The sequence below is a fragment of the Pseudophryne corroboree genome, chromosome 6 (assembly GCF_028390025.1).
Source record: "Pseudophryne corroboree isolate aPseCor3 chromosome 6, aPseCor3.hap2, whole genome shotgun sequence".
NCBI lineage: Eukaryota > Metazoa > Chordata > Amphibia > Anura > Myobatrachidae > Pseudophryne > Pseudophryne corroboree.
Genome location: NC_086449.1, coordinates 458,956,789 through 459,028,877, shown reverse-complemented (window position 1 = coordinate 459,028,877; position 72,089 = coordinate 458,956,789).

The following is a 72,089-nucleotide window of genomic DNA, read 5'->3' as shown; positions in this document are numbered from 1 at the left end:
ACCACCATAAATACTTATGACAATAACAACAAACAACAAACCGGCACCTTATCTTTTGGATACTGCAGATCCAGAGAAAAACACGGCACCTGGAAAGATCGGGCGGTACCCGTGGGATATCACTATGCTTATTTGGGTGGATATTATATGACACCCCCATCTATCCGGTACGCTTTCTTACCTAGTCATTGGTGGAATTATTGTGCAAAAAAAAAAATTTTGGTTGCATTTTAACTTTTTCATTGAATAAAACTGTATTACACTATATATCTTCTTTTCTCTTCCAATTTTTTGGGTTCATATGGAGTTGGTCTACCATCGAGAGAAAGGAGAGAATTGAGATAAAAGAACGGACATTTGGAGCCCATTTTTGAGACCGAACTAGACTGGGACTGTAACATTTTAATTCCTAGTATATGGAATCAGTGGAAAATTGGGACATATAAATTTCTGTGCTATTATACATAGACCTTTTTCTGATTATACACCAAGAGGGTGCGCACAGTTGCTTACCATTGTTGTTAGTGATTACCTGATTGCCCACTGTGTGAAAACTCACAGCAGCGATCGGGTCTGAATCACCCCTATACGGCCTTATTCAGGATTGTAAACAAACAAAAAAGCAAGCAACTGGGCAAACCATGTTGCACTGCAGGTGGGCAGATATAACATGTGCAGGGAGAATTAGATTTTGGTGGGGTGTGTTCAAACTGAAATCTAAAAGCAGCCGGTACTGCACAGAACAAATAAATCCCGCCCCCTCACAAACCTGACAGTTGGCATGCCAACTAGCTGAGACTATTCCCACTCGTGGGTGTCCACGAATGCAGCAAGCCTAAAAGGGGTTTGTGGCACTCGCCCCTGCTGCTGGCATTATAATCCCCAGGATCGTGGCGTCGGTATGGTGACTGGCGAGATCCCAAGCACTGGTCATACATGCACAACCAGAACAAATAATGTATAAACTACCCAAATCTAAATCTCTCTGCACGTTACATCCGCCCCAACTGCAGTGCAACATGGTTTTGCCCAGTTGCTTTCTTTTTTGGTTTATTAACAAACCTGAAAACCCCCCATAGTGTATATGCCCATGTGAAGATTTGTACGCATCTCAAGGTGTGACTGCTTTTGTGCGCACGCCTTGTTTACTAATAGTCATTATTATTAATGCAGACTTAATAAAATGATATAAGTGTATCCAGCTACCATAGAGCTGTTAATTGACTAGACGGCACCAAAAATCATGTTTGTTGTACAGTAATGCAATTAGATTCAGTACAATGAGTTACATTTTCACTGCTCCTGCTTTGTGTTGCAAAAGCCATGTGGCAAGAATTACAAGGCACACAAGGACATAAGGACAACAGGCCACGATACAGGAGAATTCAAAGCCGCTTCTCAAAATGTCTCAGATCACAAACTTTTTTATCCCCTGCCTAGATAAAATCTGTTGTCTTGAACTCCCAGCATGACTGAGCACTAAATCCCTCCATGAGCTTTGTATAAAAATCACTAAACCACCATTAAGGTCTTGCATACTAAACTCAATAATTGATTTAAATAAACAGTCATCTTTCAAAAAATATAAAAAGAAACTTTTAAATAACACTAATTCAAAGAGGAAATAGCTTGGAAAACCTGAAAACACAACGCACAATCTGGTACTTACTGTATTTTATACATTACTAGCGTCTTTTCAAATTTACTCAAACTACATGTTCCTTATATAACAGCTTTAATACATATTATTATAACAACTTTTATTAAATATTTCAACTTTATTGTACAGTACAGCACAAAAGAATCAAGTGGAAAAATGCTAGCAAACAGTAAAGTTATATACCTGATACAGATAGAAGGTGAAGATAATCAAAGGCAAAAGCCACAAGGAAGAACACTTTGGGGGTCATTCTGACCCATTCGCTCGCTGCTGTTTTTTGCAGCCGAGCGAACAGGTCTCTACTGCGCATGCACCAGCGCCGTAGTGCGCCGGCACATGCCAGGCGGCCGAAGGCCATTGCAGGGCTGCGATCGCCTCTGCCTGATTGACAGGCAGAGACAATTGCTGGGTGGGAGGGGGCGGAACGGCAGTGTTTGGCCGCCATTTCATAGGCACGGTCCGGCCAATGCAGGCATGGCCGGACTGAACGGGGGAGGGCCACAGCAGCTGCGTGACGTCACACGCAGCCGCTGCGGGCCGGGTAGCAAGAAGTAGCTCCCGGCCAGCACACTAAAGCTTCACTGGTCAGGAGCTACTCTTGAAGTGCAAAGGCATCGCCGCTGTGCCATACCGTTGCACTTCTGCGGGGGGGGGGGGGGGGGGGCGGCACTGACATGCGGGGCGGACTAGCCCTGTGCAGGGTGTCCCCCCGCATGTCAGGGATTTAGCACAGCTACAATCAAATCGGAATAACCCCCTAAGTGCATAGCTGCCTGCCAACCACTGTAGGATATACAGTAATGGTCTCCTTTGTATAAGAAAGACAATTTACTACAGTATAGTACGTGGTGATTCACTGAGCCTTTTTATGATATTCTCAAATAGTCACTGTACATCTCAAAGGGCTCAGATGTAGGTCCTGGCTATAACAGATTATCAACAAGCTTTTTCCTAGGCGAAAAGGGTTATTTCAGGCGAAGCTCTTAGACTAGATGTGCCAAAACATGCAAAGATTTTGTCTAAAAATGCTTTAGTCAGACAACGTTTACACAGGTTTGTAGAACCAGTTTGCTGTACTCTATTTCAGATTGGTAGGATGGCAAAATTACAGCAAGTTGACCTACAGCCAGTGGTCAAGGTCTGTCAGTATGCATCTGCAGTGGCGGATCCAGCAGAGGGTGATGGGGGCATTCGCCCCCCCTAACATACTTAAAGCCACTGTTGTTACTGCTGCCGGGCCGGCCGGATTGAGCTCCCCCGCCTCCGGTGATTATCCTGGTGTAATCACTGTCCCCCGTTCTGTGCTGCATGGACACTCCGCACTCACAACCTCCCAGCCAGTGGCTGCGCTGACTAGTTCCGTCCACCGCAGCAGAAGTCAGTCTCCTGTCCCTGGGCTGATGGCGGCAGAAGATTGGCTGTGGGAGAAGCTGAGCACGGAGAAGGCACCTATTGAGGACCCGGTGCTGTCCCTGCAGGATGTGCTGGAGGAGGGCATCGCCCAGAGAGTGAGCCCAGCGCTGTGCTGGCAGGAAGTGCTCTTACCCAGAGGTAACAGGGAGATCCCCAAATGCCTGCCCCCATCAGCCTTTCTGTGAGAATTTAAACAGTAGTTGATAGAGCTAGGCATGGGATATAGAGACATAGAGACACACATACTGTGTGTGTGTGTGTGTGTGTGTGTGTGTGTGTGTGTGTGTGCGTGCGTGCGTGCGTGCGTGCGTGCGTGCGTGTGTGTATATCGCATGCCAAGTTCTATCAACTACTACTACTCTTTATCCTGATGGGACTGTTAATATATATTTGGCACTGTTGGTGCTAATTATATCAGGAACCATTTGAATTTGATATTTATAATAGAGATTAATTCCACCTTTATGATAAATGACATTATGTTGGTAATGAATTCTTCTAACACTATTATACTACTATATTGATCCTTTATACCACTAATATTGGTAATTAACTCTGAGAACACCATTATACTACCATATTGGTCCTTTATACCACCTAAGGAATTAGGTAAAATTAATTAGGCATTTATAACATCTGTTAAAACATCCTTATACCACCTAAGGAATTAGGTAAAATTAATTAGGCATTTATAACATCTGTTGAAAATTATTGTATATACTAAATTGAGCCTTTTCTATTGATTGGAACATATTTATAAGATCAATATGTCATATATCATTTTTCATAGGCATTATCTGCATAAACGACATTGTGGCTTGTAGTGAATTCAGCACTATAGTGTTATTGTTTGCCTCACTGAGTTGGTATGTATCAAATCCCTCATTGGTCAAATGAATTTTCATCACGTTTATCTATAGATTACACTATGATAATGTTTCCATTATAGGCACATTCATTTTAGCTGTGAATTCAGCACACTTTTCATTACATCCATTACTGCAAGCGTTTTTATTGGTATGTACAAATTTGTTTCTGGGTTGTTTTGTACTTTTACATCTATGTACGTTCATGCTCCACCCCCTCCATCCGGAATTTCCCCATTAAGATCTGTTTATATTTAATATAGTGTCATGTATACCAGTTCATAGTCTATGTATGGATTATAATAGACTACATTGAATAACATAATATAATAATTAATTGCTAATGTTTAAACATATTCAACGGACTCATATCTCCTTTACCTCATCATTTTATTTCTGAAATGTTTTAACAAAATATACCCAATGGGGTTCAGTAATATTATATATATATATATATATATATATATATATATATATCTTACGATTTTTTCTGATTTTTTTTGAGGGATAAATTCGATCATATATCGGTCATCCATTCTTTTATGTTCTTCCGACCTTGTTGGTATGTATATGCATGTATATGTATGTATGTATTGATGTTTTAGCATTTTTTTGACCACTATGGCTGGAACTGGCTATTATATACATTGATTCATTTATTATATAGAGAATGAGCCCCTGATGAAGTCCAGTTGGACGAAACGCGTTGGTTTTTGGTTCGGATATGAGAGCATCGGATATGTATTAATTAAGAGAGCATCTTCGGATTAACAAACTGTCCGCATTATATTGTTTTATATCTGATGTCTGTATTTTAAATATGTCAGCCATTTGTTATTCAATCTGATTCACTGTCTAACACTTTTATACAAATAAATTGGAGTTTTTTAAGTGAACTGTGGTCAAATCCTGGAAGATAATACCTTGATTAAGCTCCCTTAAGACACCCCTTTTTCTTTTTTTTATATATATATATATATATATATATACCGTCAGGTCCATAAATATTGGGACATCGACACAATTCTCATATTTTGGGCTCTATACACCACCACAATGGATTTGGAATGAAACAAACAAGATGTGCTTTAATTTGAGGGTATTTACATACAAATCAGGTGCACGGTGTAGGAATTACAACGGTTTCTATATGTGCCTCCCACTTTTTAAGGGACCAAAAGTAATGGGACAATCGACTCAAGAGCTATTTCATGGACAGTAGTGGGCTATTCCCTCGTTATTTCAACATCAATTAAGCAGGTAAAAGGTCTGGAGTAGATTCCAGGTGTGACATCTGCATTTGGAATCTGTTGCTGTCGACTCTCAATATGAAATCCAAGGAGCTGCCACTATCAGTGAAGCAAGCCATCTTTAGGCTGAAAAATCAAACAAACCCATCAGAGAGATAGCAAAAACATTAGGTGTGGCCAAATCAACTGTTTGGAACATTCTTAAAAATAAAGAATACACCGGAGAGCTCAGCAACACCAAAAGACCTGAAAGACCATGGAAAACAATTGTGGTGAATGACAGAAGAATTATTTCCCTGGTGAAGAAAAACACCTTTACAACAGTTGCCCAGATCAAGAACACTCTCCAGGAGGTAGGAATATATGTGTCAAAGTCAACAATCAAGAGAAGACTTCACAAGAGTGAATATAGAGGGTTCACTAATAGATGTAAACCATTGGTGAGCCATAAAAACAGGAAGTCCAGATTAGAGTCTGCCAAACAACATCTAAAAAAGCCTTTACAGTTCTGGAACATCCTATGGACAGATGAGACAAAGATCAACTTGTACTACAGTGGTGGGAAGAGAAGTGTATGGAAAAGGAAAGGAACTGCTCATGATCCAAAACATACCACCTCATCAGTGAAGCATGGTGGTGGTAGTGTCATGGCGTGGCCATGTATGGCTGCCAATGAAACTGATTCCCTTGTATTTATTGATAATGTGACTGCTGACAAAAGCAGCAGGATGAATTCTGAAGTGTTTCGGGCATTATTATCTGCTCATATTCAGTCAAATGTTTCAGAACTAATTGGACGGCGCTTCACAGTGCAGATGGACAATGACCCGAAGCATACTGCGAAAGCAACCAAAGAGTTTTGGCAAATAAGTGGAATGTTATGCAATGGCCAAGTCAATCACCTGACCTGAATTCGATTGAGCATGCATTTCACTTGATGAAGACAAAACTGAAGGGAAAATGCCCCAAGAACAAGCAGGAACTGAATACATTTGCAGTAGAGGCCTGGCAGAGCATCACCAGGGATGAAACCCAGCATCTGGTGATGTCTATACATTCCAGACTTCAGGCTGTAATTGACTTCAAAGGATTTGTAACAAAGTATTAAAAAGTGAAAGTTTGATTTAGGATGGTTTAGGTTGTCCCATTAGTTTTGGTCCCTTAAAAAGTGGGAGGCACATATAGAAACCGTTGTAATTCCTACACCGTTCACCTGATTTGGATGTAAATACCCTCAAATTAAAGCAGAAAGTCTGCAGTTAAAGCACACTTGTTTGTTCCATTTCAAATCCATTGTGGTGGTCTATAGAGCCCAAAATATGGCAATTGTGTTGATGTCCCAATATTTATGGACCTGACTGTATATACATACATACACACACACACACACACACACACACACACACACACACACACATATATAGCCTACAGGCTTGCGGTGTGTAACATAAATATACTATTATGTGATTATAGTCTTTGAGATGACTATAGGCTCCTGGCATGGGTCTCTCCGTTACTTATAATACAACGAATGGGCAGTACGGATGGTGTAATGGTTAGCATAACTGCCTCACAGCACTAAGGTCACGGGTTTGATTATCATGATGGCTCCAACTGTGTGGAGTTTGTATATTCTCCCAGTGCTTGCGTGAGTTTCCACCGGGGCAGCCCAAGCTTGACGTGAGGTCACTGTCTGAAAATGGGAGGAGCCAGGACTAAAAGTGGAGGAATGAGTAGAAAGGGGAGGAGTCATTATTTATTCTTAAACCGCCCCCCCCCCCTAAAAGAACAGTCTAGATCCGCCCCTGTGCATCTGTATGGCATACAGGTACTGTGATTTGCACAGACCCAGTAGTCCCAGAGCCTGAAACAGACAGCAATGCAAAAAGTCAAATTGACTCATTAAATTCTGCTGCACTGCCAGCCACCAGTGCCTCAACACAGCAGCCACTGCCATTGGTGATTGACAATAGTCTGGGCCAGTGCAGAGGGGGAGGTAGTGCCGTTCTCTCCATTTTCCTCGCCTTACCTCTCAGCTCCTCCTCCACTGGGAGCGGCATTGGCATGCGCCCCGCCAGTTACCTCACTGGAGCTGCAGATGTCCGGAGCTCTCCGCGGCGGTACCCGGCGTGAGTAAGTGTCTCTCCCCTGCTGCCAGTCTGCTGATCCCTCTGCTGCCAGCGCCTGCTCCAGGCCGCTGACTGTTGGAGTCCCCTGGGATCACCTTACATGCTGTGAGTAACTTCCCTCGCTCTGTGACAGCTGGAGCTGACCTCTATCTGTGTGCTGCAGGCTCCACACAGCTCAGCTCCACACATACCTCCGCTACACATACCTCAAGGTGCATTTACATGTTATCTTCCACACTGTGCTGAAACTCTGAGACCCGGCTTGCTGTGTATTGCTCCTCCTTTTGCAATAGCTAACCATCTATGTAGTGGACCTTATCATTCCCGCTACCTGGAATTTTGCTATTCTGCATTTTCTCAGATGTCCGTCCCCACCTTTGATGATATGATGTGAGTGCTCCTGACTAGCTATGCCATCTCCCTAGCAGGGTAATGTGACCTCCGTCATCCTTATAGATAATGGTGTTGCCCTTTAAAATGGTCTTTTCACCCATCCTCTTCTGATGGCCAGAGGCAAGAAAAATCTACAGGGAAAGTCCGCCTGGCCTCTACATAGTAGTACCTCCAAACTGAATCTACGGTCCTACTTATCTATACCACAAGTGGCAGACCCTTGTCCTGCTACGCCTGACAATACTATTGGTCTGCCCACAATTGCCCATTCTTCCCCATCTGGAGATCTGCAAGCTCAAATGTCCCAGCTAGGGGGTGAGATTGGGGAAATTTTGACACATGTCCGTTCCCTCCCTTCTAAATAAGACATGCAAGCACTTGAATGCCGCCTACAGGACTCTCTTCAGACCGAGATCTCATTGGTGCAATCTGATATTAAGCATCTGGGGGCTATAATTGTCTCTGGAGGAAGAGAAAGATTCAGTGGAGGACCAACTACTTCATCTTCGCGACGTGGTCTCCCAACAAGGGTCGGACATGAGATTGATTCAGAATAAATTAGAAAACCTGGACAACAGAGGTCGTCTAAATAATATTAGAATCCGGGGCCTCCCTGAAGCGGTTCCTCCATCTGGCCTTATTGATGCTCTTAACAAAATATTCGGAGAGATTCTGGGCCTGGATCCCGACAATTCTATTGAATTCAATCGAGCCCACAGAGCCCTCAGACTGAAAGGACCAGCTTCTGACCACCCGAGAGACATCATTTGTAGACTCCACTATTTCTCACAGAAATAGGAGATTCTCCGCAAGGTGCGTGACTTGGAAGGAGTCGACTTCAATGGTGCCCGGGTCCAAATCTTTCAGGATCTCTCCTGGCGCATGCTCCAACAGCGGAGATTGCTGATGCCTTTGACAGAAGAAATGCGCAAACAAGACCTAAAGTACAGATGGGGATTCCCGTTTTCTTTACAAGTCTCTCATGCTGGTAAGCTTTTATCTCTCCAAACTCCAGTGGACCTGCCTGGATTCTGCTCTACTTTGGGCCTAGAGGATATATCCCTTCCCGATTGGCAAGCTTTTACTCTCCCCACCATGGCTCCAGCCAATCCAGCCAGAAGAGAAAGGTGGCATCAGGTCCAGAATCCTAAAAGGAAGTCCAAGGGCGGAGACCCTCTCCAAACGTTGGTCGCCACCTGATGGAAGTATGGACGGTGTATTTGTATGGGTTTAGATTTCGGCAGTCTCCCCTTTGATGTTGACAGATTGACCCTCCATGTGGTCTCCCCGATTGGTTTTCCTGTACTGTATGCTACACACCCCATGATTTAAAATTTAAAATGTCCAATTTATTCAGTTTCACATAATGTTTAATAATAGTTGTATAGTTTTTTTTTCCTCTCTATATTCTTGGGTATTGTTGCCATGGTATGGCTGCTTACTGATAGTTTACCTTCACACCTAGAGCCTTATTATTACTTGTTTCTTTACAGTACTTAAGGACCCTAATTTGATCTAATTTCTTATCTTCCTCTGATTTTCATTTTCTGATTTGAAGAGCCTTATATTGTAATTGTTTCAGTTTCATACCGACAACGCCGGTTGTTTTAGTTTATTACATTATGCATAGTAACATAGTAACATAGTATCTGAGGTTGAAAAAAGACAATTGTCCATCAAGTTCAACCTATTTGTGGTCTCATATGCATGTTGATCTGACTAAAATTTCTGACTGATGCTGCTGTCAGCCGTTGCATTTTATCCCTATTTATAGTAACTATAATGCATGACTATGCACCATACCCCTGGATATCCTTATCCATTAGGAATTTATCTAACCCATTCTTAAAGGTGTTGACAGATTCCGCCATTACAACTCCCTCGGGCAGGGAATTCCAAACACGTATTGTCCTTACCGTGAAAAAGCCTTTACGCCGTATTGTGCGGAATCTCCTCTCCTCTAACCTGAGCGAGTGTCCACGAGTCCTCTGTGTTGATCTAACCAAAAACAGGTCCCGCGCAAGCTCTGTGTATTGTCCCCTTATATATTTGTAGATGTTGATCATATCCCCTCTTAGTCTCCGCTTTTCCAATGTAAACATGCCTAGTCTTTCAAGCCTTTCCTTGTATTCCATCGTCTCCATGCCCTTAATTAGTTTGGTCGCCCTCCTCTGTACCTTTTCAAGCTCCAGGATATCCTTTTTGTAGTACGGTGCCCAGAATTGTACACAGTATTCAAGGTGTGGCCTCACTAGTGATTTATATAACGGGAGTATAATACTCTTGTCCCTAGCAACAATATCCCGTTTTATGCATGCTAATATCTTATTAGCCTTCTTTGCTGCAGTCCTACTTTGGGTACTACTGCTTAGCTTGCTATCTATGAGGACACCCAAGTCCTTTTCGAGTACAGAATCCCCTAATTTTACCCCATTTAGTAGGTAGGTGTAATTTTTGTTCTTGTTACCACAGTGCATTACCTTACACTTGTCTGTGTTGAAGCGCATTCTCCATTTGGCTGCCCATGCTTCTAATTTAACTAAGTCGTTCTGAAGAGACTCAGCATCCTCCTCTGTATTTATAGCCTTACACAATTTGGTATCATCTGCAAAAATTGACACCATGCTCTCTAGACCTTCTGTTAGGTCGTTAATGAAAATATTGAACAATAGCGGTCCTAATACTGAGCCTTGTGGCACACCACTTAGCACTTCAGTCCAAGTTGAAAAAGATCCATTAACCACAACGCGCTGCTCCCTATTATCTAACCAGTTTTTGACCCAAGTGCATATTGTGCTTCCTAGCCCTGATTCTTGTAGCTTGTAGATAAGTCTCATGTGTGGTACAGTATCGAACGCTTTGGCAAAGTCTAAAAAGATTACATCCACGTCTTTACCCTGATCTAGGTTTGCGCTTACTGTTTCATAAAAGCCAAGTAAGTTGGTTTGACAGGATCTGTCCTTCATAAACCCATGTTGATTCCTTTTAATGACCTTATTGACTTCAAGGAACTTCTGAATACTATCTCTTAGAATACCTTCCAATACTTTCCCCACTATAGATGTAAGACTAACTGGTCTATAATTACCTGGTTCAGCTTTACTTCCCTTTTTGAATATAGGCACTACTTCCGCTATACGCCAATCTTTGGGAACCATACCTGATATAACTGAATCCTTAAAGATCAAAGATAGCGGTTTTGCCAGTTCAGAGTGAAGCTCCATTAGAACCCTTGGGTGAATACCATCGGGCCCTGGTGATTTATTAATCTTTAAATGTTTTAATCGGTCACAGACTACTTCCTCGCTTAAATAAGTACCTATCAGTGGGATATTCTCATTATTGAGATTGTGTGTCAGTCCCTGAAATGGGTCCTCTCTAGTGAATACTGTTGAAAAAAACTAATTTAGTGTGTCCACTATGTCATTATCATTTTTGCTTAAGACTCCCAACTTGTCTTTTAAAGGGCCTATACTCTCCTTCTTTAATCTCTTGCTATTAATGTATTTAAAGAATTTTTTGGGATTCGCTTTGCTTTCCTTTGCTACTAGTTTTTCAGTTTCTACTTTAGCCGCTCTTATTTCCTTTTTGCAAATTTTGTTACATTCCTTATAGTGCTGAAATGACTCTGCTTCCCCGTCAGATTTGTATTTTTTAAATGCTCGCCTTTTCTTGCCCATAAGTTCCTTAATCTTTTTGTTAAGCCACATCGATTTATGATTTTTATTCCTTTTTTTGCTACTCATAGGAATAAATTTGAGTGTATTTTTAGCTAGCAGGAATTTTAGTACCTCCCATTTCTCCGTAGTATTTTTTCCTAAAAACAAACCTTCCCATTCAATATCCCTTAAAAATACCCTCATCTTTTCAAAATTTGCTTTGCTAAAGTTTAGAGTCCTAGTTGAGCCAGTATAGGGCTGTTTATGGAAACTGATATTGAATGTGACCATATTGTGGTCGCTGTTTCCTATGGGTTCCCCTACTATAATACCTGATACCAAATCCCCATTGTTTGTTAATACCAGGTCTAAGATTGCATTGTACCTGGTTGGTTCCTCAATTAGTTGGACTAAGTAGTTATCATTAAGTGTGTTTAAAAACATATTTCCCCTAGCAGTATCACATGAATCGTTTTTCCAGTTTATCTCTGGATAGTTAAAATCTCCCATCACTACTATGTCTCCTACTCCTGCTGCTCTTTCAATTTGCTTTAGTAACAATTCCTCATCAGATGCGTTGATACCAGGCGGCCTATAGCATACACCCAATACTAACTTTTTTATTCCTTTTTCCCCGCATGCAATTTCTACCCAAAATGTCTCGACAGTGTCTACAGTCCCCTCCTGAATATCTTCCCGTATATCAGGTTTTAAAAACGGCTTTACGTAAATACACACCCCTCCACCCTTTTTATTTAGTCTGTCTCTCCTAAACAGTGTATAGCCCTCCAAATTTACTGTCCAATCATGAGATTCATCCCACCAAGTTTCAGTAATGCCTATAATATCATACTGTTTGCTTGCTGCAAGTATTTCTAGTTCACCCTTTTTACCAGTAATGCTTCTGGCGTTTACATACATACAACTAAGATAAGTATTTTCCCTTGCGTTAGGGACATCTTTCACCTTTTGTAGCAATGATGACCTGTAATCGTCATTGGTTAGTGCTTTGGTAAAATCCCTTTTAGTACCCATGTTAGTAACCTTACCGCCTGCTCTTACCCTCCCCCCAACTTCTCCCCCATTTCGTTTACTACCGCCATCCCCACTATTCTCACTGCATTACCCGTAGTTTCTAGCTAAACCCTCCCCCCAGGCTCCTAGTTTAAAATCTCCTCCAACCTTCTAACCATCCTTCCCCCCCAGCACCGCTGCCCCCTCCTCATTAAGGTGCAATCCGTCACGACAAAAGAGATGGCGCCTGACTGAGAAGTCCGCCCAGTGTTCCAGGAACACAAACCCCTCTTTCCTGCACCAATCCCTAAGCCACACATTTACCTCCCTAATCTCCCTCTGCCTCCCTGGACTAGCGCGTGGCACGGGTAATAATTACGAGAATATTACCTTAGATGTCCTTGCCTTCAGTTTCTTTCCTAAGTCCCTATAGTCTTTCTTAAGGACATCCCACCTCCCGCTAACTTTGTCATTGGTGCCAACGTGCACCAAGACCGCCGGATCTTTCCCAGCCCCTCCCAACAATCTATCTACCCGGTCCGAATAATTGTCTTTTAGGATGGCGGGGCCAAGGCCCCACAATGTACCCCCTACTGCCATGTTTTTCCCAAGACAGAGTCACCCCTACGGTCCCTTTCTTGTCCAAGTGCGGTATTCTATTCCTCAAATTACTTTGTTGTGCTGCTTATTTCCTCTTTTGTTTTCAGACATCTCTATTTTTTCTCCTCCCTTCTCTGTTACCTTCTTTCTATCCTTCCTCTTTCCATCTGATCCATTTACTGGTGTCCTTTCACTACTTCCACACATGGCTTCTACACTTAGGATAATCTCAGTAAACGCCAGGGGGTAAATTTACTAAAATGGGAGTTCTATTTAAGATGGGATGTTGCCCATAGCAACCAATCAGATTCCAGGTATTATCTTCTAGAAGGTGCTAGATAAATGAGAAGTAGAATCTGATTGGTTGCTATGGGCAACATCCCATCTTGAATAGAACTCCCATCTTAGTAAATTTACCCCCAGGGGTCTAAATGTCCCTGAGAAAAGGGCTGGAGCTCTTAATTCAATTCATGCGGAGAAGGCTGACACTGTCCTAGTTCAGGAGACCCACTTTTGACACTCCCCCTCCGCTCCTCAGCTTAGGAATAGGTTCTTCCCTACTTCATATTATTGTAACTATTCCCAATCAAAATCTAAAGGAGTGGCCATCCTTTTTGCTAAACACATACCCCTTACCAATGTTGCGGTACATAGACTGGAGGAGGGGAGATGCCTTTTACTTGTATGCACTCTTTTTAACACGACTTTTACAATTGTTAATATCTATGATCCAAACCAAGGCCAACCAGCTTTTCTTGAGAACATTCTAGACAGAATTCATTCACTCAAACAGGGGATCCTAATAGTGGGTGGGGACTTTAACTGGACCACAATCTAGATGTTTCCTCTAGGTCCCCGATGGTCCCTCATCATTTATCTAGGAGGATTAGATGCTTGCTCCACACCCACCAGCTGTCCGACGTCTGGCGCATACTTCACCCATCAGACCGAGATTTTACATATTACTCAAACCCTCACCACTCCTATATACTTGACTATATCTTGCTTGACCACAGACACCTACCCCTGGTTCAAGCTGCTTCCATAGGCCAGATGACATGATCTGACCATGCCCCAGTTCGACTTGACCTATCCATAGGGCCCCCCCGTCTCCCAGCACCGTCCTTGGCATTTCAACTAATCCCTACTACATGACCCTTACTGTAAAGCCCAACTCGAGGATGCCATTGATATGTATACTGAGTGCAATGTCTCCCCTGAAGTTTCTAACTTGACCATTTGGGAGGCTCATACGATGGGGAAAATGCATCAAAATGGGCTCCTATCTAAAGAAACAACGATTGGGCCAAATTGAAGGACTTTTACAGCAAATTAAATTACTGGAAACCACCCATAAGGCCTCTCTCCCTTCTGACACCTATGTTGAGCTGGTTGCATCCCGTTCATCCCTAATTTATTAATTACTTTTGAATAAAGTTACATTTTCCTTTCAGAAGTGTCGCAAACGGTATTACCGCTGGGGCAACAAACCGGGCAAAATGCTTGACAGGGCATTACGTACCCAAAGAGCGCTCTCGTTTATCCCCTCCATAAAGGACGTACAAGGACGTCTTTTCCATGATACAGATAAAATTGCAGAGACATTCTGTTCATATTATTCCTCCTTATACAATCTCCTTTCTCCCGAAACCTATCCTATAGCTAGCTCCATGATGTGGAAACTTATCTTTTGAAGACTGGTTTTCCTAAACTCACGGGGGATGCCCTCCTGGAGCTCGATGATGCCATAAAATCCACCCCCTCTGGAAAGAGTCCTGGCCTTTGATAAAGCTAAATATTTATCTTATATAAAACCCTTTATGAGGTCTAAGAACACTGTACGCTATTTACGTATGGAGTACCGTAAGGGTACGCTCGTTGCGTAACGATCGCTTAGCCGTGGTCGAGACGCTCAAGCGTCACGTTCGCTCACGGCCGAGAGATCACAGGCAGGCACGCTATTGGCTGCCGACTAACGTAATGATTCGCTATAGCGTAGCGGACGCTCGGGACCACGAGGAGATCACCAGCGGCGCTGACGCTCACAATGTTAAACCTTTAAATCTAAACCATAAACAATGTAATATGCTGTAAAACCTTAGTGTAGAGATAGGGTGTAGATGCAACACAGTGTAACCTTATTAACTTAAAAGCTGTTTGAGCGTCACCGACGCTCTATGAATACTTAACACTGTAAGAAATACACAGATACCGTGCTTAGGGTCCAACGCCTAATATATATATTATGAATGTTATACTTGCAAAATAATTAATACAATACAAGTCATACACTACAATATAACATAGACTACCTAACCAGATAACTACACAGGAAATACAATACAATACTATTACGTTTAAGAGAGTACGAGAGAAATAAGAGAAGAGAGAGAGAGAGAGAAATGGCCCATAACATCAAGAAAGACAATATGATTGCGGAGAAAACTTACGCACATGCGCCTCTGGACATCCAGCTCCCGATTTTCAGCAATGATAACCGTTGAAGAGTGAGAGCTGGATGTGATCGGCTTGTCTATTTATGCCCCACACACAATACAATTCAATGGTCCCTACAATCTCATTGTTCATTGGACACAGGAATTCCTCCTCGCATTATAACAAAAGGTCATAGGTTGATTCATACAGGTGGGCTGTGACTATTTCCAACAGCTCAGGTGGGAGGGAAACTGGGTTTCCCGCCGCATGGATAAGTAAGTGCAAATACAGTAAATGTTCATAAACTTCTTATGTCCATAACTATTCGCACGAGCGATTAATCTGCTTCAAACCAACACCGGAATATTGCTAATTAAATACTCTTCCGATGGGTACTAAACACCACTGTATTACTCCTGTCTGACCCTTCGTATCAAACAAAGGGGGATTTCTCTGTTCATTAACATTCTATATTAACCAAACTTTCAGAATCTATCAAAGGGACCATGATCTACAAAATACATTATATAGTGGAAATATGTAACGATTGGGTCGCACGCTACAAACACATGAACTCTACCGTAAATGCACATACCGCGCACCCGCGGGTGCCCGCAACAGCGAGTATGCGCACGCACGGGAGAGCGCACGCATGCGCAGCGCAGACCTGTGTGAGGTGCAAATATGGCAGTGTGCATAGAGATATTTTTCTGACTTTGACAGTCCACCCTTTGGCAGTCAACAATAACTGCCACTTCCTAAAACATTTCAAAACGAGAAAAATATATGTCAGGGGTTAATACATTTACATGGTTGGGTAGGGGAGGAGAGGAGAAGGTGGGAAAAGGGTATGACCTAGTGTGATAGCAGAAGCATGTGTGTATGAATCCGTGCTTGGGGGTCATGTATCATCGTGCCGTACGTGTTTTAAATCAAGCTTCGAGGTATTGCGAAGTATACATTTGAATTCCTTCTTATCCCGTGGTACGGGTCTGTGGATGGGCTGTCAAACTTTACCGAGCTCTTTTCGGATTTTGAACAAAATGGGGAGCACATTTTAGTTGATGATACATGAATGGGGGAATATGTGATTGCTGGTATCTGTGCCTGTGTTCCCTATACTATGTGTGTAATTACCTGAAGGTTGTAGAGATGAAGAAAAGACATAATTACGGTAAATGCAGTGGTATTCTATGTCAGGTAAATGAACATTTGTCGGTTGAAGTCTTGTTCGGTGTCTGTTGAATGCAGTCTTCTTTGTGCTTTTGCCCATAAGGTGCGAGCAAAAGCTTTGTCAATGTCCATAGATTTACAAAAGTGTTGGGCTAGCGTAATTTTAAAATTTCTAGGGAAACTGGGGATCTATGGCAAAGTTCATCAAAAATCTGTGTATCAGGTTGTCAAAACTTCTTCTTTAATCCATCCGTTGTCTGTATATTGGCTCATCAAATTCCTCGTCCAAGTGGGTCTTTTTACCTTGGGGAAAACGGAAAAACAGGTGAAAGAAACGGACCGTAGAAATCGCATTTTCATCACATCATTGTTTCTACATTTGGGTCATAAATCAAATCCATTGGAATTACAATTTCCTCACTCCTTAAACTCATCACCCTGGTACTTCGTTTGCACTTCATTAAAGCCTGACCGCATCTAAATATCAAGCCAATCGTTATGATAACACCTAAGATACATAGGAGAAACTTCCCTACATCCATTATGACTCCTTGGGCCCATTCTCCTAAACCGGAGAACCAATTTCGTGGGTTCAACCATGATACCCAACCAGTCAGCTCATTACTCACAGCAGCAAGGGTGAGATTGTGTCTCCTGCGAAATTCCCACTTCAGTTGGAGAATATCGTCCATCTTTTGGTCTATGACTTCGACCGGGTCCTCGGTACTATTTGTAATATATGTGCAACATTTCACGCCGTACTGCGTTGCCAGTGTGACACAATATCCACCTGTTACTGCCGTGAGATAATTGAGAATCATTCTATGCTGAACTAGTTCTATTTTATAAGCTTGAAGTTCTCTTCCAGTATACCTAAACGTGTCATCATACATTTCTGTGATATTGTCTAACAAATTTGCGAGCGCAGATATGTATTTATAATTCAACACTCCTCTGGCGGTGCGAGTGAAATCTAACGCGATTAGAACCTGAATCCCGGTGGATTCATGGATCATGTCAGAGGCCGGATGCTCTGTTCTTTCTATCAGGTGCCGTTTAACTACGTGCTTGTAATGGGTGTGAGTATAAGGAGCTTGGGCAACACGGTGTATATCTTTCATTTTGGCATGTGATACAGTCATTACTTCTGGCAGTACTTTTCCAATATAACACAATCCTTCAGAGTTTGGGGCAAGCCACTTGTACGCCTTCCTCCCGCATATGAAATATGCATCATCAAGGAGAACATATGGGACGGAGTAGGACATAACCATATTACACATCTTCCATGTGAAATCTCCTAACCCTAATTCTCCCATCTGTCGAGTACACGTATCAGCTTGTACGATATGTGCACAGTATCCTGGTGATACCTCTCCAACTCTCGTAATCCTATTTCCTAGGGTGTACCTATATCGGAAAGATTTTCCTCTACTGGCTATGTGGCGTACAACCTCTGTATCTGTCGGCATTCTATCTGCTTTATATGAAAAGGTCATGGTTTGGTTACTCCATGACACTTCCCAATTTCCCGGCTTTCGGGGATTGGAAATGTTAAAACATATGAGGGATCTATCCACATGATATTGGTGGAGCTTCAAACTAGGAGGACTGGAGATATTAAACCTCCTGTCCACCGGCCTCCCTCCACTTAGCTCAAGTACCTCCCCTATCGTTAAAGGAAATGGTACTAGTCCTGATTTGCTATGACCTTGAGGTACTTGAGAGCATACCCAACAATCTGTTTGATTTAACACACTACCCACTAAGGAGTGATAGTCACTCAAAGGATGCCGGTCCATGTGGATATTAAAACTGGATTGGCATTTCTTGATGCACCCTTCCTCAACTACGTTGTCACAGAGCCTACAGATACAGTTTTCTTCAGCTAACAATCCTTCACAATTCCTTCTATGGTCAATGCTATTGGATCGTTTTCTGATACTCGCCTTTGCTTGTTGATTATGTTGTTCTTGGGAAACTACGCCTCCATCTCTGTCATCAGAACCCATTCCAGAACCTCTCTCGACCTCCATGGTACTCTCGCCGGAACAGACTGCTCTGGTCAACATTATGGTCAACAGGAAAATCCGGATCACAGTCTCTTGGGGCAAGTCCATCTTATAGGAGGAAACGAAGAAGAATGAGAAGGGGGAAAAATAATTTGAGGGAGGGGGGATGGGAAGTGGAGAAAAACAATAAAAGGGAACAGGGAATCGACAACTGCTTTTGATCTTGTGATTCTCAATGCTCAGGTGCCGCCTCAGTCCTCCTGGAACAGACACTCCAGTGATACAACTTCCTCTACCGTCTGTTCCTTATCACGGGACCTCTCTGGATCAGCAACCTTCTTACAATGGGACGAATGAACCCAAGTCTCTCTCTCGGCAACTTTCAATGCTGTAGTGCTGGTCAATAAGACTTGGTATGGTCCTTCCCATCTGTCAATAAGGCAACCTGAGCGTAGAAAATTCCGTATCATTACATAATCCCCAGGTTCAATGTCATGACAATTACTATCTGGTAAATCAGGAATCACCAACTTCAAATTATCATTTTGATTCCTTAGCTGTTTACTCATGTTAATCAAGTACTTTACAGTCACTTCATTGTTACACTTCAAATCATCCTGAGGGTTAATCATAACATGCGGTTGTCGACCAAACAAGATTTCAAAGGGAGACAGATTAAGAGGGGACCTGGGAGTGGTTCTGATGCTGTACAGTACAATGGGTAGAGCTTCTGGCCATGTCAATCCTGTCTCTGCCATAACTTTGCTCAGTTTATTTTTAATAGTGCTGTTCACTCTTTCCACCTTTGCACTCGCCTGTGGACGGTATGGAGTGTGCAGCTTGCTATCAATTCCCATCAACTTACACATTCCTTGAAAGACATCACCTGTGAAATGGGTACCCCTATCACTTTCAATTATTCTAGGGATACCATATCTACATACAAATTCCTGCACAATTTTCTTAGCAGTAAACATAGCGGTATTTGTGGCCGCAGGAAATGCTTCGACCCAATTTGAGAAAACATCTATACAAACAAGTACATATTTCAAATTTCGACAAGGGGGTAATTGAATGAAGTCAATCTGTATTACCTGGAAAGGGCCGCCTGCAGGTGGGATATGAGATGGTTCTGTTGGTATTGCTTTTCCGATGTTCTTTCTCAAACAGGTAAGGCATGACATTGCTCTCTTACTTGCATGAGATGAAAATCCTGGGGCGCATCAATATGCTCTTACCAACTTGCACATTCCCTCCTTGCCCAGATGAGTCAGCCCGTGAGCTGCCTCAGCTAAACATGGGAGATATGCTCTGGGGGCCACCGGTTTACCTTGTCCATCCTTCCAGAGTCCTGAGGACTCCTGGCCATATCACTTTGCCTTCCAGACTGCCTTTTCCTGTGTGGAACACAAATTTTGCATTTCACACAACTTCTGTGTGTTGATGGTATTAAATACCATCAGTTGCGTGGTGTCTGTCTGTCTGGGGGTACCAGCTGCTAACTTAGCTGCTTCGTCTGCTCGGCTGTTACCAAGTGATACTGGGTCTTAGCTATATGTGTGTGCTTTACACTTGATAACAGCCACTCTGTCGGGTTCCTGTATCGCTGTTAGAAGCCTTTTGATGTGAGCTGCATGCGCTACCGGTGTACCAGCTGCCGTCATGAAATTTCTGAGGCGCCATAGGGCTCCGAAATCATGGACTACCCCGAATGCGTATCTAGAGTCGGTGTAGATATTGGCTGATTTGCCCTTAGCCAATTCACATGCTTTGGTTAGGGCGACCAGTTCAGCAACCTGGGCTGAGTGAGGTGGGCCTAGCGGTTCCGCTTCTATGGTGCCTTGGTCATCTACGACTGCGTATCCAGTACACAAGTCTCCCAAGTCTGACTGTCTGTGACAACTACCGTCCGTGTAGAAAGTTAGATCTACATCTTCCAGTGGATTGTCACTGATGTCAGGCCTTGCGGTAAAATTTTGGGTCAAATATTCCATACAATCATGTGTGTCTTCCTTTGTGTTAAATTCTCCTTCCCCACCACTCTCATCCTCGACCCTTTGTGCCTGTCCAGGCACACCTGGGAGATATGTTGCAGGATTTAATGCACTGCATCTCCTTATGGTGATGTTTACGGGGGCCATTAGTGCCAATTCCCATCTTGTAAACCGCGCTGATGAGACGTGCCTGGTTTGGGCAGAATTTAGCAAGGCTGACACTGCATGTGGTGTATGAATTGTGAGGTTGTGACCTAGCACTACATCTTCGCTTTTCATTACTAGCAATGCTATCGCAGCAACGCTTCGCAAGCATGTGGGGAGGGATCGCGCTACCGTGTCTAGCTGAGCGCTGTAGTATGCTACCGGCCTGCTGGCATCACCGTGCTTTTGGGTTAAGACGCCTGCCGCGCAACCCGCACTTTCTGTTCCGTACAGCTCAAAGGGTTTCCCATAGTCTGGCATACCTAATGCTGGTGCCTGCGTTAGGCACTGTTTAAGTCTCTCAAATGCCATCTCGGACTCGTCTGTATGCGAAATCCGCTCAGGTTTGTTTGAGGAGACCATCTCCTGCAAAGGTAACGCTAGAATGGAAAACCCTGGGATCCAGTTACGGCAATACCCACACATTCCTAAAAATGTTCTGATCAGTTGCTGGGTTTGTGGCAGAGTCATGTCTCTAATTGCTTGAATTCTATCAGCGGTCAGGTGTCTCAGTCCTTGTGTTAGACAGTGTCCCAAATATTTTACCTTAGTTTGGCATAATTGCAACTTGTCTTTGGAAACCTTGTGTCCTGTGTCTGAAAGATGAAACAGGAGCTGTTTCGTATCCTTCAGGGATGCTTCCAATGAATCAGAACACAGTAGTAGATCATCCACGTACTGTATTAATACTGATCCACTCTCTGGTTGGAAAGACTGTAAACAATCATGCAAAGCCTGGGAAAAGATACTTGGACTGTCTATGAAACCTTGTGGTAATCGAGTCCAGGTGTATTGGACTCCTCTGTATGTGAATGCAAACAAATATTGACTGTCAGGGTGCAGAGGTACCGAAAAGAAAGCGGAGCAGAGGTCAATAACAGTGAAAAATTTCGCAGTGGGAGGGATTTGCATAAGGATGACAGCTGGATTTGGCACTACGGGGAACTGACTCTCAACTATTTTGTTAATCCCCCTTAGATCCTGCACTAGCCGATAACCCCTCCCCCCACTCTTTTTAACAGGGAAGATGGGACTATTGGCAGTGCTGGACGTTCTTACCAGAATGCCCTGTTGTAGCAAGCGCTCTATTACGGGATAAACTCCTAACTCCACCTCTGGCTTCAGAGGGTACTGTGGTATTTTTGGAGCTATCCTACCATCTTTTACTTGTACAACTACCGGAGCTACGTTTGCCATTAATCCAGTGTCCTGTCCATCTTTAGTCCAAAGTGACTCTGGTATCTGGGATGTCATTTCCTCTACTTGGGATGGAGTCCTATTTGTCATAATGGTATGTGACATTAATTTTGACGGGGAGTCTAACATGTCTCGCACTTCCTGAGCGTGATTCTCAGGTATGTCCAAGAATACACCTTCAGGAGTACAATAAATGACGCACCCCATTTTGCACAATAAGTCTCTTCCCAGGAGATTAGTCGGTGCCGATGCAGCTAGCAAAAAGGAATGCTTGGTATGTAACGGCCCTACTGTAATCTCGGCTGGTTTGCTAACAGGGTAGTGCTGGACTACTCCCGTTACCCCTATGGCTGGAATTGTCTTACCAGTGGTTCTCATGCCCACTGTCGAATTTATCACTGATTTGGCCGCCCCTGTGTCTACAAGAAAGTTTAACGATTTACCAGCTACATTGATTGCAATTTCTGGTTCACTTCCAAGATTTGCAATCAATTTTACTGGCTGCAGATTACAGGTATGGCCACACCCCTATTGGGTATGGTGACCTCCCTGAATCCCGCTGGCAGCAACTGCTTGTGAAGGGGTTAAATGGGAACTACCAGTGGCTTGCCAGTCTCTGTTCGGGGGGTATCTTTTTGTTTCCCCTGTATGTGGCTCATAACTCCGTCTCTGCGGACCCTGCTCCCAATGTCGTGTGTCGTGTCGTTGTCTAGGGGGTTGATATGAGTTTTGTGAATTTTTCACTCTACAGTCTCGTGCCATGTGTCCCTGTCTATGACATGAAAAACAAGTTACCACATTTGACTTACCCACAGGGTTTGGTGATTTATACAAAGGCTGCCTTGTGGTCAGGGCCTGTATACTTACGGCCATTAACTTATCACCTTGGGACTCCCTGTGTCGGGTGATATTCCGGTCGTGATCAATAGCAGCCTCTCTCAAAGTAGCCACCGACAGACCTCGCCAACATGGTTGCGTGGTCTGTACTCTTGTCTTTAATGTCTCTTTTAAACCATCCATTAGTACAGATACTGCTACTTCTCGATGGTTTATGTTTGTTTTAATGTCCTCTATACCTGTGTACTTTGCCATTTCTAGTAATGCCCTGTGAAAATATTCTGCAGCAGTTTCTGACTCTTTCTGTCTAATGGAGAAAATCTTGTTCCACTTAACTACTGCTGGGAAATACTCCTTTAACTGTAAACTTATTCTTTTTACGTTATCTTTGTTGTACACATCTGTAAGAGGTACATCCTGATCTAATCCACAGTCAGCCAAAAATTGAGCTGCGTCGACATTGGAGGGTAAACATGCCCTCAGCAATACCTGCCAGTCTTTGTTATTGGGCTCTAAAGTGTTCCCTAGGTCTCTGATGTATTTCTGGCTGGCAACTAAGTCTTTCCTAGGGTCAGGGAACTCAGACACTATGGTTCTTAATTCCATTCGGGAAAATGGGCTGTACATGGCAATGTTCCTAACAGGAGTGATTCCTGTCGTGTCAGTTTTCCCATTTGGCACTGCTATTACCCTAACAGGATTAAGTTTACTAACATCACTCTGTGTAGGTTCTACAGCCTGTGGTGAAATGGTTTCAGCGTAGTGTATGGTGCCGTACTTACCTGTAGATACGACCTCACCTATCCCTCCGCTAGGGGCTTTTGTTACTAATCTCGTGGGTGGAGCCGTGCCTACTGTTGTCTCTGCTATGGTGGCTGCTAGAGAGAGCGCCGATATTGTTGCCGATTCGTCCTCTTGATCACACTCCTGGGGAAAGTTCAAAACAGGGTACAACTTGCACGGGTTAATACTTGCATTAGTTAACTTATTAACATTTACACAGTTGCTAAGTGTTTGTTTGTTTGTTACACCCTAATGCGTCATTCTCCGCAACCAATTTCTCTCCTGATATGTATGGTGGCGGCGGGGCTGTCGCTATCAATTTCTTGATAGGGTTAGATCCCGCCGCCAGAGCCAATCCTCTCTGTATTTCACCCTCCTGTTGCCATAACTGTAAATAATCATAATGTTGGATTCGTCTCTTTGTTGATTTAATGAGACATATCCTCCTCCTTAAATTTTGCAACACTTCTGATCTAAAGCTACCTACTCTTGGGAATTTCTCCCCGTCATGCACTGTCATTCTCTCCCATTCATCACATAAAACCTCTGTATGTGAGCCATATTTTTCACACATTACGTACCTTGCCGACCCGACTGGTCGGTTTACTGAATCAACCCGAACCGAGGTTGATCGCCCCCTTCCTGAACAATTGGCCCCCATAACTTGCAGGCGTTGCTTTCACCACCTCTGACCTTATTTCAGGGTCTTCAGCGAACCCTTACAAAAACCAAAATGTTCACGATAGGCTGACGGTGGCGGTTTACCGAGTACCCCACTCACTCGCCCACGCCGACCAATACGACCCACACACTGCCTTAGTGCTGGCGTACTCGACCCAGGGCCCCTATGAACCTCTATTTACTGGAACATGCGAGGGATATCCGCAGAACACTTACTCTTTCCAGTAACTATTGATTGTTGGACAATTCCTGAGTGACCAGCGAACTTCCCTTCAGAAAATAAAAAATTACACAAATCACATCAGAGTGTACAAATAGTTTTACGACCGGGTTTGTACACAAATGGTACTGGTCAGATTAACTAATGTACACAATTACGTGCGGTACAATCGTTCAGCACATAAGCAACTAATCTTATGTACTGAGCGACCAGTGGAATCGAAAATTTCGGCTGCGAATTCCTTCAGCCAGAGCTTTATTGGCCTATATGGGTTTTGCACCAACCCCCTGGGTTGTGCCCTTTTCTCTTTTATGGCAGACTTCTTAGTCTGCTGTACCTGGACCTCCCGGTCTGTAGTATGACCTCCTGGTCTACTATTCTCTACTGCTCAAATTTTATGTTTAACCAGAGATACCTCCCTAGCCACCATGCACGTCACTTACATGTATGTACCTCTGCGAGAACTCGACTTCTTGTGGTTCAACCTGTAAAATTGTATAAACTTATATATACAAAACACTCACTCACCGCACGTACACTTTTGCTTCTATTTCTATTTCTGCGCAGAAATTTTCTTTAGACCAGATGTGTTGTGAATTTGGAGAAGGATCTGTTAATCTAAATTTCGGATTTAAAATAGATTTGCGCTATTTATCGCCTGATGCGCTACTTATCGCCTGTTGCGCTACTTAAAAATCAACACTGTCGTGTGACTTGAGTTACGTGGGCGTACCCAGACGCTCCGTTGCGTAATTTACGCTGCGTGCGTCGGCCTTGGCGTACGCGAGTCTCAGCCCTTTGTTAGAGACACGTGTACACAAAACCAATGTCCACCGTAACACAACTAACACTTTTATCAATGTAGATGATCCTCGATCGTCTACCGCGCAACACACCAATCTCTCCTTTTACCTTGGGTAGAGTTGCATGTGGGTTTTACACTTTAACTATGAAATAGCGACAAATCTCTCTTAGCACGTTTTATCAATTATAAAATGGCAAACAGGAGAGTGATATATGAAAATACACGAATGAAAAAAAGAAATGCAGATATGTGCGTGTGTACGCAAGACAGAAATAAACAGTTTTAAAAGACACTAGCGTGTTGTTCTTACCTCCGGTTCCGGATTCCTTCAGCACCCTTTACTAAGCGAAGCAGACGCTTATCCAAACAGCACTACGAGGAATATGACCTCCCGCCCTTTGCTGCTGGATAATGTCTGCTGAAATTACCTAGCAGAGATATGTGAAGGACAGGACGAGCCGCCAATTGATAAAGCTAAATATTTATCTTATATAAAACCCTTTATGAGGTCTAAGAACACTGTACGCTATTTACGTATGGAGTACCGTAAGGGTACGCTCGTTGCGTAACGATCGCTTAGCCGTGGTCGAGACGCTCAAGCGTCACGACGTTCGCTCACGGCCGAGAGATCACAGGCAGGCACGCAATTGGCTGCCGACTAACGTAATGATTCGCTATAGCGTAGCGGACGCTCGGGACCACGAGGAGATCACCAGCGGCGCTGACGCTCACAATGTTAAACCTTTAAATCTAAACCATAAACAATGTAATATGCTGTAAAACCTTAGTGTAGAGATAGGGTGTAGATGCAACACAGTGTAACCATATTAACTTAAAAGCTGTTTGAGCGTCACCGACGCTCTATGAATACTTAACACTGTAAGAAATACACAGATACCGTGCTTAGGGTCCAACGCCTAATATATATATTATGAATGTTATACTTGCAAAAGAATTAATACAATACAAGTCATACACTACAATATAACATAGACTACCTAACCAGATAACTACACAGGAAATACAATACAATACTATTACGTTTAAGAGAGTACGAGAGAAAGAAGAGAAGAGAGAGAGAGAGAGAAATGGCCCATAACATCAAGAAAGACAATATGATTGCGGAGAAAACTTACGCACAAAGGAAACGATCGCATGCGCCTCTGGACATCCAGCTCCCGATTTTCAGCAATGATAACCGTTGAAGAGTGAGAGCTGGATGTGATCGGCTTGTCTATTTATGCCCCACACACAATACAATTCAATGGTCCCTACAATCTCATTGTTCATTGGACACAGGAATTCCTCCTCGCATTATAACAAAAGGTCATAGGTTGATTCATACAGGTGGGCTGTGACTATTTCCAACAGCTCAGGTGGGAGGGAAACTGGGTTTCCCGCCGCATGGATAAGTAAGTGCAAATACAGTAAATGTTCATAAACTTCTTATGTCCATAACTATTCGCACGAGCGATTAATCTGCTTCAAACCAACACCGGAATATTGCTAATTAAATACTCTTCCGATGGGTACTAAACACCACTGTATTACTCCTGTCTGACCCTTCGTATCAAACAAAGGGGGATTTCTCTGTTCATTAACATTCTATATTAACCAAACTTTCAGAATCTATCAAAGGGACCATGATCTACAAAATACATTATATAGTGGAAATATGTAACGATTGGGTCGCACGCTACGAACACATGAACTCTACCGTAAATGCACATACCGCGCACCCGCGGGTGCCCGCAACAGCGAGTATGCGCACGCACGGGAGAGCGCACGCATGCGCAGCGCAGACCTGTGTGAGGTGCAAATATGGCAGTGTGCATAGAGATATTTTTCTGACTTTGACACCTTGATGGTTTCACCATCACTTACTATAAAGCCTTTAAAGACAAATTGACTCCTCTTCTCCTGGAAGCATGTAACATGGTCTCGGATACTAACCATTTCTAGGCAATCTCTCGAGGCCCATATCACGGTCATCCCTAAAGGTGGTAAGGACCCATCCCTGTGTCCTAGCTACCGACCTATATCCCTTCTCAATGTTGATGTTAAACTTTTCGCTAAACTCCTTGCAAATAGGCTAAAACTCTCACAATGACCAACTAGGGTTTGTTCCATGCTGAGAGGCAAAGCATAATACTTCTAAGATCATAACTCTTATTCATCACATTTCCTTGACGAGCTCTCCAGCAATTCTACTATCCACTGACACAGAAAAAGCTTTCAACAGAATTGACTGGGGCTTTATGACTGGGATACTGAGACACATGGGACTGGGTCCGGCCTGCCTGCATTGCATATTAGCCCCCTACGCCTCTCCCTCGGCCAGAATCATGATTAATGGTTCCCTGTCATGTTCGTTCAATATCAACAATGGGACTAGGCAGGGATGTCCCCTGTCCCCTCTAATTTTTGTCCTCTGCATGGATGCCCTGGCTGGGTTGATCAGGCTTAACCCAAACATTTCTGGGAATAGACTACAGGACAACGAGTATAAACTTGCCCTCTTTGCCGATGATTTACTGGCCACAATCACAAATCCTACAGTCTCCCTGCCTAATTTAGTGGACGAGTTTAAGATCTTTGGTGACCTTTCTAATTTTAAAATAAATTATTGTAAATCAGTAGCCCTGAACATTACGGCTCCACCTACTGTAGTTTCAGGACTTAAAGCTGCATTTCCCTTTACCTAGCATAACTCCCAATTGAAATATTTAAAGATTACTCTTACCAAAGATCTTTCACGTCTTTTCAATTTTAATTTTACCCCACTACTAACTAGTTTACGTGCAGACCTCCAGTCCTGGAATTCTAGATCATTCTCTTGGCTTGGCAGACTAGGTATACTTAAGATGAATTCTCTCCCGAAAATCATGTATTTCTTCCAGACTTTACCAATTAAAATCCCTTCTAAATGGTTCAGTGAAATCCAACTGTTACTTAGAGAATTCATTTGGGGCGGTAAGAGACCCCGCCTGAGAATTAGCATGATGGTTAAGCAGAAAGATAGAGGTGGCTTACGCCTTCCCAATATTCAAGGTTACCATCAAGCCTGTCATTTACACAGGATCCTGCTGTGGTCGAGAGCTGATCCATCGAAACAATGGGTACAGATAGAGAGCCATGCACTCTTGATGCCTATTGCCATTGCTCCATGGTTACATATCCTTCCTACCACTTCCTACCCTACTGTGGGACCCACCTTAGCTTGCTGGAAAGCACTTAGGAAAACCCCTTCTGTTTCCTCACTGGCTTCCTCCTACATGTCCTTTCTATTTAATTAACGATCCCCCCCCCCCCCCGGTATCGACATGCGGGCCTTCCAAACTTGGTATGACTTGGGACTCTGCCGGGTCGGACAGCTGGTGAGTGGATGTGGGATCATCTCCTTCTCAGATTTACAAGAGAAATGGAACTAACTACCAATAGACTTTTGGCGCTATTTACAAGTACGCCATTTCTTGGTGTCTCAAGGTCCTCCTAGGAAGTAGTTCCTAACCCTCACGCCTTTCGAAAGTCTCTGCGATGGCCCGTCACTTCTGTCCCACACTATTTCCTTGATATACAACCTTCTATTGGCAGATTCTAGCCCAACTCTCCCCCCATTCACCAGGACATGGGACAGAGAGCTTGACAAAGAGCTAAGCAAGAATATTTGGGAGAAAATATTTAAATTAGCCCATTCCTGCTCTTCCAGTACATTAGTGGTGGAGACTCAATATAAATTGATTTCTCGGTGGTATAAATGTCCTAGCACCCTTTCTAAGATGGGTTTTGGAGTACCTAATATCTGTTGGCGCTGCTCGAACGGTCCAGGGAATCTGCTCCATATCTGGTGGTTATGCCCCTCACTCCAACCCTACTGGTAGGAGGAACTTTTGCTCTCTGCCGAAATCACAGGGGAGGAAGTGCCTACAGATCCCCTGTTCTGGCTGTTTCATTACTCTTCTAAACCCACCTCGAGTTATAAACGTTCCTTATTATGCCATTTCAACAATGCTGCTAAATCAGTGATTTCTGTGCGTTGGCAATCATCCTCTCCTCCAACAGTCAGGGATTGGTTGAATAGAGTGGAGCTATACATGGATTTGGATGATATAATGACATCTGATGATGGGGGCTATTCATCCTTCAGAGACACATGGTTTAGATGGTTACATTTTAAAGATTCTCCAACCTTCAGGGACATCCTCGCCTCCAGTTCTTCTACACCCTCTTAGACAAACCTCCACCTGAATGTGTTGCTTTCTGTTGTATAATTGGCCATAGACTCTCACTTTGGATCAGGTCTTTCTCTTCCTCTTTTCCTTTTCTTTCCCTACGTATTTACCCTGTCTCCCCTCTGTCCCCCCTCACATCCCTCTTTCCTTCCGCTCTCATTTTATTTTCTTCTTTCCTCTTCTTACCTTTTCTTGTCACGGCCTGACTTTAGGTTTTTTTTTTCTCTCTTCTTCCTTTTTTTTGATTTGAGCCTATTGTGTTAACAAGACGTGTAACTATTGAATTACTCTTTACCATATATTTGGGCTTCTATATTGTTTGAATGCTCTCCTGTTATTATCTATGGGAGCCATTCAGGTTCACAGTTTCATTGAGATAATACTCTTCATTACATTTGTTTGAATGATAGATGTTTTGATATTGTAATTGTCTTTTTGTATATGTCTCCCTTGCACTGGATCGATGTTTTAATTAACATATTTTGCACTAAAAGTGTTATATGTGTCTGTTTGTATGTTCTATTGAGTGTCAAATTGAGAGACTTTGTTCATCTGTCTATAATCATTGCAAAACTGTTGGGTTTTGGGACCAATGCAATGTGACTATTCCACTCACTGAAGGATTACTCTAACATACACATCTAGTTGTTTATGTAACAAATATCTTACTTCTCCGCAGCCCATACAGTAGGGCCATTGTTCAACTACTACTGCAGGAGGTATAACAATGTCAGGGTTCAATAGGCTGACCATTCTAGCCCTTTAAACTGGGACACTCATGAATTACACAGGTTCTGTGGCTGGCTGACTTCAAGCCTGCATGTCACCTGGTTTTAATCAGCCACAGAACCTGTGTTATTCATGAGTGTCCCAGTTTAAAGGGCTAGTATGGTCAGCCTATTTTAATAAGGGTGATAGACCTCAGAAGAGAGTTTACCACCTGCTGTCTAATGGCTGGGCTTAAGGAAGATTCGAAGGGCATGTGACAATCCTCCGTTTTAGCAACTAGCCAGGATAAAACAGGATTTTCCTAATTGCAAGGATTTAGTACATCTGGCGGACTCTGTAATTCACCAGTCTAATTACTTCAACTATTTCATATGGTCCCAATTAGTATGCAAAGAGATTAGTTTCCTGGTTGGGTGTCATAATGTTAGTGTCCTGTGCAAGAGATAGTGGGGGTCATTCCGAGTTGATCGCTTGCTAGCTGTTTTCAGAAGCCGTGCGAACGCATAGTCGCCGCCCACAGGGGAGTGTATTTTAGCTGTGCAAGTGTGCGAATGCTTGTGCAGCCGAGCGGTACAAAAACAGTTTGTGCAGTTTCTGAGTAGGTCTGAATTTATTCAGCCGCTGCGATCACTTCAGCCTGTCCGGTCCCGGAATTGACGTCATACACCCGCCCTGCAAATGCTTGGACAAGACTGCATTTTTCCAAACACTCCCAGAAAACGGCCAGTTGACACCCATAAACGCCTTCTTCCTCTCAATCTCCTTGCGATCGGCTGTGCGAATGGATTCTTCATACAATCCATCGCCCAGCAACGATCCGGTTTGTACCCATACAATGCGCCTGCACATTGCGGTGCATACGCATGCGCAGTAGTGACCTGATCGCTGTGCTGTGAAAAATGGCAGCATGCGATCAGGTCGGAATGACCCCCAGTATTAGTACGACTGCTTTATATATTCTTATTGATTTTGCAACATTTTTCCTCCCACTCTTACCTCCTATGAAGATACTGTAGCATTAGCACCAGAGCCACACTTATAATGCTTCACGGAATGTTTGGTAAATTTGGAGCTTACTGTAGTAATTTGCAATTCAAAATGGGAAATTGCAGATATGAGCTGCGGACCCCTTGTAGATACATCAAGAAGACACTTAATATTTGTGATTAACCCCCTGAAAACTGATTTTTTTTTTGTGGGGGGATATTCTGCAAATATTCCTTTATAAACAGATCCCTATTAATAATACAGCTGCTCACTATTGCTGAATGAAACTCACCACTTAAATGGTGTTTCATTGCTTTCTATGAGTGTACTTAAATAGCAATCCCAGCATTGCATACTCAGACAAACTCATACCCAGCCCTCTGTCAATATGGTGGGCGCAGCATGAAAAATAAGTTAAAAATAAACATCAAAATGCTACTCCTGATTTTTTAATTGTGAGTAGACAGTAGCCTACCAACACTCACCTGAAAATCTAAGGAGGCTCCCGAATGGGTTCTGTCTCCAATACATCATGATGTTTGTTGGACAGGAGTGAAACTAGTGGCCATGCAGCCGGGGCATTGCATGGAGGGCTGCTGCTATGAAAGGGCCAGCAGCTTTCTAATGAGTCAGACTGACTCAGTAGTATTTCTCTGCTTCATGTGCCCTGACTAAGAGGATGCAGTATGGCTGGAGGAGAAATGACAGTGGGGTTTCCCCTCATCTATCTCAGGTTCCTCCTCTCCTGAGTGAGGGGGTCCTGCTCTAGCCACTGGAGATGACATCATGAGCGTATGACAGTCTGCAACACAAAAACCTGGGCAGGGCGAATAGTAGAAAGTGCTTTGCCCCTACCTGCAGTGCCAGTCATCTCACAGCTTGAGTCAAGCCAGCCATGCTCTACTGATGTGAGATCATGCCCAGGTCCAGGCCCTGGCCCCCAGAAGTAGGTTAACCTATGTTTAGTCACACTGTGACTGTCAAAGTGTTTAATGAGAGACTCTTCCTGCCAACCACTACACAGCCGAGTCAGCCACGCAGTTCTGGTATGGGCGCAGGCCTCCATGATGCATCTATTAGCTCACATTGCTCTGTGCAATGAGTCTCCTATTAATGAATCCAACGCATATTGATGGTAGTTTAATAAAATATTGATGGTAGTTTAATACAATGGGACCAGATAGATTACAGCTACCACTAGTTACAGTGAACCAGTCCTACAGTTTCCAGATTATCCCTTTAATAAGGGATACATATGAAATACACAGATTCTGTGGTTGGCTGACATCAAGTCTTCACCTTTACTCAGCCAGAGATCCTGTGCAATTCATATGTGCCCCTAAAAAAGGGGCTCACCTGGCAACCCTACCCACTTCCACCCACTGCCTTCCCAGTTACTCACTGCTTCTCCCTGTCACCCTCTACCTCTCCCTGTCACCCACTACCTCTACTTGAAACCCACTGTCTCTCCCTGTCACTCACTGCCTCACCATGTCACCCACATCTTTCTCCTATCAATCACTGTGTCCACCTGTTGCTCACTACCAATCACTGCCTTCCACTGCCACCCACTGCCTATACGTGCAATCCACTGCCACCCTCTACCACATCAGTAGAGGGTCAGGGCGGGTTGCCCCGTAGCCGCTGCAATGGAGGCTGTGCAAAGTCTTGTGGCATCCCTGGGAACTCCCATAATAGCAGACATCATGGGAGCAGTGATGGCTGATGAGGTGGCTGGTGCTTCTGTGCTTGCTCTGAATGGCCGCACTGCAGCTTTCCCTCCCACCATAGCCATAGCTGCAAAAATTGCTGCACAGCGATCAGGTCTGAATTACCTGAAAACAAAATTGAACAGTCCCAAGGCGCAATCAAGACCTAAGCTGCCTATACACAAAAGGGACCACCAAATCCTTATAAATACAACAAGATACAAACATTGAGTATAGTTCAGCGCTCAGTCCCGTTCCAACATATATGAATGTCCAAATATGACCTTTTCAAGATGTGATCTTTGCAGTCGATAAACAGCTTGCAGAAAACTTGTTAACATCTGTTCATGTCACCATGTAAATTCTTCAGCAAGAGATATACCTCAAACAAAACCAGATGAATGATACATAGTGTAGTAGGTTTATGAATTGTAAATGCACCAATGTGAACTAGTATAATCCAGTGAACCAGCCGAACTCACACTATCAAATGGTGAATAATTCCCATAAATGTATCTTTAACCACCAGTCATCAAACGTGTTAGTAGTCAGAATAGGTAATCACCTTCCCACAATGAACCCACTCCTGGGACATACCGTACTCACATAACACAAGATGGTTCTAATCACGTAGCGGTTTCTTTACTGTGTCCTTTAGATGTTCTCGCTTTCTGAAGAGAGTTGATTTACACTCACTCTCCAATAGATGGTACACACAGAGGTAAAAAGGACCAGAAAAAACTTTAGTATGCTTAAAAGATTTAATTAATGAAAATATAAAAACAAATGTAGGATCACATCTTGAAAAGGTCATATTTGGACATTCATATATGTTGGAACGGGACTGAGCACTGAACTATACTAAATTTTTGTATCAGGTCTGAATTACCCCCTAATTCTATGACTTTGGCTTGAGCTACACATTCTATACCTTACTTAAGGGTCATCCTTATTTTTATTATTTCACTGCTACTGTATCTCCCCGAATACATTAGACTCCTTATAGTTTCCTAGAAATTATGCCATTCATCAAGTTCCAAAAAAGTTTTTTTTTTTCTGAACTTGTGTGTGAACTGTACACCATCTCAAAATCTCTTCCCAAGCTGCCAACTTCAAAGCAGAGCAGGTAAGAAAGTGGACATTTCTGTGTGGGCTGCATTCAAGAAATTGGTCTCCTGGTCCCTGGTAGCCCCCTGATGCTCTTCATTTAGCAGGCTGAGACTTGTAATTCCCCTGACTGTGCAGCCAGTAGAGAGCGGACACTGGGGTTCTGGGCTCACCTTGCACTGCAGCTCCTCCTGCAGGTTCAAGGCTCTGGCCACATTCTCCCGGTCCCCAGCTGGCAGCTACAGGTAGTCCCCTTGGTTCTATGGAGAAATGTTGTGCAGGAAGCCAGAGGAGGGCGGCAGGGAGGGACTGGATAAAAGCCAGAATGGTCCAGACCCGGAACGTTGGACTAGATCAGTTCCCTGCAACAGACTCTGCCACTCTGGAGCTTGCAGTGCGCTTCCCCATCTGGGGGGTGTCCCATCTGGGGGCTGCCTGTGACAGATGTCACCGGGGAAACAGTGAGGGCTAGATTACAGCTTACAAAGACAAGGTTGCAGATGCACAATTCAAACACAATCAATTGATTAATAATAATCATTGCAATAAAATTTAGCATTTTGAGCGTGGTTCTGCGCATAGTTATGGCCATAAATAATGGCTTGCCCACCGCGTCCAGGTGACCTTATTAGTTGGGCAAGTCCCTAACATATTAAGGGGAAATTCAACATATTAGGACACCCCAAACCCAAGCAGCCGAGTGACCCCAGGGCAACACTAGAGTAAAAACATATATAGTGAAAAAAAGGGAAGCTAGTTAGGTTAGTGAGAGAGACTGCTTAAAAACAACAGTGATAAAATAGTGAGAGGGAACGTGGGCCAATATTTACTAATATTCGTGTTTGAGTCGGTTTGTGTAATGTTTAAACTCGTTTTGTATCGGGTGCATTTAAAAGCAACTTTTTGAATTCATATACGCAAAGTTACGAAGCAGTCGACTTTATGGTTGTCGTGTTTTCCGATGTCGATGCCAGTCGTTTTTTTTTTGGGCACATTTACAGCCGTCATTGTCGTTTGCGTACGTGTTTTTGTTGTATTTGCTGTTTTTTTTCCTAAGTTAAACGCGGCAGGGTTTTTTTTTCCCGCGGCCGCATTTTCACTTTCAGTTTCGATTTTCATCCCCGTTCGTGATTGGTTGTGTTTCAGATGGTAGGAGTGTCTGTGCGCAACCATATAAATACGCCCCAAACCGTCCGCACCTCGTGGGTTTAGTTAGTGGTGAGGAGGAGGGAGGTTGTGCTGTGGAGGTAGGTGAATTTGTGGTTTGGTGAGGAGTGTTGGTAGCGATTTCTGAGTGTGGTATTGTGTTTGAAAGTCATCTTGTCATTCTTGTTGTCTTGTATTTTGTGATTTTGTCTCATTTTTAGTCCAAGTTATTTTTCTTTATAGTCCCTTGTCAGTGTGTGTGTGTGTGTGTGTGTGTGTGTGTGTGTGTGTGTGTGTGTGTGTAAGTTGTGTAGTGGTAGTGGAGGAGTGTGTTGTTTGTCTTTTTTTTCTCATGTGTTAACTGTTTAGACACACAATTATGTGTGACTCAGAGGTGGAGGGTGTGAGTGAGGGGGAGGAGGTTGGTCAGGTGGAGGAGGTGAGTGTTAGTGAGGTTAGTGAGGTGGAGGAGGTGGGTGAGGTTGCTGCAGCAGCCTCAAGTGATAGTGACAGTCAGAGTGCTCCGCAGCCACGCACCACTACTAAGACTGGGTGGAATGTAAAGTTTAGTTTTGCTGAAAATGTGGCATTGGTGCGTGAGCTGATGAAGTATCAGAGGCAGCTATTTGGCCCTGAGTCCGCCAAGGTGCCAACACGGAGGAAGACGGTGTTGTGGGCGAAAGTTGTTGCTGCTGTCAATAGTGAGGGGGTGGTCAAGCGGACGGAGGACACGTGCCGCTAACGGTACTATGACATAAAGCGATGTGTCAAGTCCAAAATGGCCAAGGAGGCCAAGGAGGCTCGGAAAACCGGTGGTGGGCAGCCCTATATTGCAAGGTATCTGGAGTATGAGGAGCCCATGCGGAGTGTAATCCCTCCAGAAGTTGTCTCTGCAACCCATGTCCGGGATTCAGATAGGCCCAGGAAGAGTGGTGAGCATGTGTATTTGCATTTACATTCTATGTTTTTTTTTGTTTGTTTTTTAAATGTGTGTCGTGTGACGTTGCATATTACTCCCATCTTCAAGTGTGTGTCAGCAAATACATTGTTTTGGGTAATGTTTTATACAAAAGCCAATGTAACATCTTACTTTATTGTATGTCATGTGTTTTTCTGTCAGATATTTTGCATGTGTAGTTTGGACTTGGTGTGTCTCTGAATTGTCCTGCAATAATGTTTTCCTTTTGGCCGTTTTTTCATTTAAAATTGTGACTATCTTTTATATTTAAGTGATCCATGTGCAATGTTTTAAAAGTAGTGGTTGTCATGTTAGAGGCTGGAGTACTGGAAAGTGGTTTTGAAACCACTTACATGTTTAATGTCATTTTTAGATAATGTTAATTCTTTAATTAAAAAAACAATATTTTTCTGGTTTTTTTTGCTTGTATTTGTACCGTGACACCACACTGCAGTGTAATTTTTATATAACTTGCTGCATTTTGTTTTTGCTCATATAGTGGTAATGTGTCTTTGGAGTGCCACATCACAGAGCAATTTATATATTACATCTGTAATATTTTTCCTTTCAATACAAAATGAAGTTGTGTGTTTTTATTTTTCTTTTCTTTTCTTTAACTTGTGGCCTATGTCAGTGTCCTGTACATGTTTTCCTGTGTTGATGTTGCCATAGTGCATATGTGTTTTGGTCAATGTGTTTAGTTTTTTGTTTTTTATTTTTGTATTTCCGGTCCTTATGTTTTTTTTATAAATAAAAACCAAGCATTTCTTCAAGAATAAATGTTTATAAGCATAATCGGTGGATGTATACACAATGGCATGATTAAATTATTTATTTATTTTTTTTATATAGTGTTAGAAAAAAGCAGTACTACTAGTCGGCCAGTAACTCCTATCACATCTGATGATGATGATGACGCTGCGGAAGCAGGTAAAGTGTCCATTGTAGTATAGGGTATGCTTGTAAAGGAATGGCCATAACAAAATTGCACTTTCATTAAAAGGTCCATCAAAATAAGTATGGAGCAGCAGAAGTGGCACTTCTGAAAGACATCACCACAAAAAACCTGTGGCCGAAAAGAAAGCAAGGTCGTATATCCCGGCCCAAACACAGCAGGCTACCCCGCCACGAAGATTATTGTCTGTATGTTCTGTCCCCCCACTCCAAATTTTGGACACACCTCCAATACGTCATCCACACTCCCCTCATCTTGATTGTGAGTGTCAAACTGAAAAAATTTGTAAAATTTCAGTACGTAATCAAAATATTTCATAACCGCATTAAGTCAAAACACATCAAAAACGTAAATACTTACCGCAGTAAGTAAAAGCTGAAATGTAATCCAAGCTAAATGTCCTTGTCCACATCCAGTAAAGATATGTATGTCCACTTAAGCCATACAGTATGACATTGTGTGTAAGATGCTGCAACAAAAAGCATGTTGGTTTTATTGCAAAAAGTAAGGTTGTTTTTCAACATTTCACTAGAGATGAGCGGGTTCGGTTTCTCTGAATCCGAACCCGCCAGAACTTCATGTTTTTTTTCACGGGTCCGAGCGACTCGGATCTTCCCGCCTTGCTCGGTTAACCCGAGCGTGCCCGAACGTCATCATGACGCTGTCGGATTCTCGCGAGGCTCGGATTCTATCGCGAGACTCGGATTCTATATAAGGAGCCGCGCGTCGCCGCCATTTTCACACGTGCATTGAGATTGATAGGGAGAGGACGTGGCTGGCGTCCTCTCCGTTTAGACACTTGATTTACTAATTTTGGGGAGCATTAGGAGTACTCAGTAGTGTACAGTGCAGAGTTTTGCTGATAGTGACCAGTGACCACCACTTTTATTTATAATCCGTTCTCTGCCTGAAAAAAGCGATACACAGCACACAGTGACTCAGTCACATACCATATCTGTGTGCACTGCTCAGGCTCAGGCCAGTGTGCTGCATCATCTATATATATTATATATCTGTCTGACTGCTCAGCTCACACAGCTTATAATTGTGGGGGAGACTGGGGAGCACTACTGCAGTGCCAGTTATAGGTTATAGCAGGAGCCAGGAGTACATAATATTATATTAAAATTAAACAGTGCACACTTTTGCTGCAGGAGTGCCACTGCCAGTGTGACTAGTTGTAACGATTTCTAGAGTTCTCTGTGTGTGCGTGCTTGGAAAGATGTCAGCTGAAGCCAGGTGAAAATTAAGTAAAGTTTATTGTGGAAAAAGTGGTGGTAAAAATAAATATAAACTGGATGCTTGATTACATGGAACAAAACACGATAAATGGAATATTTCAGGTTAAACATAGATGCAAAATAAACATGAAGAAATCCGGGTTTAAATCAAGCAGGGGAAAAATAACATACCAAAAATGAAGTGATCAGGCAGGAATGGAAACAAACTGCAAATAATAGTCCAGAAATGTAGATGTTGAACTGGCAGGGTAAGAAGTCCAGAAGCAAGGCACATGCGTTTTAGCAAACTGCAGGGAAGTCTCCAAGAAGCAAATAAGGCAGAATCTGGACAGGGTTACTGGAGAGAGCCCAGTCTCACTCCATATGGAACCGCAATGATCTGCAACTAAGTGCCTGTGAGCTGGAGTTAAATAGCAGCAGGGTGTTGGGCTCCAGGTGCACACAATCAGGTAATTACCCTGCAGAGGCAGTGTGCAACTGCCATTCAGACCTGAGGCAACAAGTGAGACCCCTAGAGGCAGGAATGAGGTAATGCAAGGCAAAACAAAACACAAATATTCCTAACACTAGTGACCAGTGACCTGACCACCAGTATATAATATTAGTAGTATACTATCTCTTTATCAACCAGTCTATATTAGCAGCAGACACAGTACAGTGCGGTAGTTCACGGCTGTGGCTACCTCTGTGTCGGCACTCGGCAGCCCGTCCATAATTGTATATACCAGTGACCTAACCGTGGTTTTTTTTTTCTTTCTTTATACATACATACTAGTTACGAGTATACTATCTCTTTATCAACCAGTCTATATATTAGCAGCAGACACAGTACAGTGCGGTAGTTCACGGCTGTGGCTACCTCTGTGTCGGCACTCGGCAGCCCGTCCATAATTGTATATACCACCTAACCGTGGTTTTTTTTCTTTCTTTATACATACATACTAGTTACGAGTATACTATCTCTTTATCAACCAGTCTATATATTAGCAGCAGACACAGTACAGTGCGGTAGTTCACGGCTGTGGCTACCTCTGTGTCGGCACTCGGCAGCCCGTCCATAATTGTATATACCACCTAACCGTGGTTTTTTTTTCTTTCTTTATACATACATACTAGTTACGAGTATACTATCTCTTTATCAACCAGTCTATATATTAGCAGCAGACACAGTACAGTGCGGTAGTTCACGGCTGTGGCTACCTCTGTGTCGGCACTCGGCAGCCCGTCCATAATTGTATATACCACCTAACCGTGGTTTTTTTTTCTTTCTTTATACATACATACTAGTTACGAGTATACTATCTCTTTATCAACCAGTCTATATATTAGCAGCAGACACAGTACAGTGCGGTAGTTCACGGCTGTGGCTACCTCTGTGTCGGCACTCGGCAGCCCGTCCATAATTGTATATACCAGTGACCTAACCGTGGTTTTTTTTTCTTTCTTTATACATACATACTAGTTACGAGTATACTATCTCTTTATCAACCAGTCTATATATTAGCAGCAGACACAGTACAGTGCGGTAGTTCACGGCTGTGGCTACCTCTGTGTCGGCACTCGGCAGCCCGTCCATAATTGTATATACCACCTAACCGTGGTTTTTTTTTCTTTCTTTATACATACATACTAGTTACGAGTATACTATCTCTTTATCAACCAGTCTATATATTAGCAGCAGACACAGTACAGTGCGGTAGTTCACGGCTGTGGCTACCTCTGTGTCGGCACTCGGCAGCCCGTCCATAATTGTATATACCAGTGACCTAACCGTGGTTTTTTTTTCTTTCTTTATACATACATACTAGTTACGAGTATACTATCTCTTTATCAACCAGTCTATATATTAGCAGCAGACACAGTACAGTGCGGTAGTTCACGGCTGTGGCTACCTCTGTGTCGGCACTCGGCAGCCCGTCCATAATTGTATATACCACCTAACCGTGGTTTTTTTTTCTTTCTTTATACATACATACTAGTTACGAGTATACTATCTCTTTATCAACCAGTCTATATATTAGCAGCAGACACAGTACAGTGCGGTAGTTCACGGCTGTGGCTACCTCTGTGTCGGCACTCGGCAGCCCGTCCATAATTGTATATACCACCTAACCGTGGTTTTTTTTTCTTTCTTTATACATACATACTAGTTACGAGTATACTATCTCTTTATCAACCAGTCTATATATTAGCAGCAGACACAGTACAGTGCGGTAGTTCACGGCTGTGGCTACCTCTGTGTCGGCACTCGGCAGCCCGTCCATAATTGTATACTAGTATCCAATCCATCCATCTCCATTGTTTACCTGAGGTGCCTTTTAGTTGTGCCTATTAAAATATGGAGAACAAAAATGTTGAGGTTCCAAAATTAGGGAAAGATCAAGATCCACTTCCACCTCGTGCTGAAGCTGCTGCCACTAGTCATGGCCGAGACGATGAAATGCCAGCAACGTCGTCTGCCAAGGCCGATGCCCAATGGCATAGTACAGAGCATGTCAAAACCAAAACACCAAATATCAGTAAAAAAAGGACTCCAAAACCTATAATAAAATTGTCGGAGGAGAAGCGTAAACTTGCCAATATGCCATTTACCACACGGAGTGGCAAGGAACGGCTGAGGCCCTGGCCTATGTTCATGGCTAGTGGTTCAGCTTCACATGAGGATGGAAGCACTCAGCCTCTCGCTAGAAAACTGAAAAGACTCAAGCTGGCAAAAGCACCGCAAAGAACTGTGCGTTCTTTGAAATCCCAAATCCACAAGGAGAGTCCAATTGTGTCGGTTGCGATGCCTGACCTTCCCAACACTGGACGTGAAGAGCATGCGCCTTCCACCATTTGCACGCCCCCTGCAAGTGCTGGAAGGAGCACCCGCAGTCCAGTTCCTGATAGTCAGATTGAAGATGTCAGTGTTGAAGTACACCAGGATGAGGAGGATATGGGTGTTGCTGGCGCTGGGGAGGAAATTGACCAGGAGGATTCTGATGGTGAGGTGGTTTGTTTAAGTCAGGCACCCGGGGAGACACCTGTTGTCCGTGGGAGGAATATGGCCGTTGACATGCCAGGTGAAAATACCAAAAAAATCAGCTCTTCGGTGTGGAGGTATTTCACCAGAAATGCGGACAACAGGTGTCAAGCCGTGTGTTCCCTTTGTCAAGCTGTAATAAGTAGGGGTAAGGACGTTAACCACCTCGGAACATCCTCCCTTATACGTCACCTGCAGCGCATTCATAATAAGTCAGTGACAAGTTCAAAAACTTTGGGTGACAGCGGAAGCAGTCCACTGACCAGTAAATCCCTTCCTCTTGTAACCAAGCTCCCGCAAACCACCCCACCAACTCCCTCAGTGTCAATTTCCTCCTTCCCCAGGAATGCCAATAGTCCTGCAGGCCATGTCACTGGCAAGTCTGACGAGTCCTCTCCTGCCTGGGATTCCTCCGATGCATCCTTGCGTGTAACGCCTACTGCTGCTGGCGCTGCTGTTGTTGCCGCTGGGAGTCGATGGTCATCCCAGAGGGGAAGTCGTAAGCCCACTTGTACTACTTCCAGTAAGCAATTGACTGTTCAACAGTCCTTTGCGAGGAAGATGAAATATCACAGCAGTCATCCTACTGCAAAGCGGATAACTGAGTCCTTGACAACTATGTTGGTGTTAGACGTGCGTCCGGTATCCGCCGTTAGTTCACAGGGAACTAGACAATTTATTGAGGCAGTGTGCCCCCGTTACCAAATACCATCTAGGTTCCACTTCTCTAGGCAGGCGATACCGAGAATGTACACGGACGTCAGAAAAAGACTCACCAGTCTCCTAAAAAATGCAGTTGTACCCAATGTCCACTTAACCACGGACATGTGGACAAGTGGAGCAGGGCAGGGTCAGGACTATATGACTGTGACAGCCCACTGGGTAGATGTATGGACTCCCGCCGCAAGAACAGCAGCGGCGGCACCAGTAGCAGCATCTCGCAAACGCCAACTCTTTCCTAGGCAGGCTACGCTTTGTATCACCGCTTTCCAGAATACGCACACAGCTGAAAACCTCTTACGGCAACTGAGGAAGATCATCGCGGAATGGCTTACCCCAATTGGACTCTCCTGTGGATTTGTGGCATCGGACAACGCCAGCAATATTGTGTGTGCATTAAATATGGGCAAATTCCAGCACGTCCCATGTTTTGCACATACCTTGAATTTGGTGGTACAGAATTTTTTAAAAAACGACAGGGGCGTGCAAGAGATGCTGTCGGTGGCCAGAAAAATTGCGGGACACTTTCGGCGTACAGGCACCACGTACAGAAGACTGGAGCACCACCAAAAACTACTGAACCTGCCCTGCCATCATCTGAAGCAAGAAGTGGTAACGAGGTGGAATTCAACCCTCTATATGCTTCAGAGGTTGGAGGAGCAGCAAAAGGCCATTCAAGCCTATACAATTGAGCACGATATAGGAGATGGAATGCACCTGTCTCAAGTGCAGTGGAGAATGATTTCAACGTTGTGCAAGGTTCTGATGCCCTTTGAACTTGCCACACGTGAAGTCAGTTCAGACACTGCCAGCCTGAGTCAGGTCATTCCCCTCATCAGGCTTTTGCAGAAGAAGCTGGAGGCATTGAAGAAGGAGCTAAAAGGGAGCGATTCCGCTAGGCATGTGGGACTTGTGGATGCAGCCCTTAATTCGCTTAACAAGGATTCACGGGTGGTCAATCTGTTGAAATCAGAGCACTACATTTTGGCCACCGTGCTCGATCCTAGATTTAAAGCCTACCTTGGATCTCTCTTTCCGGCAGACACAGGTCTGCTGGGGTTGAAAGACCTGCTGGTGACAAAATTGTCAAGTCAAGCGGAACGCGACCTGTCAACATCTCCTCCTTCACATTCTCCCGCAACTGGGGGTGCGAGGAAAAGGCTCAGAATTCCGAGCCCACCCGCTGGCGGTGATGCAGGGCAGTCTGGAGCGACTGCTGATGCTGACATCTGGTCCAGACTGAAGGACCTGACAACGATTACGGACATGTCGTCTACTGTCACTGCATATGATTCTCTCAACATTGATAGAATGGTGGAGGATTATATGAGTGACCGCATCCAAGTAGGCACGTCACACAGTCCGTACTTATACTGGCAGGAAAAAGAGGCAATTTGGAGGCCCTTGCACAAACTGGCTTTATTCTACCTAAGTTGCCCTCCCACAAGTGTGTACTCCGAAAGAGTGTTTAGTGCCGCCGCTCACCTTGTCAGCAATCGGCGTACGAGGTTACATCCAGAAAATGTGGAGAAGATGATGTTCATTAAAATGAATTATAATCAATTCCTCCGCGGAGACATTGACCAGCAGCAATTGCCTCCACAAAGTACACAGGGAGCTGAGATGGTGGATTCCAGTGGGGACGAATTGATAATCTGTGAGGAGGGGGATGTACACGGTGATATATCGGAGGGTGAAGATGAGGTGGACATCTTGCCTCTGTAGAGCCAGTTTGTGCAAGGAGAGATTAATTGCTTCTTTTTTGGGGGGGGTCCAAACCAACCCGTCATATCAGTCACAGTCGTGTGGCAGACCCTGTCACTGAAATGATGGGTTGGTTAAAGTGTGCATGTCCTGTTTTGTTTATACAACATAAGGGTGGGTGGGAGGGCCCAAGGACAATTCCATCTTGCACCTCTTTTTTCTTTTCTTTTTCTTTGCATCATGTGCTGATTGGGGAGGGTTTTTTTGGAAGGGACATCCTGCGTGACACTGCAGTGCCACTCCTAGATGGGCCCGGTGTTTGTGACGGCCACTAGGGTCGCTAATCTTACTCACACAGTCAGCTACCTCATTGCGCCTCTTTTTTTCTTTGCGTCATGTGCTGTTTGGGGAGGGTTTTTTGGAAGGGACATCCTGCGTGACACTGCAGTGCCACTCCTAGATGGGCCCGGTGTTTGTGTCGGCCACTAGGGTCGCTAATCTTACTCACACAGCTACCTCATTGCGCCTCTTTTTTTCTTTGCGTCATGTGCTGTTTGGGGAGGGTTTTTTGGAAGGGCCATCCTGCGTGACACTGCAGTGCCACTCCTAGATGGGCCCGGTGTTTGTGTCGGCCACTAGGGTCGCTAATCTTACTCACACAGCTACCTCATTGCGCCTCTTTTTTTCTTTGCGTCATGTGCTGTTTGGGGAGGGTTTTTTGGAAGGGACATCCTGCGTGACACTGCAGTGCCACTCCTAGATGGGCCCGGTGTTTGTGTCGGCCACTAGGGTCGCTTATCTTACTCACACAGCGACCTCGGTGCAAATTTTAGGACTAAAAATAATATTGTGAGGTGTGAGGTATTCAGAATAGACTGAAAATGAGTGTAAATTATGGTTTTTGAGGTTAATAATACTTTGGGATCAAAATGACCCCCAAATTCTATGATTTAAGCTGTTTTTTAGTGTTTTTGGAAAAAAACACCCGAATCCAAAACACACCCGAATCCGACAAAAAAAATTCGGTGAGGTTTTGCCAAAACGCGTTCGAACCCAAAACACGGCCGCGGAACCGAACCCAAAACCAAAACACAAAACCCGAAAAATTTCAGGCGCTCATCTCTACATTTCACATGTGTGTTTGAGGTAACATTGCAAAATACATATAAAAACATTACTATGTTTGTTTGAACAAAGCTATAATGTAACACATTGTGTTTTCCAATGTGTTTTTATGGTGGAGTATGTGTGAGCTACAATAAAACTAAAGTGTTTGCTTTCACAATTAAGTAACCAGACACATTTGCCACAAACAGGCATACGTATGTATTTAAGCTATGAGTGACGATGTTGCTAGGCAGAATAGTTGTAAGCAACAGTGAATCACATGTGTTCCATGTGTAGTGATTTGTTTACATTTCTCAAACATATAGATAGCTAACGGAGATTTGTTTAACATTTCAGCTGCTAGTCCTGGGAACAGCATCCCTCCGCAACAACAGCAACACAGTGACATGGAGGAGACAAACATCTTATAAATGCAGCCATTAATGCAAGGAATGAGCCCCCCAGCACCTGTGAGTACACCACCACAGCAAAGCACACCACCACCACAACACAGCCCAACAACACCAGGAACACAAGGCCCTGATCAGGTGTTTTGGACTATTTGGGCTAGACGGCAGGCCACTAATGAAGATTGCCTGCGTAAGCAGACACAAATGTTTGCAAGCCTACCATCTCACCTCAGAAGAATATCAAGAAATCTGAGTAGACAAAATGAACAAACAACCAGAATAGGCAATACCATGGAACTCATGCGTACAGACATTACACAGGTCATGGGCAACTTACAGCGCATAATGGAAGAACAGCACAGACAACAGCAAAGTTATATGAGCATTTTTCAAAACAATCAAAAGATTAATTAAAGTTTATTCCGAATAGTAGACAATCAAAATGCTGCTACACGTGAACTCAATGCCACCCTCACTAACCAGAATGAAACACTCAGATGCATGCACCAACAGCAAACAAGCAGCAGTTCTGGTACGACTACTCCAAATATCACGCCAGTTTCATCACCACCAAGACGCTCCACCAGAGCACGACAACATGACAGTGCTAAAGGCAAAGGGCAGGACAAGCAGCCACCAAAAAAACGTGAAAAAAATACAAGTTAGACATTTGGGATAAGTAACTCAAAATAGTTAGTAAGTGTATTTTTGGCGAAAAATATATAACACTTAGCTCCTTGACACATTTTTCAACATCATTAATTATAAGTGCTACAAACAAAAGCAAAACATTTGTACGCACATTTATTCTTTACCTTTTTTTGGGGAATTGGAGGAGGGAAATGTTGATGGAGCCACACATACATGTTAGCAGGAAGTAAGCTGACCACTTGATTTTTTTCTAATCATTACTCTTTCTAGATTCCAATCATTCTCTTTTCCTGCAGACACAATAATTGGCAGCCAGGCAGAATGTCTTTAGCAGGAAGTAAACTGACAACTTGATTTTTTTTATAATCATTACTCTTTCTAGATTCCAATCATTCTTTTTTCCTACAGACACAATAATTGGCAGCCAGGCAGAATGTCTTTAGCAGGAAGTAAACTGACCACGTGATTTTTTTTATAATCATTACTCTTTCTAGATTCCAATCATTCTCTTTTCCTGCAGACACAATAATTGGCAGCCAGGCAGAATGTCTTTAGCAGGAAGTAAACTGACCACTTGATTTTTTTTATAATCATTACTCTTTCTAGATTTCAATCATTCTCTTTTCCTGCAGACACAATAATTGGCAGCCAGGCAGAATGTCTTTAGCAGGAAGTAAACTGACCACTTGATTTTTTTTATAATCATTACTCTTTCTAGATTCCAATCATTCTCTTTTCCTGCAGAAAAACCAAATTACAATGTTATTGATACATATTTTAGCTTTCTTCTCTATACAACATTACAAGAAGAACACAATTGAGTTGCGTAAAAAACTTGTAATATGTTGCCTTTGTTTTGTTTTAAAAACATTGTCAAAATGAATGTCAGTATTGTTGGGCCATGTTTGTGTGTGTTAAAAATTAGTAAGAATGTTTTTACACATGATGCTGAAACAAACAAATATGTACTTTTACATAAAAAAAGAATGTGTATAATAATGTATATGTGTGGCAAACTGTGTATTTACTTACACATCATCAAGTTTACAGCATCAAACATTAGGAAATAAATTATTCCTGATTACAGTAAGTTTGTGTGTCTTAAATATGATGGTGCATCACACATAGGGACACATGTATTCATCAAGGCTAACATATTATATGTTGAGGAGTGTTTTTTGGGAACACAGGTTCTCAAACTCGGCCCTCAGGAACCCACACAGTGCATGTTTTGCAGGTCTACTCACAGAATCACAAGTGACATAATTAGCTCCACCTGTGAACCTTTTAACATATGTCTGTGAGTAATTCATACACCTGTGCTTCTACTGGGTTACGTGAAAAACATGCACTGTGTGTGGTCCTGAGGGCCAAGTTTGGGAACCTGTGCATTAGGACGTTACACACAATGATAAAGTGAAATACTAAATGGATTATGTGGGCTTGTAAGAAATTAGCACTGCAAGTTTACGATCACTTAATCAGACTTAATGCATGCCACTCATAATCTGTTGTTTTGAGAATAAAAATACACACAATACACATGCGACATTTGTTTTTCATAAAGCGAGAGTATGTTTGTATGTGTCAAGGAGACAGACACATTCTGAGCAATGGTTTTGGAAAAAAAAGGCAAAACATCTATTTATGATTACACAACAAATGAAATAAGCAAACCAAGCTTACCTTAGAAATAGCGATTGATGATCTCTTGCCTAACCTGCCTCCCTACATCTGTACTCCAAGTATCACCAGATGTCTCTAATTCCTCTGCTTGCTGGCTGCTTTCTTCCTCCTCCTCCTCCTCCTCAACATGTGGCAGATGTTGTTGCAAACACATGTTATGAAGAAAGCAGCAGCAGAACACAATTTGAGTCACCTTGGAGGGACTATACAACAAAAGGCCACCAGACTTATCCAGACACCGAAACCTAGATTTCAGCACACCAAAACATCTTTCTATCACATTCCGTGTGGACTTATGTGCATGATTGTAATTGTGTTCAGCAGGGGTATCAGGTCGGGACAATGGAGTTAGAAGCCAAGAGAAACAGCCATATCCTCCATCACCTAAAAGACAGATATAGTAACGTGATTCATGTTAACATACAGCAACACAACGTAACACACTGTGGGGCAGATGTATTAACCTGTAGAAGGCATAAGGAAGTGAAAAACCAGTGATATGTGCAAGGTAATAAAGGCAGCAGACAATCTGTTCCTAAATGTTCATTTACATATTGAAACTGATTGCCTGGTGCCTTTCTCACCTTGCACAGATCACTGGTTTCTCACTTCCTTATGCCTTCTACAGGTTAATACATCTACAACTGTATTCGGACAAAGTATACGCAGGCCTACACATATCAAATTACATACCCAGCAGCCATCCATCTGGCATTTGTCCGTCCTCAAACTTGTCAGAGGGATGAGAAGACTCTTTTGCTGCGCCTGTGTATAATGATCTGTTATAAATAAATGTGAATTGAACCACGGATCTTATGGCATGGGAAAGACACGTTCGCCACTATGAGGAGATGTGTGATACTCCTAAAGAGTTAATCAGATTATAAATTGAAAATAGAGGCGCTCATGAGAATCACATACCAAAATATCACAGGTTCAATATCAGCCAAGGAATATGTATTTTATATTTTCTTATTATCATTACTATTTATTCCTTGGCTGATATTGAACCTGTGATATTTTGGTATGTGATTCTCATGAGCGCCTCTATTTTCAATTTATTGTCAGAGGGATGACTGACTGAGGATGAAGGAGTCATGGCAGCCCCCAGGGTAACCAGCAACAACACTCATTATTTTGAGATTTGCATCACAAACCACCTGCACATTTGTGGAGTGTTCGAAATGGCGGTTTGTATATATGTGCTGCCTGCCCCTAGGTGGTCTCAGCTGAATATGTGTGCAATCTATGGCTCCAAGCACATTGGGCATGCCAGCCAGCTCATAGAAATCTACCCTGACGGCATGCCACTGAGACTCCTGGGTAGGGAAGCAGATTGAGGCCTCGATGTGGGGCTGCAAAACACCCAACACCTGTGTGTATATTTAAAAGAACAATAAACATGAGATTTTAGGACAGAACTGGCCACCGAGAAATTAAAACAAACACAAAACAGAAGAGGTAGTTAGGTATACATCACCTGTGTTAAGATTCTGGAAAATGAGGGCTGTGAGATTCCTATGACATCCCCAGACACAGCCTGAAAGCTGCCAGTAGCCAGAAAGTGCAACACAGCCAGGAGTTTGTGCAGGCCTGAGACAGAGCGAGAGCGTGCTGTCTCAGGGTCTAGGCCCAGTTTGACAAGGTCATACAGACGGAAAATGTTGTTACGATTTAGACGGAACATCTGTATGACCTTATCATCGGACAATGCGTTTAAGTTTAAACGCCCCCTAAAAAAACGAGGCCTGCGCAGCCTCTGCGGAACCTGTACAAACTGCTGACCATGTTCAGTTTCTTGGCCCTGGTTACTTACAGGCTGATGTCTGAGTCTGAGGAATCCCACAGCACACAAAAGATCACTGGCCCACAGTCCTGCTGCCATTTCTGAGTGTAGGTGTATTGAAATGGGCCTAACATCCTTTTATAGGCATCCTAATTCAGGTGTGAGTGATTTTTTATTTGCAACACATGTAAACACGACTGAAAAAAGCAGGTCTATTTTTTTGCCGCTTTTTTTAACGAATCGCAAAAAAATACGACCGCATTTGAGCACTCAGAGATGAACACCCAAATACGAATGAATAGTGAATTCCCGTATTCTATGTAATAACAGCCGCGTTTGACTGATGGTCTATTCATTCGTATTTGTGAACGTTGCCATTCAAACCATTACGAATAGTCCAAACACTGCCGAGATTTGTGCTTAGTGAATTCCCGGATTGGGACTTAGAAAAAAAAACACAAATCGGACAAACTCGGATTCTTAGTAAATACTGGCCCTGGTAAGGAATAAAGTAGTGAGAGGTAAAGTAGTGAGAAGTGAAGGTGGGAAATGAGTTACATTGAAACAACACACACAATTGGGGTGAAAGGATATAAGAAATTAAGTGTTAACCTGTGTTGCTCCTGAGGCCAACCAGCCACAGCAGTCCAGGGGGACCCATGGCCCAGAAATCTACCCCCCATCTGACAGTCTAACATACTTTGTGCAGGACTCACCTTGCTCTGCTTGCAGTCTAAGAAATCTCAGGAACCTAATTAAAACTAGAGATGAGCGGGTTCGGTTCCCTGAGAACCGAACACTACGGACTTCACTACCTGAGCCCGCATCTGAGCCCGGGTCAGGTTTTCCCGCCTGACTCAGAAACCAGAACGAGGCTGTCGTATACACTGTCAGATTCTTGCTGGTTTTGGATTCCATGTATGGAGCCGCGTGTCGCCGCCATTTTCACTCCGGAATTGGAGAGTGTAGCGAGACGACGTGTCTCCGTCCTCAGTGTCTGTGTGGGAGGGAAAGTGGGGTGGCGATTCCAGTGCTGTCTTGTTCTGCACAGTCCAGTGTAGTGTCTTATGCTGCATCAGTCAAGTCACAGTGGTGGTGTCCTCTGCTGCCATATGTCCAGTGTAGCTGTATAAGTCCAGTGCAGTGGATCTGTGTTGTCCTGCATCAGTACAGTGGTGGTGTCTTGTGCTGCATTAGTCCAGTCACAGTGGTGGTGTCCTCTGCTGCCATATGTCCAGTACTGCTGTTTAAGTCCAGTTCAGTGGTGCTGTGTTGTGCTGCATCAGTCCAGTGGTGGTGTCCCTGTGCTGCTGTATAAGTCTAGTGGTACTGCCGTATAAGTCCAGTAGTACTGTCGTATATGTCCAGTGATACTGCTGTATAAGTCCAGTGATACTGCTGTATAAATCCAGTCCAGTGGTACTGCCATATAAATCCAGTGATACTGCCGTATATGTCTAGCGGTACTGCTACATAAATATAGTGGTACTGGTGTATAAATCCAGTCCAGTGATAGTGCCATATATATTTAGTGATACTGCCATATAAATCCAGTGATGCTGCCGTATATGTCCAGTGGTACTGCCATATAAATGCAGTGGTACTGGTGTATAAATCCAGTCCAGTGATACTGCCATATATATGTCCAGTGGTACTGTCATATCATTCCAGTGATACTGCCGTATATGTCCAGTGATACTGCCATATAAATCCAGTGGTACTGTCATATAAATCCAATCCAGTGATACTGCCGTATAGGTCCAGTGATACTGACGTATAAATCCAGTGATACTGCCGTATATGTCCAGTGCTACTGCCATATAATTCCAGTGATACTGCCATATATGTCCAGTGGTACTGCCGTATAAATCTAGTGGTACTGGCAGATAAATCCAGTCCAGTGATACTGCCGTATATGTCCAGTGGTACTGCTATATAGTTCCAGTGGTACTGCTGTATAAATCCAGTGGAACTGGCATATAAATCCAGTCCAGGGATACTGCCATATAAATCCAGTGACATTGCTGTATAAATCCAGTGATTCTGGCGTATATGTCCAGTGGTACTGCTATATAAATCCAGTGGTACTGCCGTATAATTCCAGTGATACTGCTGTATATGTCCAGTGGTACTGCCATATAATTCCAGTGATACTGCCGAGTATGTCCAGTGGTACTGCCGTATAAATCCAGTGGTACTGGCGTATAAATTAAGTCCAGTGAGAGTGCTGTATATGTCCAGTGGTACTGCCATATACTTCCACTGATACTGCCATATATGTCCAGTGGTACTGCCGTATAAATCCAGCAGTACTGGCGTATAAATCCAGTCCAGTGATACTTCCGTATAAGTCCAGTGATACTGCCATATAAATCCAGGGATACTGCCGTATATGTCCAATGGTACTGCCGTATAAATCCAGTCTAGTGATACTGCTGTATAAATCCAGTGATACTTCCGTATAAGTCCAGTGATACTGTCGTATAAGTCCAGTGATACTGCCGTATATGTCCAGTGGTACTGCCGTATAAATCCAGTGGTACTGATGCATAAATCCAGTCCAGTGATACTGCCGTATAAGTCCAGTGATACTGCGTATAAATCCAGTGATACTGCCGTATATGTCCAGTGGTACTGCTATATAGTTCCAGTGGTACTGCTGTATAAATCCAGTGGAACTGGCATATAAATCCAGTCCAGGGATACTGCCATATAAATCCAGTGACATTGCTGTATAAATCCAGTGGTACTGTCATATAAATCCAATCCAGTGATACTGCCGTATAGGTCCAGTGATACTGACGTATAAATCCAGTGATACTGCCGTATATGTCCAGTGCTACTGCCATATAATTCCAGTGATACTGCCATATATGTCCAGTGGTACTGCCGTATAAATCTAGTGGTACTGGCAGATAAATCCAGTCCAGTGATACTGCCGTATATGTCCAGTGGTACTGCTATATAGTTCCAGTGGTACTGCTGTATAAATCCAGTGGAACTGGCATATAAATCCAGTCCAGGGATACTGCCATATAAATCCAGTGACATTGCTGTATAAATCCAGTGATTCTGGCGTATATGTCCAGTGGTACTGCTATATAAATCCAGTGGTACTGCCGTATAATTCCAGCGATACTGCTGTATATGTCCAGTGGTACTGCCATATAATTCCAGTGATACTGCCGAGTATGTCCAGTGGTACTGCCGTATAAATCCAGTGGTACTGGCGTATAAATTAAGTCCAGTGAGAGTGCTGTATATGTCCAGTGGTACTGCCATATACTTCCACTGATACTGCCATATATGTCCAGTGGTACTGCCGTATAAATCCAGCAGTACTGGCGTATAAATCCAGTCCAGTGATACTTCCGTATAAGTCCAGTGATACTGCCATATAAATCCAGGGATACTGCCGTATATGTCCAATGGTACTGCCGTATAAATCCAGTCTAGTGATACTGCTGTATAAATCCAGTGATACTTCCGTATAAGTCCAGTGATACTGTCGTATAAGTCCAGTGATACTGCCGTATATGTCCAGTGGTACTGCCGTATAAATCCAGTGGTACTGATGCATAAATCCAGTCCAGTGATACTGCCGTATAAGTCCAGTGATACTGCGTATAAATCCAGTGATACTGCCGTATATGTCCAGTGGTACTGCTATATAGTTCCAGTGGTACTGCTGTATAAATCCAGTGGAACTGGCATATAAATCCAGTCCAGGGATACTGCCATATAAATCCAGTGACATTGCTGTATAAATCCAGTGATTCTGGTGTATATGTCCAGTGGTACTGCTATATAAATCCAGTGGTACTGCCGTATAATTCCAGTGATACTGCTGTATATGTCCAGTGGTACTGCCATATAATTCCAGTGATACTGCTGAGTATGTCCAGTGGTACTGCCGTATAAATCCAGTGGTACTGGCGTATAAATTAAGTCCAGTGAGACTGCTGTAGTATAAATCCAGCAGTACTGGCGTATAAATCCAGTCCAGTGATACTTCCGTATAAGTCCAGTGATACTGCCGTATAAATCCAGGGATACTGCCGTATATGTCCAATGGTACTGCCGTATAAATCCAGTCTAGTGATACTGCTGTATAAATCCAGTGATACTTCCGTATAAGTCCAGTGATACTGTCGTATAAGTCCAGTGATACTGCCGTATATGTCCAGTGGTACTGCCGTATAAATCCAGTGGTACTGATGCATAAATCCAGTCCAGTGATACTGCCGTATAAGTCCAGTGATACTGCGTATAAATCCAGTGATACTGCCGTATATGTCCAGTGGTACTGCCGTATAAATCCAGTCCTGTGATACTTCCGTATAAGTCCAGCTCCAGCGATACTGCCATATAAATCCAGGGATACTACCGTATATGTCCAATGGTACTGCCGTATAAATCCAGTCTAGTCATACTTCTGTATAAATCCAGTGATACTTCCGTATATGTCCAGTGGTACTGCCGTATAAATCCAGTGATACTGCCGTATATGTCCAGTGGTACTGCCAAATAATTCCAGTGATACTGCTGTATATGTCCAGTGGTACTGCCGTATAAATCCAGTCCAGTGATACTGCCATATAGGTCCAGTGATACTGCCGTATAAATCCAGTGATACTGGCGTATATGTCCAGTGGTACTGCCGTATAAATCCAGCCCAGTGATACTGCCGTATAAGTCCAGCGATACTGCATATAAGTCCAGTGATGCTGCCGTATATATGTCCAGTGGTACGGCCGTATAAATCCAGTGGTACTGGCGTATAAATCCAGTCGAGTGGTGCTGCCATATAATTTCAGTGGTGCTGTCCTGTGCTGTATATTATTTACTCCAAATAAAGGGGTTATTAATATTTAATCCAAATAAATTTTGCAGGGTTTGCCAAGGTACTCTCTCCTTCACTGCATTTTGTTATATAAATCCAGAAAAATAATGGAGAACAAAAATTTGGAGGATAAAATAGGGAAAGATCAAAAACCACTTCCTCCAACTACTGCTGCTGCCGTTGCTGTTGTTGCTGATGGGAGTCGATCGTCATCCCAGAGGGGAAGTTGAAAGACCATTTGTACTACTTCAACTAAGCAAATGACTTTCCAACAGTCCTTTGCGAGGAAGATGAAATATGACAGCAGTCATCCTGTTGTAAAGCAGATAACTGAGGCCTTGACAGCTATGTTGGTGTTGGACGTGTGTCCGGTAACCGCCATTAGTGCAGTACGACTGCAGTGCCAACCCTAGATGGGCCAGGTGTTTGTGCTGCACACTTGTGTCGCTTAGTTTAGCCATACAGCTGCCTCATTGCACCTCTTTTACTTCTTTGCATCATGTGCTGTTTGGGGACTATTTTTTTTTAAGTGCCATCCTGTCTGCAACTGCAGTGCCCCCTTCCTAGATGGGCCAGGTGTTTGTGACGCACACTTGTGTCGCTTAGCTTAGTCATACATCTACCTTATTGCACCTCTTTTACTTCTTTGCATCATGTGCTGGTTGGGGACTATTTTTTTTTATTTTAAGTGCCATCCTGTCTTCCACTGCAGTGCCAACCCTAGATGGGCCAGGTGTTTGTGCCACACACTTGTGTCGCTTAGCTTAATCATACAGCTACCTAATTGCACCTCTTTTTCTTCTTTGCATCATGTGCTGTTTGGTGCCTATTTTTTAAATATGCCATCCTGTCTGACACTGCAGTGCCACTCCTAGATGGGACAGGTGTTTGTGCCGCTTAGCCATCCAGCTACCTCATTGCACCTCTTTTTCTTCTTTGCATCATGTGCTGTTTGGTGCCTATTTTTTAAATATGCCATCCTGTCTGACACTGCAGTGCACACTCCTAGATGGGCCAGGTGTTTGTGCCGCACACTTGTGTCGCTTAGCTTAGTCATACAGCCATCTCGGTGCAACCTTTTGGCCTACAAACAATATTGTGAGGTGTGAGGTGTTCAGAATAGACTGGAAATGAGTGGAAATTAATATTATTGAGGTTAATAATACCGTAGGATCAAAGTTACCCCAAAATTCTGTGATTTTAGTTGTTTTTATGGTTTTGGCAAAACCAATCTAGATCCAAAACATGAGCATGGAACCAGAACCAAAGCCAGAACACAAAACACGAAAAGTGCCCACCGCACATCTCTAATAAAACCAATATATAGGACAGGTGGGCGTGGGTGCTACCACAAGGCACCAAGGAGAGATTACAGCCTTCTTTTATGGTCCAGACCATTCTGGTATTTAACCCAGGCCTGGGCAATACTGGCAGGCTGTAATCTCTCCCTCCCCATCTCCTTGGTGACAGTTGTCACAGAAAACTCCCAGGATAGGACACCCCATAGACAGGGATGAACACTACAAGCTCCAGAGTGGCAGATGTTGCTGCATGGAGCCAGTCCAATCTCACGTTCTAGGGATTGGAGCATTCTGGTTTTTCTATCCCAGCAGAGAGACTCACTGATTTGTGAGTACTTTGCTGGAGCCTTATTGCTCCACAGCCTCTTGGAATGAGGGGCTCTGCATGGTGCCTGCTGACTCTGCCTTTGCACATTGGCAATCACAGGGGATGCAAGAAGAACAAAGAGCCCTAGGAGGAGTCATCCAGCATAACTCCAGCACCCTTGTACTAAAGCTGCAGTGCTGGGTACCTGGAGAGAAGTCATAGCTCTCTGGCCACACTCAAACACTAACCCTCTATCCCCTCCCCAGATTCTGCCCATCAGCCACAGCTCCAATTCAAAGGAGTTTCCATCCACTAGGACAGTTAGCTGAGGGACAGTGCCTCAGGCAATCGGTATGGAGCCCTAACTTCAACATGCAGTCCCGGTGTCTGCCGTTTAGAGATGCAGCTAGCAGGATACATGCATCTCACCCCCAATGCCCACCACTGCCAGTCTGTTTGTTCCGTAAGCACAGGCACAGGGATCATGCAGAGCAGGACATGACAATCCTACTCTCTAAAGACAGCTGCAAATTATATTCTTTCTGCTTATCAGTACGTCGTTGAGGAAAAATTACTTCACAGAAAGGGTAGTGGACAAGTGGAATAGCCTCCCATCAGAGGTGGTAGAGGCTAAGACAGTAGAGCAATTTAAACATTCATGGGATAGACATAAGGATATCCTTACAAAGAAATAAGGATCAAACAAGGTTAGAGAAAAAAAATATGTAAAAAAAAAAAAAGGGGCAGACTAGATGGGCCAAGTGGTTCTTATCTGCCGTCAAATTCTATGTTTTATGTTTCTATGTCATCAGTAAGGAGCGTCTGCAACTGAGGCAGTTGTCATTTCGGGTGCCTTTATATAGAAAAATGGTTGTGAGTACCATTGATGGTGGGGCTGGTGTGGCTGGAGTCCCTGGCTGTCAGCTGGTGTGTGCTGACATGGAAGCTGTGGCTGATTTTGAATGCCTAATGTTTGGATCTGCAAGTTGTCCAGCTATTTGCTGGCTGCAGTGGCTGATAAGGAGAGCTGGGCTTGATGTCTGTTGTAGCTGTAGCTATCAGGATATATCAGGGATTATTATGTCTCACACAAGTACTATAAGCAATAATTTAGTGAGGCATGATAAATGTATCCAACATATTCACTGAACTCACTGCAAATTCAATACTCAGTAATAACATATTTTTAGCATGATGAAAAGGCCCCTTAGGGACCTTACAGTACTTCTATGGAATATTCCCAACTGCATGCACTCCATATCACAATGGCAGTTAGACAACTTAAAGTTGACATTGATGAATGGAAACACCTTAATCTCTCATATATTGGCATGGTGGACCTTCTCAAGAGGGAGTATTAAATGAAACAAAAGTATCACAAGTGGAGGTGCACCTCCGACAGGTAATTCAAGAAGTCACAGAGCAGGGTAGAAAAGGACTCTCTCCTTTGTGGGGCACTCTTGTACATAATATAAAACGTAACATTTATTCTTGATTTTTTTTTATATCTCTGGAAAGATTTATTTATGAACAACAAAGTTTATTAATAACTATATGGGTATGGAAAGAGTATGGAAAGAAACCACCAATGATAGCAAGCGCAAATATATATTATTAATTATATCAGAGGCTGAAGTTCACCAAATCCAGGTGGGAATCTCACCCTTAGCATGGCCGCACCTATGGGGGTATAGGGGGGCACCTGACCTGGGCACTGGATTTGAAGGGGTGCTGATATGGTCACTCTCTCTGGGTCTCAGTCTCACTTTAGTCTGAGAACCATTTTTTGCCTCTATCCCCACAGTGTCTTTGCTCCCTTCCCCCTTGCAGGCTGCTACCAGAGGAGCCAGCGGAGAGGAGAGAGAAGAGGAGGGGAGAGGCTTCTGTAATTTGCTTTTTTATTTGAATCCCACCCCCTACACCCCAGCCTGTTGTCCTCCCCACCACTACCACAAACTGAGCATGAGATGAATTTTGGAAGAGACACTGTGCCTCCTTAGGACTAGGAAGTGTCCGGGAGCAGTGCCTGGCCAAGCTGGTTAGGAACACAATTGTGATGATCTACATGTCACCCCACAGCAGAAAGCTAATTTATGTGCCAAGCATTTGTCTATAAACATGGGTCTCTGCCCACAGCATAGTGTTTGTGCTGGTAGCTGCCAATATCTGAGGTCCATGTCCTGCAACTAGAAGGGGAGGGCAAGCTTGAGAATAGGCAAAGAAAATCATAGGAGCGGGGGCAGTAATGTGCCCACATTACTGCCTTGCCCCGTGTGAAGAAAATCCTAGTTTCGGCCCTGCCCTTAGCGCAGAGCAGCACAAATTAGAGAGAAATCATTATATCATTATATTGAGCAGCAGTCATATGTTATTTATGGCAATTGAATTCAGTCAAACAATAAGTCAGCTATATATGGTATGGAAAGGTTCCAGCCAGGGGCGTCAGAACGCTTTTCGGCTGGGGGGGGGGGGGGGGCAAAATAAAATCTCAGTTTGGCGCCCCTAATTACTGTCCACCTTAGACCGGTTACTTGTACCTGTACTGATCTCTATGGAGCAGCTGGGAGTAAGTGGCCCCTTATATACATGTCTGGTAGAACCCCCAAACACACAATTTGCATGACAGAGCCCATTATAAACATTGTAGAGCGCCTCCTCCTCCTCATTCATCTCTCCTCTCCTTTTCATCCCTGTGCTCCACTTCCCTACCCCACGGTCAGTAAATACACAGGGTGACAGAGGGACATACACAGGGTGACAGAGGGACATACTGTATACACAGGGTGACAGCAGCACGTATATACAGGGAGACAGAGGTACATATACACAGGCTGACAAACGATGACAGTAACACGTACAGTATATACTGGGAGACAGAGGGACATACACAGGGAGACAGAGGGACATATACACAGGGTGACAAACGATGAAGTAACACGTACAGTATATACTGGGAGACAGAGGGACATACACAGGGAGACAGAGGGACATATACACAGGGTGACAAACTGATTGCTGGAAAGCACAAGGAAAGGCAGCCAATCACACTCCTCGCAGCTGCAGCTGTCACACAGCACCACATATATACATCCCAAGAGAGGTATGCATACTTACTGTATGCTCAGTTTCTAATTGAGTGGCAGCTCTGACAGGGCTTTCAGGGGCCATCCATTAATCTGCATGCCTACTTCCCCAATGCGGCTACAGTCGGGTCTAGAACGGTTCACACTGTCGGCGCCGCTTCAAGTGTGTACCAGTGATGGTCGACACTGCTGCACTGCACGTCAACAGCAAGGTAGCAGCGCAGGGAGAGCGCCTTTACAGGCTGGCACCCAGAGCTGGCCCTTACTAATTTGATGCCCTAGGCAAGATTTTGGCTACTGCCACTAGTCCTGCCTCAAGTTCCAACTCTGACCCTGCAACCCCCTCCCAGCATAGGACCCATCACCCAGCAGCACAGATCACAGCAGCAGCCAGCAACACCCATCACCCCTCTCCCATAGCAATCCTTATTTTGGTGCCCTGTTGCAACAAAATCTTTGGCACCCCTATATTCTAAATAGGAACAGTGCACGCTGAAGGTGCGCGTCCCTAAAAAAGGTGTGTTCTTTCTGGGAAGGGGAGTGGTCATACAATAGTACCCTTAATTTAAATTAAGTCACACAGTAGTGCAACCTTATTCATATTATAATACACGAAGGTGTCCCTGTTCACCTTACGCAACTTAGTAGTGTCCGTTATTCGCATTACACCGCACCGTATCGCTCCTTATACACATTACACCATACAGTATCACTCCACGCTGTATCGCTCCTTATACACATTACACCGTACAGTATCACTCCACGCTGTATCGCTCCTTATACACATTACACCGCACCGTATCGCTCCTTATATAAATTACACCACACCGTATCGCTCCTTATACGAATTACACCACACCGTATCGCTCCTTATATAAATTACACCACACCGTATCGCTCCTTATACAAATTACACCACACCGTGTCGCTCCTTATACAAATTACAACACACTGTATCGCTCCTTAAATAAATTACACCACACCGTATCGCTCCTTATACATATTACACCACACCGTATCGCTCCTTATACAAATTACACCACACCGTATCGCTCCTTATATAAATTACACCACACCGTATCGCTCCTTATACAAATTATACCACACCGCATCGCTCCTTATACAAATTACACCACACCGTATCGCTCCTTATACAAATTACACCACACCGTATCGCTCCTTATATAAATTACACCACACCATATCGCTCCTTATATAAATTACACCACACCGTATCGTCCTTATATAAATTACACCACACCGTATCGTCCTTATATAAATTACACCACACCATATCGCTCCTTATATAAATTACACCGCTCCGTATCGCTTCTTATATAAATTACACCACACCGTATCGTCCTTATATAAATTACACCACACCGTATCGCTCCTTATACAAATTATACCACACCATATCGCTCCTTATACAAATTACACCACACCGTATCGCTCCTTATATAAATTACACCACACCTTACTGTCCTTATATAAATGACACCACACCGTATCGCTCCTTATATAAATTACACCGCACCGTATCGCTTCTTATATAAATTACACCACACCGTATCATCCTTATATAAATTACACCACACCGTATCGCTCCTTATACAAACTACATCACATCGTATCGCTCCTTATATAAATAACACCACACCGTATCGTCCTTATATAAATTACACCACACCGTATCGCTCCTTATACAAATTATACCACACCATATCGCTCCTTATACAAATTACACCACACCGTATCGCTCCTTATATAAATTACACCACACCTTATCGTCCTTATATAAATGACACCACACCGTATCGCTCCTTATATAAATTACACCGCACCGTATCGCTTCTTATATAAATTACACCACACCGTATCATCCTTATATAAATTACACCACACCGTATCGCTCCTTATACAAACTACACCACATCGTATCGCTCCTTATATAAATAACACCACACCGTATCGCTCCTTATATAAATTACACCGCACCGCATCGCTTCTTATATAAATTACACCGCACCGTATCGTCCTTATATAAATTACACCACACCGTATCGCTCCTTATATAAATTACACCACACCGTATCGCTCCTTATACAAATTACACCACACCGTATCGCTCCTTATATAAGTTACACCACACCGTATCGCTCCTTATATAAATTACACCACACCGTATCGCTCCTTATATAAATTACACCACACCGTATCGCTCCTTATATAAATTACACCACACCGTATAGCTCCTTATATAAATTACACCACACCGTATCACTCCTTATACAAATTACACCACACCGTATGGCTCCTTATACAAATTACACCACACCGTATCGCTCCTTATATAAATTACACCACACCGTATCGCTCCTTATATAAATGACACCACACCGTATCGCTCCTTATACAAATTATACCACACCATATCGCTCCTTATACAAATTACACAACACCGTATCGTTCCTTATATAAATTACACCACACCTTATCGTCCTTATATAAATGACACCACACCGTATCGCTCCTTATATAAATTACACCGCACCGTATCGCTTCTTATATAAATTACACCACACCGTATCATCCTTATATAAATTACACCACACCGTATCGCTCCTTATACAAACTACACCACATCGTATCGCTCCTTATATAAATAACACCACACCGTATCGCTCCTTATATAAATTACACCGCACCGCATCGCTTCTTATATAAATTACACCGCACCGTATCGTCCTTATATAAATTACACCACACCGTATCGCTCCTTATATAAATTACACAACACCGTATCGCTCCTTATACAAATTACACCACACCGTATCGCTCCTTATATAAATTACACCACACCGTATCGCTCCTTATATAAGTTACACCACACCGTATCGCTCCTTATATAAATTACACCACACCGTATCGCTCCTTATATAAATTACACCACACCGTATCGCTCCTTATATAAATTACACCACACCGTATAGCTCCTTATATAAATTACACCACACCGTATCACTCCTTATACAAATTACACCACACCGTATGGCTCCTTATACAAATTACACCACACCATATCGCTCCTTATATAAATTACACCACACCGTATCGCTCCTTATATAAATGACACCACACCGTATCGCTCCTTATATAAATTACACCACACCGTTTCGCTCCTTATATAAATGACACCACACCGTATCGCTCCTTATATAAATTACACCACACCGTATCGCTCCTTATATAAATTACACCACACCGTATCGCTCCTTATACAAATTACACCACACCGTATCGCTCCTTATATAAATTACACCACACCATATCGCTCCTTATATAAATTACACCACACCGTATCGCTCCTTATATAAATTACACCACACCATATCGCTCCTTATATAAATTACACCACACCATATCGCTCCTTATATAAATTACACCACACCGTATCGTCCTTATATAAATTACACCACACCATATCGCTCCTTATATAAATTACACCGCTCCGTATCGCTTCTTATATAAATTACACCACACCGTATCGTCCTTATATAAATTACACCACACCGTATCGCTCCTTATACAAATTATACCACACCATATCGCTCCTTATACAAATTACACCACACCGTATCGCTCCTTATATAAATGACACCACACCTTATCGTCCTTATATAAATGACACCACACCGTATCGCTCCTTATATAAATTACACCGCACCGTATCGCTTCTTATATAAATTACACCACACCGTATCATCCTTATATAAATTACACCACACTGTATCGCTCCTTATACAAACTACACCACATCGTATCGCTCCTTATATAAATAACACCACACCGTATCGCTCCTTATATAAATTACACCGCACCGCATCGCTTCTTATATAAATTACACCGCACCGTATCGTCCTTATATAAATTACACCACACCGTATCGCTCCTTATATAAATTACACCACACCGTATCGCTCCTTATACAAATTACACCACACCGTATCGCTCCTTATATAAATTACACCACACCGTATCGCTCCTTATATAAGTTACACCACACCGTATCGCTCCTTATATAAATTACACCACACCGTATCGCTCCTTATACAAATTACACCACACCGTATCGCTCCTTATATAAATTACACCACACCGTATCGCTCCTTATATAAATGACACCACACCGTATCGCTCCTTATATAAATTACACCACACCGTTTCGCTCCTTATATAAATGACACCACACCGTATCGCTCCTTATATAAATTACACCACACCGTATCGCTCCTTATATAAATTACACCACACCGTATCGCTCCTTATACAAATTACACCACACCATATCGCTCCTTATATAAATTACACCACACCATATCGCTCCTTATATAAATTACACCACACCGTATCGCTCCTTATATAAATTACACCACACCGTATCGCTCCTTATATAAATTACACCACACCATATCGCTCTTTATATAAATTACACCACACCGTATCGCTCCTTATAAATTACACCGCCCCTCATATAGAAACTCTGCCCCCTCCGACCAAAGCACACCTCACCCAGCAGAATAGATCACACCCAAGAGCAATCGCACCAATCGCCCCTCACCCGGCCAACACACAATACCCGTATATCCACCACAGCAGGCAGTTCGGCACCCTTAACTTCAAGCTGAGCTGACTATAAGTTTAAACAAAACATTTTTTTACAAAAATTAAGCATACTTGGTAGCTGTGTGTCCGTGCTTAAGTCTCTGCTCCCTGTGCGGGGGGGGGGGGGCGTGCGCGCGCGCGCGGAGGATAGCAGCGGCTCCGTGGTTGGCAGCTGTAGTGTAAGGACTGGGAGTCAGTGTTTGGGAGGAGGAGGAGCTGCTGCGGCTGAGCAAGCGCAGCAGCCCTCCTCCAGTGCCCATTTTTATTTTATGCCCTTACTGCTCTGCTTCCCACTCCAGCTGCTGGCTGCTGTATAAGCACAACACATCCCGGCCACATAGCAACAGCGGTCGCCTCACTAAGCAATAATGCGGCTGCTGTTGTATAACACGCTGTTGTACGAGCTGCCCGCTCGGAGCCGAGCTCCGATCGCGGTAGTGATAAGCAGCGATACAGAGGGGGGACGGAGGTTACCGGTGTACGACCTACTGGATGCACCGTGTGCCGCATTTTCATGCTGTTGATCCATGAACGGCCGCGTTATTGCTAAGGGAGGCAGGTGCTGTATGGCCGGAACGTGTTGTACACATCTAGAGAGGAGGGCAATCACGAGTCCGGATGGTGCCTCTCTCATTTTGGGGGGGAGCGGGCTGCCCCCTTGCCCCCCCCCCCATTCCGACGCCCCTGGTTCCAGCATATATGGCATAAGGAAGTTAACAAGTAATTAGAAGTGTCTGCATATCATACATATATAGTCATCATATTATGGCATAGACACCATAACTGTAAAGTTTCGCTCTGCAAGCAGTCACCAGAAAAGCTACAAATTTTCCTTAAGAGGTACCTCTACATATGCATTCAAAATGTGGTATATTGGTTTAGCCTGCAGTCCACCGTATCATTCAGTTAGCCTAATTCTGAGTTGATCGTAGCAGCAAATTTGTTAGCAGTTGGGCAAAACCATGTGCACTGCAGGGGGGACAGATATAACATGTGCAGAGAGAGTTAGATTTGGGTGGGGTGTGTCCAAACTGAAATCTAAACTGCATTGTAAAAATAAAGCAGCCAGTATTTACCATGCACAGAAACAAAATAACCCACCCAAATCTAACTCTCTCTGCAAATGTTATATCTGCCACACCTGCTGTGCTCATGGTTTTGCCCAATTGCTAACAAACTTAGTGCTGCGATCAACTCAGAATTACCCCCTGTGTACACAAAATTGCTTACATATAACATCTCAGTACTAGCTCATAGCAAGCACTGTGAATACCAACAGTTATTATTAATACATGTGGCAGATATAGGATAAAATCAGTTATTACCCTTATCATAAGTGTTCCGGTTGGCTACTGCATGCTGTACCTCATAGCATTATACAGCATGAGAGCATACATGAAAATACTCAGAAAACTGAATAAGTCTAATGAGTGTCTAAACCTGATAGACCCGGATATTACAGCACAGGGACCACCATGGATCACCCTGCAATGAGAGTGCACAGGAAAAAGGAGAAATAGTATTAAAATAGTCAAGAATTAAACTTTTAATACAGTGGGGTATATGCTGCTGCTTACTACATGCTAATAGTGGGTGTGGATCATTGGGTCGACAGTAACTATATCGACAGTCATTAGGTGGACCACTACTGGTCAACAGTGACTAGGTCGACACCTGAAATAGGTCGATACAGATATTAGGTAAACATGGAAAAGGTCAACGAGAGTTTAAAAAAAATTGGTGTAATTTTCTTTGTAAAGTGACCAGGAACCCCAATTAGTGCACCATGTACCCTCGCGTTCAGTCAATGTGCCTCGCTGCGCTCAGCACAGTTTACTATTCCCAATCGTAGTCCACGTGAATCACAAAAGTATGGAAAAGTTCAAAAAAGTGAAAAAAAAGTCGACCTTTTCATGTGTCAACCATTGCCATGTCATCCTAGTGACAATATCGACCTAATTACCATGTAGACTTAATGCATGTCGGCTAATAGTGGTTGACCTATTGAGTGTCGACCTAAAGACCGGATACCCTAATAGCATTGGTGGCACATTGTAAGTGGTGATAGAAGGAAGAAAGAAAATGCCTGTGTGCTCTTATTCAGACAGTGGGTGGACTCTGATGCCAAATGGTATAGCAGAATCACTATAACTCTCTGGCTGTTTAGGTCCACAGTACATATTAAAAAAGTAACCTGCGAGTATCATTTATAATTGCTGCCAACAGGGGCATAGCCAGAACTCTGTGAGCCCCATAGCAGCAATTTGAAGAGGCACATGTCCCAATGTTTCTAGAGACACCTCTCTGCAACAGTTGATAATTGTACAGTATGCCCCATAATAGTGCCCTAGTTAATTTTCTGAACCATTGTAGTGCTCTAGTTTATTTTATGAACCGAAGTAGTGTGTCATTTCACATTATGTCACATTTTAGGGCACAGTACCCCCAATTCACATTATGACATTTAGGGGGAGATTCAAATGTTTGAAAAGTCAGTTGGGAGTCTGTTTTTTCCTATCTAATAGACAGGAAAAAACAGACACCTAACTGACTTTTCAAACATTTGAATCTCCCCCACAGTGTCCCCAGCTCATATTATGCCACACAGTACACTATCTCCACTGCAAATTGTGCCACATTACAGTGCCCCTGTTTATATTACAGTATGAAGATTATTATGCCCCCCAGTTCATTTTATATCACATTACAATGAGCAGGTCCAAGGGTATAACTTCATATATTGTAGGCCCCAAGGCAAGCATTTGTAAGGGTCCCTATGCACCACACAGTGGTGAAAAATGTCTATAATGTGTAACCATGACAGGGAAGACAGGGCTCCTCTGAGCTCTGGGCCCCATAGCAGCTGCACTCCCAGCACCTATGGTAGCTACTTCCTTGGCTGCCAATTTCTTTCTGCTCTGCACTAAGGATAAGGTTCCCATGATTTGGATTTGATCACCTTCACCTTTATGATATAATTAATAATATACATTTCACTTGCCATTGTTGGTGGTTTCTTTCTATGCTCAGCTGTTTATGTAGTTTGTCAATAAATCTTTCTAGTTGTTTTATATTATCTACAAGAGTGCCCCCACAAAGAAAAGTTATTTTCTCCCCTGCTGGGGTACATACAGAAAACTATCAGTTTCCATTCAGGACATCAGAACTAATTATTTCGATATTACTCCTACAGTACTTTGCACTTTGAACATAGGGCCTAATTCAGACCTAATCATAACAGCAATTTTTTTTCTCTAATGGGCAAAACCATATGCACAGCGGGGAGGGGAGGGGGGGGGGCAGATATAACATGTGCAGAGAGAGTTAGATTTGGGTGGGATGTGTTCAAACTGACATCTAAACGGCACTGTAAAAATAAACCAGCCAACATTTACCCAGAATAGAAACAAAATAACCCACCCAAATCTAACTCTATCTGCACGTTATATCTGCCTCCCCTGCTGTGCACATGGTTTTGCGCATTAGAGAAAGATTTTGCTGCTGCGATCAAGTCTGAATTAGACCCTTAGTCGATACTAAAAAGTTCAGAAAAACTTACAGAAAGTGGCATTTCTACAAGTCTTTTGGGAAATTCACATTATTAAATACAGGTATACTTTAAAATAGGAGATTTTGCAATGCAAAAGATTATTGCGATGTCTTCTGCTTCTACTTTATACTTTGATGAACAGAGCTGATAATAATAAAAATCCCCCAAAAATGCATAAAGCAGCATTTCTACCTATTTTTCAAGAAATTCATGTTGCTACATATAACTGAAAAAAAATGGAAAACTTACCCTGGAGTTTTTTTTAAACCTTAGAGAGTTACATTTCTACCTTATCAGCAACTTACTAGGGATCAAAAAAGGAAAGATCTCCACTAGACCATCTGAAATGAGACTTGTGTATTTCTGCAGGAATCTATCTGTAACTCTTCATGGTCCTTCTCTCTCCATAATTACTGATACAATTCCTGATAAGAAGAAAAATATGATCACTCTATTTTGGTTGGGAATCCAACCCTTACTATTTGTGAAATATGTGAGAAACCTATTATTTTACATGAAAAAGGTTTTTATTATAAAGTATGGAATAGGGACTGATGTAGCTTACACAGGGCCAGTGCAAGGTCTCTAGGCATCCTAGGCAAAACTTCAGCCTACTGCCCCCCCCCCCCCCAGCCACCGCCAATACCCGCAGTCACAATCCTGTCTCCGGAATCCCCACAGACAAAATCCTGACGTATTCCAATGGTGAACATTAGGGTTATAGTTAGGGTTCAATTTAGGGTTAGGCACTAGACGGAGGGCTCGAGTAAGACTGCAGGAGGGGACGGTTAGCTTTAGGCTGTGGAAGGGGATGGTTAGGGCTAGACTGCCGAAGGGCATAGGTAGGGTTAGTAGTATATGGGTTACAGGTCGCACTGGTTCATATATGTTATAGATCAGACCCCCATTCTAATAATAGTTCTAAAAATTCTGTATTCATATTCGCACGTTTCGCAATTCCCTCAGATATACACTACACATTAAAAGTTATGTTTTATTGATGTTTACTATTGTGCACCACTTTAGGGCAATCAGTCCTTTCCCCTTACCCCCCAAGTGTTCCAAGCATAGGTAGGGTTAGGCTGCGGGAAGAGTGGGTTAGGGTAAGGGGTAGAATACTCACCAAAATCCACTGGGATTCTGACCGTCGACATTCCGCTGCCAGGATTGTGACCATCGGGATGGTGCGCGCTGGGATTTTGTATGCAACCTGTAGCTTTCATGTAACAAGTGGTTATACATGTCTTTGTACTACTCTTGCTCCTGTGCTGGATTTTCTTTCCTTTTAGCCTCCTACTTTTATGATCTGATGAACTAAAACTGATGAGTAATGTATCTTTCCAAATGAATGTACCGTACTTAAATGTATGTTCAGTATTTTATATATTTATATATTTGAGTTCCATTATAAACTGTACAAAGCTAGTTTCCTAGATATACCTTTCCCAAATAGTTTAATGAAAGCGGTTTGCAATTGTGAACAGTATTTAAATATTATTTAATAAGTCATTTGTCCTCTGCTCTCCTGTTATTAACAGTCTAGTTAATCATTTTTATAATACATTTAAATAGCTATATATCTTGAAAGTAGCTTTGATGGGAGTTTAATGATCCTTAAGTTGTATTTACATGAAAATTAAATTCTGTGCTATTAGATGGTGGCCTGTGGGACCTCCAAATCATGTTTTGAGTTTTAATACAAAATATAATAAACACACATTTAAATTTAATTGTGTTGTCTCCCTACTGTAATTTGCGGAACTCTAATTGTTTTAATCTGCAGTGTTTGATTAATAATGTTCTGCATTTTGTTGGTTGTAATTTATGTTAACTAACCAATATCTGGATAAAAGGTGTGATTGTTTAAAAAAAAGCAAGATATAAGCCTATTCAGCGGTGTAGCTAGGTGCCATGGTGCCTGGAGCAAGGGTATGTTTTGACGCCCCCTCCCCTGTACTGAATTGGGTGCATGTTAAATTTTTTAAAAAAAAAAAACATAAAAAAATCCATTGGGCGCCCCCCCCATGCATAAAATAGGGACAGTGCATGCAACAAAAATATAGTGGCATGACTTCATGGGGAAAGGACATTTCCACAGAATAGTACCAATTCAGATTACACCACACAGTAGCGTCCGTTACTCACATTACACTGTACAGTAGTGTCCGTTATTCACATTACACTACACAGTAGAGCCCCTTATACAGTACATGTTACACAACACAGTAGAGCCACTTATACATGTTATGCCAGAGTTGAGCCACTTATACACATTACACCACAGTAGAGCCGCTTATACATGTTACACCACAGTAGTGCCACTTATACAGGTTATGCCACAGTGGAGCCGCGTATACATTTTACTCTACAGCTTCTAATGCAGTGAGAGGTGCTGCAGCAGCAGCTGGGGCAGAGAGGGGTGCTCCAGCATCAGTGTAGAGAGAGGTGCTATAGCAGCTGGGGCAGTGAGAGGTACTGCAGCAGCAAAGGCAGAAAGAGGTGCTGCAGCAGCTGGGGCAGAGAGAGGTGCACAGCTTCATTAGAAATGTGATACAAGCAGAACACTCTTTTATGTCAACAAAAATCATGTTTTTATTCTTTAAAATTAAGAATTTATCTTTTGCATATGAGGTCCATTCTTCAAGATTTGTAGATTTAAAATTTGCATCAGGCCGAGACCAGAGCCAGAGCGATGTTCCATCAATATTTCAGTGCCATATGGGACCTTTGTCAAGATAACATCATAGTAAAAATAACCAGGATATATACCCATACCCCCCAAGAGCAGCATGAACCACATGGACACTTGTACAAGTATTTATACCCATTCTCATTAGAAGGGACACTCCACCGTGATTTATCACTTCCTGTACCACCAAAAACCAGGAAGTTGACAGATATAGGTTATATAGGTTAATATACCCTTTTTAATAGTAGTCAATAGCCCAGTGTCACTAAACACAATTTATATTAACCATAGAAATCCTTAAGTGGCACAAACTGAAATTAACTTACACAGAATAAGCTTTAGAAGCCGAGGCCACCGCGGCCGGAAATAGTATGCACTCCGTGGAGCTCATACAGGAACGCGCGGCCGCAAACAGACAATGCTATGAAGCAACAGCTACGTCATCACCATCATCTTCGTCATCATCTGGCGCTTAAGGTGGCCATACACTAGTGCAATTTGAGTATATTTATTATACGATTTTGATGCATCGGGACAATAAATCACATGAAACGTGTCACATCGTATGTAATTTATTTATGATTCCAATCCGAAGCGCGGTCCTGTGGGTCATAAGTCATAACCACAGATTGTCAGTGCTGCAATAAGGATTTATCATAACCGCATGCAAAACGGTGCACAACGTGAGTATTTTATGTACCTCTGATTTATTGCATGATACATCTGAAGTTGAGTCACTTGACTGGCATTTCCCTGGACACTCCCACCCACGCAGCAGCAGTATCAACAGCGGCAGCACACAAGCGGGAGCAGTACATTTTGATAGGTGCTGTGCACACTGTCCACCAATGTACATCCCTGCACTGCTTTATATATCCTATAGTCCCGCCTATGATTCAAATTTATAAGGAATCTTAAGATAAATCATAAGATAAAACTGTAGCTATATCTTATGCGATCTATGTCGCCACTTGATAGATCGCATGTGATACAGTATATTGTGAGTAAATTGTATGTGGAAATAAGCAATTGTGTACAAAATCGTAAGTACAGGACTCCTGATAAGCTGTCGGGGAGTTCAAGGGAAATCACATGCAACATCAACTTAAGATATGTTGTGGTAGTGTATGGGAGTTCTCTGGCAATATCCATATGTCTGCTTCAACATGAAGGCAACTTAAATTAATTTTGTCTTTAACCACTTAATTGGAGATCATACTGTGCTGCTCCATCTCCTGGCATTGAAAGAGTATAACCATTCTGCACAAGTGTAGAACAGAATTCCTCCTTCTCATCTCTAACCACCGATATCATTGTCGATTTTGTGATCCAGAACGGCACTCTGGAGCACATGCGTTGATTACAAGAATGGAAAGAGGGGAACTTCAGTTCCCCCTGAGCACTATTACTCTTATCTCTGTAAGTGCAGAGACCAGCTGCAGCAGGGGTACTGCATTAGGGACAGTTATAATGTCACTGGGGGAGGGTAATACCTCATAAAGGCGTTTTGGTCTTGGTGGATGGGGGTACAATATGGAGACACATGATACTGGAAAGGAGTTGCAGTGCCACAATGGTGACTACCAAACACTATGGGGTGGGGGGTAATGCCACAAGGGATCTATTGCTACTTTGAGCGGTGGAAAGTAATGGTACATTGATGACATAAGGATGTCTTTTTCACAAAAACCTAAAAGTACATTTGATAAACAATGTTCTTAACTTTTTTTGAATAAGGCAATTTTAAAAATAAAAACAATGTCATTTACTTAATTTTATTTTTAAATAAGACAATTTCAAACATTAAGTGATAATGGAAAACAGTGTTGTAAAACCAGAGATTTGGGACAGATTTGTGGCATAAAAATAATCCCCTACATTGTCACCGCTAATGAAGTTAGCAAATGAAATGCCACTTGTAAGGTGAAAGATTACATATGTGTGTAATACCCCTACATATATTTTTTTTACTTAGGGGGTCCCCCCTGTTTTTGGCTCATTCTCATCCCTTGTCCCCCCCCCCCCCCCCCGCACATTCAGGGCATCTCCCATAGCCCGCATAGCACATAGGCTGAACTCTTGTTAACCCTGTCAGCCTGTACAGGGAGGTTTTGGCACCACTTTCTTATGAGATTCTCTCCCCTAGCCAGCAACAGCTTCAAAATCCCTGGGATA